This window comes from Numenius arquata, chromosome 15, assembly GCF_964106895.1.
Source record: "Numenius arquata chromosome 15, bNumArq3.hap1.1, whole genome shotgun sequence".
Lineage (NCBI taxonomy): Eukaryota > Metazoa > Chordata > Aves > Charadriiformes > Scolopacidae > Numenius > Numenius arquata.
This window is the reverse complement of record NC_133590.1, coordinates 3,645,071-3,707,120: the sequence shown is the minus strand read 5'-3', so window position 1 is coordinate 3,707,120 and position 62,050 is coordinate 3,645,071. Positions and strand designations below refer to the sequence as shown.

Sequence of the window (62,050 nt, the reverse complement as noted above, 5' to 3'; positions counted from 1 at the left end):
TGTTTAACCTTATTGCGCTTCAATCAGTAAACACCACCTTATTTGTTCAGTCATGATTCACGTTCTATTTATTACTTTGGCCCAGAAATTAACAGAAATTACAGAAATTAACGTTAGAACAACATTTTGTCAGATTTAAAATAGTCTGTTAGGCACATAAAACTACTTTAACCGTGAAAGCACATAATAAAAGTAAAGCTCGTCAAGGCACGCTCCACCAAAGAGCTGGCTAAGGCAAGAGACTCGTCTCACGGCCGGTAACGGAGCGCAGCTGGGCCAGGTGGGGCCGGAGCTCTGCCCGAAGGGGCCTTACCTTCCCGGCCGCCGCCGCTCGGGCTGCCGCGGGCCGTGCCGGGGGAGCCCGGGAAGGGGAAGAGGACCGGGCCCGGGAGCCACACGCGGGGAGCACGGCGAGGCCCCCGGAAGCAGTACGAGGGTCAAAGGGGAAAGGGCGAGCGGAAGCGGCCGGACCGCTCCTTAGCCAACCAGAAGGAAGGGGGCGGGGAGAACCCGCTCGCTGCGGGGGCTGCAGCCAATCCGCGCTGGCTGCGCGCGGCGCTCTCCGGCCGCCATTTTGTGGGAGGGCGCTGGCGAAGGGCAGAGCGCGGCGGTGGGACGGCAGCGGCTGAGGTACGCGGGGCGCCGCGGGGACGGGTGCTCGCCCCTGCCGCAGGACCCTGCCCGCGCTTTCTTCTGTGGGGCTGCGCCGCTGGGCGGGAGCGCGGCTCTCGGCGGTGGCGAGTTCGTGGCTGTCCCCCGGGGCGCCCGCGACCTTCAGCCGCGGCGTCGCTCCCCTCCGAGTACCGGGCGCCGCCGTGTTCCTTCCCCCGGCCCGACGTGAGCTGAGTCGAGGGAACACCAGGGTGGCGGCTCTCTGCGCCAGCGGGTTGGGCCCCGCGTCTGTGCGGGGCTGGGGCAGGTGCGGTGGCGCCCGGTGTCAGGGCAGGCGGCGGGACGGGCCTGGCAAGGGCACCGGGCTCTTCCGGAAAGAAAAAGCTGTGTTGGGATGTCTGGGCTCCGAGCCGTCCTCAGAAGGAGGCGGTGACTCTTCTCCAGGCTTTTGTATCGGTCAGGCATAAGAAAAGATGACCTTGGCTTTTTAGGTCATGTACAGCAGATGTTTAGGGAGTGATTTCGTTAAGATTTTTAACTGTTACATAGTGAGTCCAGTTACAGGCATGTTTACCTGATTATACATGAGGAATACGTTACTGGTTTGGGTTAGCATAAGAGCTGTGTTAATGAGCATAGCACTTATTGTACCGGTTCCTTGTATCTCCTCTGGGGTACTGGTGGCCACAGCATCTGCCTGGTTTGGTAGGTAACTGTATGGCATATGAGCTTCTTTTGAGGTGAGTTACAAGATAAACAACAAATGTTTGTCCTAAACATCACACCTTCTTCAAACATTAGAAAAATACATCTCTAAACATTACCAAGAAAACCCTTTTTATTGTAAGGGTGATCAAACACTGGAACAGGTTCCCCAGAGCATTATGGAGGACTCCACCACCTCTCTGGGCAGCCTCTTCCAGGGCTCTGCCACCCTTACAGGAAAGAAGTTCCTCCTCAGGTTTAGATGGAACTTCTCTTATGTTCAAGTTTGTGCCCGTTCCCTCTTGTCCTGTCCCTGGGCACCACTGAAAAAAGACTGGACCCATCCTCCTGACACCCACCCTTTAAATATTTATAGGCGTTGATCAGATCTCCCCTCAGTCTTCCCTTCTCCAGACTAAACAGACCCAAGTCCCTCAGCCTTTTCTCATCAGAGAGATGTTTCAGGCCCCTCATCATCTCTGTAGCCCTCTGCTGTACCCTCTCCAGCAGTTCCCTGTCCTTCTGGAACTGGGGAGCCCAGAACTGGACCCAGTGCTCCAGATGGGGCCTCCCCAGGGCAGAGCAGAGGGGGAGGATGACCTCTCCTGACCTGCTGATCATACTCTTCCTGATGCCCCCCAGGATGTCATTGGCCTTCTTGGCCACAAGGGCACATTGCTGGCCCTTCTGGGGCCAGCATACACATAATACGGTGTAAAAGTTGTAAAGCAGAATTTTCAGTCACAAAACTGTAGTAGTCTGTCTGAATAGTGATCTGTCTGAATCTTGTCACTGAGTTTTTGGGTACGTAATTGAAGCTGTTTCTTAGCTGAACTAGTGAAGATTTATCTTAATTAGGTATTGCAGATTTCTGAAAAATTGGTAGAAATTTGCGTGTGTTGAATGTTTGTGTAGGCAGGACTGGCAGGTCTCTTCTTCATCCATGCTTTGAGGAATTTTCCCTTTTATCGTCATCATCATGATTTAGGTTTTTTATGTTTAAACTTGGTTGAATGAACTCTGAAAATCATAAATCAGAATCCCTCATTTACTTACTTGATGTTGTTGTCACCTCTTTTGTACCTTAAGCAGGCTCTGAATGTGTCTGCTCCCATTGTGTATCCACTGTCTCTTGAATTCCTGACAATGGAAGTATCAAGTTTAGTTTGATTTTCCTATTGATCCCGTCCAATTGACTGTAAATTTGTTAACTGTCCTGTATTGTTTGTTAGGACAAGCAGCCATGGCTGGCCATGACTCGGGATCTCAACACCAGTTCACTGGATTTCAGAAGTACTTCAATTCCTATACCATCACAGGCAGGAGGAACGTATGTATTATGTGCTTTTAACTTTTGTAGTCTAGTATAATGGTATTTTCTGGGTTTTAAACTGAAACTAAACTTAACTTTTATGTTTTCCAGTATGTAATAGCAACATACACAGGTGTTGCAATGCTCATCTTGTATTTCAAGCTTAGGCCTAAAAAGAAAACTCCTGCTGTGACAGATAAGTAAATGGTAAGTGGCTGGTGTTCTTCCCAGACCAAAACGCTTCAATATCAGCCCAAGAAGAAAGAGTGACAAAGGACAAGTTGCTAATAATAGGATATAATTAGAGAGAGAGAGAAACACAGGCATGTGAACTTTGTATTTATAATTTTAAACCTGAACTAAACTATAGCATTAGCTTATTAGGGGGCATTCTGAGGGAAGTAGGTTGTTAAAGGGGGATGCAGAAGGTATGGGATACCAGTATTCTTTTTTCTGACATGGTAAATGGGAATTTAAAGTACTACTTGAGGACTTAGTTGTATTAGAGATAAACGCAGTCTGTTAATACCTTGCTTTGAACAGAACGAAGGAGCACTGTACAATGGAACCGTATACATTAGCACACCTGATTATGCAAGGCCCATATAGAAGTGATTTTTACTTGCTCTTGTACAGCAACAACCAAGCGTTAGAAAATTCTAGAGTCACTTCCAAATACAAAATTTCCACTGAAATGGCGTTTTGAAAAGAACTATGGGCTGTCCTCATAGTCTGCAAAAAGGGGTAGAAAACAACAAGTTTGAGTGGTGGTGTTGTATGTTTTAACACACCATCAGTCATTTCTTCCTAGGTGTGCTGAAATTGGCCTGCTTGTAACTAAAATCATTTGGAGTTGGGGAGGGGGGATGCTCAGTTACTAGCACCCCTGTGCAAGACTTGCTATGTCTGATCTCTCTTCTCTTGGCAGGTCGCTGGCATGTCTGAACCTCCAATCTGTGTCAATGTAATGGAAGCTAATGACCTGTTATGGCCAATAAAATAATTACTTGTTCTATTGGAAATATGAAGTGGTTGCAAAGAAGCATGTGTGGCACTTTTTTTTTTTCTCTGTCAAAACCAGTTACTTGTAGTGGAGATGGAGTAGCTGATTCCTGGCATTGCTATCTTAACTAAACTCTTTGCAGTTAAAACACATCCTAAAGCATTCTGAGCACCTGGGAAAGACCTAAACAGCATGACCATGACACCAGCACAGAGCTTACAAACCATCAAAGCACCTCCACATGTCCACATCCCAGTGGATAACAGTAAGCTTATGTGGTTTGCAGTTACCTGGTTGCTCCCATTTTTTGCATTCCAAGCTAGTAGCGTACGTGGAAGCCGTGACTTCTTTGCTGTTATTAAGACAATGCATAGTACAACTTCTGCCTCAGTTGTCTGTATTTTGCATAGAACCTGTTTGGTTTTCATGGAAAACCTCCCAGAACAGGCTGATCAAATTATGGTATTTGAGCTTTTACTGTTACTGGCCTCTCTTGCAGAGGTAACTGCCAGGAAGAAAATGGCTGATATTAAGCTCTCATAATTCTGCATGTTCATAAAACAGCGACTGAAGTACTCGGGCACTTATTCTTCCTGGATGTAGCCTCTTAATAAATGAGGTGTTCTACCACAATTAGATACATACATCCCCCTCCCTGCCCAACATTAACATTTTTCCATCGCGTTCTCCACAGCATCTTTCAATATTCTCAATTAAAACTCAGTACCTTCCTTAGATGTCCCATTGGTGCAGATGTGATTATATGGCACTGTGCTTTGTGGAAAGGTGCCAGCAGCAGGGGTTGAACCCAGGACTTCTGATGCTAAAGCATGCGAATACACTTCCCAAACTGAGGGCAGCAGGAGGTAGCCATGGTTACTGGAAAAAAAAAATAATAATAAATTAGTGTCTTTGTGCTCTCTCACTCTAGTTCATGTATTCTTAAAGCTATTTGTACACGCTGGGCCTTCTGAATAAATCTAGTCTTCTTCCTCCCCTATGAGCTTGTTTGCATAAGTGGCCTCTGCTGTATACAACTTGCCAGATGAATAATGGTTGTTGTAACAGTGTAATAGATATAATTAGCTAAAACCCATTGCCTGCAGTTAGGAAGAGATTTACATGAAATGGCTACTCATCAACTTAACCATTTCTGAATGACTTTGGTTCTCTTAGCAGAATGCTCTGTTACAAGCACTGCTCTTGCTTCCATTGCAGCCATCACAGGGAACAAAATACCTTCTTGTACTATAATATAGACACAAGCTATGTGGTTTTAGTATTTTATTATAATATCAAAAGTATAAAACTGTACAAAATACAAAGGCAGAATGTGGCAGTGTTTCTTTACGCTGTCAATACTGTACATGCTTTAAAGTAACTTGTTTGATTCACCAGAACTTGTACTTAAATCCAACTGAGATCCAATTGAGAGCAAACAAATTTTGTTGAGGTACCATTACACCAAAAAAAAAAAAAAAAGACCCAAAATAATTTAGTTTTAACCTTTTTTCTTTAAAGAAAAGTTCCAGGTGATCTCCCTAATGAATTTTCCATCCATTACTTTGATGTATAATGCCTGTAATATACCTTACTCTAAGAGTTGGAGAAGGGGTGAGAGGGGAGGTAGTTCTCCATTTACTTTACCTTAGAAATGTCAAGTCATGTTTTTATTTTCACTAAAGATGCAGCAGATTGTTGAAGTGTCAAAGCCCTTACTGGAAGTAATGAGGAATACTGGGTTCCCTGTATACAGCTTGTAAGAGAGTTAATAAAACCAACTAACAACCCACACCACACAAACCCGAAACCACACCAAAGTGATACTTCCCAGTGTTTTGCACGTTTTACACCTCATTAGAAATAAAGCACTGAGCTTTATTGCTTGCCCAGGAGGGCTTACTGGGGTGCAATGTTTTTGTGGGTGGAAATTGTCACTTCAGCAGACAAGCTTGGCCTTTCAAGAGAAAACTGGTGATACACAGGAGTCATTAATCCTTTTACTTTGGAATAATATTTCCATTTCTTGGCTAGTTTTACATTTTGATATATTAAACCTTATGCAGGTTTTGAAAGTTCTTTTAGATCTAATACAACGTAAAAGGGTTGAAGTCCACTTTTTTTTTTAATAACTGGTATTTCAGTTGTGCCTCAGTCCTGTCCCGTTCCCCCCCCCCCCTTTTTTTTTTTTTTTATCTTCTTCATACAATAAACCATGAAAGTAAATAAAGTTCACATTGCAGTTCTGGTTGCTTACCACACTTACAGCACTGGCTACCTGTGAAAACAGAATAACAAGATCTGTGTTTCTGACAGAAAAAGATCACTGGAGTTTGAAACTTTTTAGGACTTAGTACTTGGATGGATAAAGCCCCCCCTCCAGGGAACTTGTGGCAGGTCCCAACAAGCCCCTGGCTGTAGGACCCGCTCTTTTCAATGCCCCGTTTGTTGCTGCGATACTCTGGCCATACCTGTTGCCCAGCCCAGGATACAGTGAATTAAACTACATTCTTCTTTCCTGAAACTGAGGAGTTTTTGCTTGTGTCTGAGACTGATTAAACATTTGCTAACCATAAATTAAGTGCTTTAAAAAAAAAAAAAAAAAAAAAAATCATTTGAGAACACATACCAAGGCTATTAACTTTCCACAAGTTTCAGCAGAGCTCAATACCATCTCTGAGAGGAGACAGCCATTTACATATACACATACATATATATATTTTTTATCAAAAGCACCATGAGCAATTCCTTCTTTTACAGCCATGATGCCTTGTCAATCTCCAGCATTTTCAAACCGTGGATAAATATGAAATGTCAGAACTGAGAAGATGCTGCTCTGCATTAGTTTTACATAGTTTTGTTTGTCCTGCAACAGACCGGCGGAGTCCGCCTGTAGAAGACATTCCTCCTGGTCTCGCATCTGGAGGTCACTACTGCGGTGATTGGGCACAGCCCATGTCTCACAGCCTCCCAAGTCACTGCGAGCTGTAAGCTCCCGCAGCCAGCAACAGGTTCCTGCGTGTAAAGTGGAGGTGCACAACCGGGGTTGATTTGGTCATGTATGTACCCAGTAACAAATCCTGGGAGTTCTCGGGCAGGTTTATATGTCCAGTGGCTGTAGTGAAGTCATCGGTTTCTAAATCTTCAAACGCTTTCACGGCATCCCACAGGCGAACTGTGTTGTCCATTGAACCTAGAAAGAAAAAAGAACAACACTTTAAAATACTTTCTTTTATTAATAAAAAAAGGCGCATAAAAAAGAGTTACTGGGGAGCAAGTTAACAGATATTAAGCTCAAAAAGCAGGCTTGCTCATAATGGTGGACTCATGCCCTCATCCTGCAAGGAAGCAGACTTTGCAAGCCTCTAACATACTGAATGCACACACAAAAACTACCAGGATTTCAGCTTTCCTGGAATCTAACCCGAACGACCTGTGGATAAAGCACAAAGAACTACTCTCTCAAAACATTTGGGTTTGGATTATACCACCTAGCACTGTCTTTGTTGAACTGGGGAGCCCAGAACTGGACCCAGTGCTCCAGGTGGGGCCTCCCCAGGGCAGAGCAGAGGGGGAGGATGACCTCCCTCCACCTGCTGGTCACATTCTTCCTCATGCAACCCAGGATGCCACTGGCCTTCTTGGCCACAAGGGCACATTGCTGCCTCATGGTCATCCTGTTGTCCACCAGGACTCTCAGGTCTTTTTCCTCAGAGCTGCTCTCCAGCAGCTCCCAAGCTTCACTATCGCCTGACTGCACAAACACCTTTCCTTCAGTTCCTGGAGTAGCGAGAGGTCCTGCTTCACAGTCCAGTGAAGCACTCGCCTCATACCAGCAGTTTTACGTTGCTGCTTTTGCTAAGCAATTGATTCTACTTTGTCTTCCTCAATTTACAAAACCAGTTATGTCATTCCTCTTCAGATTTATGGAACACAACAGCAACTTCACTGTTTCCAGTGAATTTTACCTGATGCTAAGATCTCTCCATCTCTACTGAATCTGAGCGCGTAGATAGTGTCCGTGTGCCCTTTCAGTTCTCCAACCATCAAGCCATGTCCGATATCCCACAACAGAACTCTTCCATCTGTCGCTCCAGTAGCCAGGAATCGTCCATTGGGAGAAAATGCCAACGAATGAATTGGTCCCTAAAACAGACATTGAGGGGGTGGGACACACCAAACAAGTTAGTTAAGTTTACTCACATTCAGTAACTCAAGCTGTATTTGTTCTGAATCTCACTCTGCAGAATTTCATCACAGAAATCAAATTCTTTTCACACTCTGAGTGATGGGCCTTTACCTTATGTCCAGTGAATATTCTTACACAATTCCCATTCAAAACATCCCAGAGCCGTACAGTCCTGTCTGCCGAGCCCGTGGCAATATAGTTAGAGTTTGGATGAAACCGGGTACACGTCACATCAGCAAGATGGCCAGCAAATATCCGTAAAGGCTGGTAGTGATCCGTTGCCCACAGACTGAAAAGAAAAGTTTTATTAATGAAAAGAGCCCTAATGAAGTTCAGTTTCTGTTGTCCAATGAAGGATAAAAGGAAGTAATTACACAGTGGTTTCTGACTGGTCAGTTTATTGAATTGGCAGGATCTGCTTTGGAAAAGTATACCTTTCCAAAGAGAGCAATAAATGAATATTCTGTCAAGTTGTTGAACAGCTGGAAGAGAACACTTATAATCAGACAGTCATATGAGACGACACTATTTCTTCAGTCATCAGATAATCTGATGCATGTTGAAAAAAAAACAAAACAAAACAACAAAACCCTGACATTAGAACATTTTTTCATTTGTATTTTAATTGATATGAAATAAAATTTATTTCCAGTAATAGGTTAGGCTAAAGTATACCAGCTAATCACTTTCAGGGTTAATCCACCACAAACTGACCCAGACAAGTAAAAAAACCCATCCGGTTTCTTACCGAGCCACTCTGTCATGTCCCCCTGACACAAAATAATAACCATACGGAGAGAACTGCGTATCCCACACTGGGTAGTTGTGTCCTTTATATCCCACCAAACACGTGAATGTTTGGAGACTCCACAATCTGACAGTGCCATCCTCAGAACAGGATAACAGATAGTTCCTGTCAAAGGAGAGAGTATAGTGTATTACACACCAAACTTACACACAGACTGCACAACCATTGCATACACACTGTGAGGTGTCTACGATAAGACAAACTGTCCACTGAACGGCGTCTGTTCAGCATGTCACATATAAATCAGCATTTTGGTGGGGTAAGCAACAATAACCAAGTCAAGCAGAATCCAGTCCTAGCCCCTTATGCAAAAAAGAGACATTTGGATGTTGATAACTAATTCTGACAACACCACAGCAATACAGAGGCGAGAAAAAAGTTAAAATTAAAACAAAAACCACACCAACCCACAGAGCTGGTCTTCACTCAGGAATTCCAGTTATATGAAAAAATGACTAGTAAAGTGCTATACTATGTTACTTTAAAAAAAAATAATCCTTTAATACAACTCTAAACAAAATTCCAGGATTCCCTGAAGAGAATTCATATCATGTTCACATTCTCTATTCATAATTATAGGCTCTATATTCCACACAAAGTTTACTTCTCTCAGTTGCATTTCTGTGATGGCTGTTTCCTGATTAGACACATGCGAAAGCCAAACTTTACTCATTTAAACCTCCTTTCTATTATTCAGACTCTCATAATTACATAATAGTTTTAAATCTCTTATTTTAAGATACTATTCCATACGTTTTGAAAATAAAGTCTCAACAGAATAGGAGAAACACAATATGCTACTCGCTCTGGTTTTATGGTTTGAAATACTCAAAGTGCAATCAATGCTGCAATATTTTTCCCTCCCACAATTCAGTTAGTTAAAAGTCAACTTAAACTACAGTTTGCAAAACGATGGTCTATTTTTCCATCTAAGTCTTGAACCTTAAAAACGGTGCTGGCATCCTCAGCTCCAGTTGATTTCAGTAACAGCTGACAGTGCCCAACCCCCTGAGGACACTGAGCACTTACGCTCACACGCAGTTTCTGATAAGCTGCACCAAGAATTGCTTTAATCTTCTGGAAAAAGCTGCATTAAGAACATGACTGCGTTCAGTATTACACACTTAAAAGTCAAGACAAGCGAACTAGTTAGCTTGTAAACTTATTTTACCTATCGGGACTGAAGCTGGTGCCATAGACAGGTCCACTGTGACCATATAAAATCTTCAACTCACTTGCTGTTTTCTCATCCATGATCCTCTCCAAGACATCGTCTGATTCTTTGTCGATGAGACTGAGGTCTGCAATATTTCAGTCACGTATAACTGTCAGAACTTCAAAGATCAATGCCATGAACAGGAAAGCAAGTAACACTCTAAAAGAGGCTAGTATAATATGAACATGACAGAGTACCTGACAATTAGTAAGTCTGAAATATACAGTGGCATTTAAAATATTTTTTACCATTGTAAAAAGTGAAAGTAATGCTTTACATAAATAATCACTTTCTTAAGTCTTCCTTAAGAGCTAAAATAAATTAATCCTGATGTGTGTTATTTTTCATACTTACACTGTTCAGCCTCCAAACACAGTAACATCTTGATAGAAATGCCAAACATTCACACCTTTTCCCACAAAGTTAATATGCCACGAAGACGCTTTTCAAATGTGTTTTGGCAGTTGCACGCAACTTCAAATAACTTTTAGTCTGTAGGCTACTATTTGCTGAACATCATGACCACATTTCAGTTAAATATCCAGATTAAGAAAGGTTTGCGTGGTATCCAACTTCAACCACAACACACCGTTACGTAAACAGCAGAATTAAAGAAGCCTGATTTCCATGAATTTGTGTAGATGTTGAGCTACAGGATGTTTTCCTCCATCCTTCTCAGAGTTCCCTCCTATAATTTCCCCGAGGGTACCTCTATAGTCTCTCCCTAGATGATCTAAACCCAGCTACCTACTACACCCTATAGTTACCATCTGTGGGAAACTAACAGAAGATCAGTAAGGGGGACTGTCAACACGCTCAAGTGACTTGCACATGGGTGCTGGAAAACACATCTATCACACTAATTGTTGTTTAATTCTGTGTGCTCAACAAGTAGAACACCTGCACTTAGATAATGTAGGCCCGGGATAGACTCAGGGGCACCTTATCAAACGTGCCCGAGATTCCTGCCCTGCTGTTGAAGAAGATCAAAGCACAGCAGAAAACTCTACCTGCCAGAATCCTTGAAATACAGGCCCAAAGAGCAAGCGTGAGCTCTCGCTCTCTCACTCCCTTGCTAACAAGGGTTCTCTTGTTAATAAGGACTCTCTCTCGCTCCGTGGCGTCTGCGTCCCCTGCTTGCCTGCCTCTGCCCAGGTGCTGCTTCAGAGATTCCCCGATCCATGAGGTATCGAGGTTAAATTTGTTCTTTGCCTTTCAGCTGTGGTTTTGTGGTTGTTCCTGCGTCCTGCCTGCATCGGCTCACACACCATCCAGTTAAGAAACAAGATGACTAGTTCCAAGCTCCACGCACTGACCAGCCCTCAGGAGGTTACACAACCAGATTTCTTATTCCTTTAAAACTGTTTCTAATGGCAGTACTTGAGATGCGATCATACACACTGTACGTGCGCATCCTGTTTCTTCAAAATGAAAGCATTTAAAACTCTTCTGCCACAGACATCTTCCTCTATTCACGCAAAACACAGCTGTCACAAGTAGTGCATGCTCATATTAGGGATCATTGTCTTAATTACCTGCTGCTGTTTTCACACTACGTAGCTTTTTCGGAGTCACTGACCAGACTCTGACCGTAGAATCAGCAAAGCCTCCTACAATCATGCTAGAGTCATCTGTAATATCCACTGCAGTCAGACCCTATGCAGAAAGTATCCATTGACATTGTTTGTATCTTTCATGATGCATTTCAAACATTACGAATTCTTAATTACTAATACAAAAATTACTATTTACAAAAATAAGAGGGAATTATTCTAGGATAGACATAAACATATAAATTCTTGCACCATTAAAAATAAAGCTGTATGAATGAAGCACAAAGTCAATAGTGACAAAACAGTACTTTGTTTTCCAGTGCTTTGGTGCAAAACATCTACCGTATTCTGTAGAATATACTTATGGGCCCACAAGAAAAGCAAAAGAAGGAATTATGGCAAAATCAGAGCAAAACCCAAAGACCACAGAAACTCAATAGTTTAAGGAATCTTTAAAAAGAATTTTGAAGATTTGGAACATAAACTTTGCAACACAACTTTCAGATACTCCAAGAACCCTTGGTAACTCCGTTAAGTCCTCTTTCTCTATTAAGAGGGATGTTTATAATTTTGATTCTCTCTCCCACATTACCCAAACTCTTCTTTTACCAACCTGGTAAGCGTTAAGGAATGTGTAGAAACAGATGGAGGGCAGGCACTCTGGGCCAAGACGCACACGCCTCGCAGCTTCCTTCATGTTCATTACTTTATCCAGCTTGTCAGAGTCTTTCAGTTCAGGCAGAGGAATTCTACAAGAAGCACACATTTTTACAAACTAAAAGCACCTTTTGTATTGTTAATCTAAACAGAGAAAGCAAAGCCTTTGCTTGCAATCCTATACTGCAATATTCAAACAGGAAGCAAGAACTAGAAAAAAGAAAGACTATGTAGAAGATTAACTGATGAGAAAAAGAGCCGGTCGCTTTAAGTATTTCAGACAGACAATTGAATAAGATAAATAATTGAGTATGATCTGAAAAGATTAGTGGGTAACTGAATGAAATTTTACTGAGGGAGATCTAGACTGTCTTGAAGGGCAGAGGTAGAAGGTTATATGCTGAGCTTTCCATTACCTCCCTTAAAAGTCTTACGGCTAAAGCTGTGTACAGCTCAAACGGGCAAAGAGCTAAAAATGTCACGTGAACAGCGATGCACATTTGGCACGACAAGACTGGATTTAACAAGACTTCTCTACATGTTGTTCCCTTGGTACCTGTTTTGGGGAGGAGCATTAGGGTCTTGTTTTTTACTTTTCGATCCTACACTATCTTTTTTAGGTTTTTTCTTCTTTGGCTTTCCTTCCTCATTTTCTCCTTCTTCATCTTCATCATCCAAAGGCACATCAAATTCTGGTTCTTTCAATAAGCCAAAGAAAACCTGCAAAGCCAGTAAAATACACAAGACAAAACAGTAATTGCTGTTCTTACTGAAAAAAAAGTATCCATTAAAAAAAATTAGTTAAAGTAATAGTCAAGCAATAGAGCTGCCCCTTTAACACTGCTATGTTTTTATTACTGCATCCATTACTGGTGAGCCCACAAATGTAGTACATGTCCTGTTGTTTTAGTCAGCAACTGATCTGGACAACTGTAAGTTCTCCCACCGCTTCTTTGCGCTCCCTTAAAGAAGAATCCCTACAGCTGACATAGTTTATCTGCATAATAGTGTGGTCCTACACCGCCAAGATCTACACAAACAGCCCTTGCAGTACCAGCTGGCAGTAAGAAAGAATTACATCTGTTGTACAAGAGAGAAAGCCAAATAGTCAAGTGCCCATTTTAAAACCCCAGAGTCATTCAGGAGTTAGTTTACATTTAGTTCAGTGGGCTGAACACAAGGCGCTCTCAAAGGAGTTCAACAGTTTCTTCTACCAGATACAGGTTGATCTCTCTACTCCTGCCAACAACTACTTGTACAGTTCTCTTCCTTTGTTCTGTACACGCTGTCTTTTAATATCTCAACTGACATATCTCGGTCTATACTAAGATATCTCCCTGAAAAACTACAGAGAACGGTTCAATTATAAGAGTGCAACAATCCTTCCCTCCTACCTTTGCTTTATTAGCTTCTCGTTTTGCCTCCCCGGCCAAGCTTCCAACCATAGCATCTATCTGTTGTTTGCTGCGAGGCATTCCATCAAAGATATCAATGTAAAGATGTTCCTGAACAATGTTCCAGATCTGATTGTTCTGCTTTTCCTGAAGATGCCTCTTCAAGAGTTGGTAAGAGTCACGGGAAATACGCAGCACAAACTTGCTTGTTCGGAAATCCAGCATGGTCTCGTTACCTTTCATATGTTCTTTTTTGGTTAAGCTAGATAATACACGCAGGTCATCCTGGTAATAGCACTCTTGATCCCCATGGAATCTATTAAGACAATTTAAGACACAATAAAAGATTTATTATAAAAACATTATCTCCTAAGTGCACACTTATTTACATTATTTTATTATTTTATTTACTTTATTATTTATTTTATTATATTATTTACATTATTTAGCGTGAAACATATACGTAAGGACCTTTTGGAAGCTACTGACTACATATAGGATTCTTTTTTTTCTACTGAAATAAATCTTCCCCCGAGGAAGATACACCAGTGACTTCCTGTACACAGTCAGAGCATTCAACAATTAAAAACCAAGATGAAGAGAACATGCAAATGGAACCTCACAGAATTTCATACACCCAAAGGGTTCTCGCCTGAAGTAAATAGTTACACTACCATGTTTATTTACAGAAATGAAACTCTAATTTGTGGTATCATAAAGTACAGGACATTTTTTTTATTACTCAAGACTATTGGATGTATTTATATATGAGTCATTATATGAATATGCACATTTCACAGTGAATGTGTTTCTCACTCTCCACTTGCATTACAGAATAGCTAACGTATGTCTAGTGTTTGCCATTTTCTCTCAAACCACCTTATAAAATAGTTGTGGCAGGGAACGTTTTAACTATTTACAGAACCATTTTTGCCGACCATATTGGAGGGAGAAAAAGTTATCCTTTTGGACTGAAATATTCCATAATAGGTCTGAATGGAGAAACAAATGAAATTCAGATTTCTCAAGTGATAAAGAAGTGAAACATAGTAAGAGCACAGAAAATTGTAGATTAGCCATAAATTAATTCCTTTAATCTTACGTGAAGAATTTCAATATACATGCTATGACATTAGCAAATACTTAAAGCACACATTATTTGGCACCTCCCTGCAATTTTCCAGTGCTAAAAAATGACTCCAAATCTTTCTCCAAAGCAGCAGCATCTCTCCATTGATACTTCACAGCAAGGAGCCAACCAGCTCACCATAAAAACAGTTCAATATGTGCATGTGGACAGTACAAAAGCATATAGTTTGCACATCTCCCTAATATAGGAGACTGGAAAAGGATTTACGAACAGTTTCTGTAATCCATGGCACCATTACTTCAGATTCCAAATACCTTCAACGTTAGAGAAGACAAATAATACATGTGTGTATATATATATAAAGGCCTACGCTACTATAGCCTACAGATTTAATCAAAATAGCAAATACCAAATCACGCAAATGCACGAATGAAAATAAATTACCTTTCAAAAAAAGACTTTGCTTCACTCTCATGTTGATTGTAGACCAATTCCAAGTACATGTGCACAAAGAGAGGATAAAACAGCTGAGATAATTCTGCTCGATGACAGTCCAGGGAACACTCAATGAAGTGTTTCAAGCCACTGTAGTATTCCTCGTAGAGCGTTGGGTCCCCTTGCTGATTGTAAGCAGACAATACTGCACTCACATCTGGCTGATCTTCCACAACAACAGCTCCTCCAACTGCAAAAGCATAAAACTAGAGCTTATAAGACAGCCTGAAAGAGCTAGCAAACACCCAGTGGCTAACGGCTGCACTGGTAAGGTGAGGCACTCTGAGCAAAACAGGACACTAAGTCTTGTGCTTGTTCAGCACTAAGTTTAAGGGATAGAAGTGAGAGGACGGTATCACACTGTAGTCCAGAAGCCAATTTTCCTAGCACCTTCAGCCATTTTTTGTGCTTTTCCTGCCAACAGCTGCCTATAAGGTATTTAACATAGTGCCCAATTCAACTAGGATTTTAAGCATAAAGGAAGAAGCCACTAACATCACCAAAATAAATTATCTTTACTGCTAAAGCTAGAAATTGTCAAATTAGGAAGGGAATCTTTCAAAGCCTGTAAGATATACCCCCTATAATTATTTTGCTTCCAGTAAACAAGCAAATTAAGTTCATCAAGTGAAAAATTCACCAAGACCACTACACAACCATTACAGGACAGTGACTTTTTGTCACATGCTAACACTCTGAGAGCTCTGTTCTCCATAGCAGTCATTAAACGTATTCATTGTCTTGTCTTCTGTGGAAAAACAATGGTATCAGGTGATACCAGGAACAACCTGACTTTATACTACACGTTTACTGGAACTCACACGTATCAGTTCCTGAAACTTCATGATACTGTTCTGTAAAGCTGTCCCACAGAACACACTGATTAAAATTACTTAAGACTCCAATTATCCAAAGGACTTCTCAAGTACCCAGCAACTCGATCCAAAAATGTATAAAGCCTCCTCTACAAGTATCCTACGTCTCTTTCTTCAAAATGCAGCCTGTACATCAGGCCTCCCTTCTCACCCTTACAGCCACATCTTGGACCATCACCTCTAACTACAAAGGAAACCTCCAGCCTCCTGCTACGCTATTAGTCGAAATGGGACACAAAGACAAGGGGAAGCACTTCTCTCTTTGACAGCAGTCCCTGCAAATACCACAGATTTGGTCCTTTGCTCCAGGGAGGGCACCCCCAGGAGACCCCAATCTCTTCCAGAGTTGTATGGGGGAATGACACACTCAGCACCCCCCGCGCCCAGCGAGTGCCGCCCCGTGGGAGGCACGACCTGACACCAACCCTTGTGTCCCAGCATCACGGAGAGTCCCCGAGGCTGGGGGAGGCACAGGGCCCTTTCAGCCCCTAGAAAGCCCGCCAGAAGGGGGCGGCCTCCCTCCCCGGGCAGTGACCCCACAGCCCCCACCGGAGCCCACCTTTCCCCGGCGGCACGGCGGCGACCGCCGCCACCCCGGGGCTGGAAGAGGCGACAGCGGCAGCGCTGCCTCCTATCGCGATAGTGGCAGCGGCGGTGACCCGGTTGAGTAGCGCCTCGCCGCCGGCGTCCGCATCGCCGCCCGCCGTTCCCAGAAGCCCGGTGCCGGTGGGGCTGAGAGCAGCAGCGCCGAGGTCATCGCCGAGCAGGCGAGCTTCGCGCCGCAGGATCTCCTCGGACTCGCGGAGGTTGCTGCGCCGCAGGAACTGCAGCACGGCCACAAGCGTCTGCCGGTCCAGCGCCGATGGGGAGGCGGCCGGGCCCGGTGCCACAGCCTTAGAGGGGGCCGCCTCCACACCACTCCCCACCGCCTCCCCATCCGCCGCAGCCGGGGGAGCGGCAGGAGCGGCGGCAGCTGGAGGAGCAACAGGAGGCTGCTGCGGCGGCGTTCCCGCCTCAGGGTCCGGCTTCACCGTCACCACCTCCGCCGGCTCCTCAGGTAGTGCCGCCATCTTGCATCGCCCCCCATTCGCCGGCAGCTGCCGCCAAGCGCGGACGCTCTTACGACAGTCAGGGCAAAGGATGGGTAATGCCACCGCTGACTACCTAAGCTCTTATGGCTTCGTTTTGCGACTCTGGAAGGCGCGCTTTATGGTAGCGGGAGTGGCGGGAGTCGGGAGCGGCGGTTTGGAGGCGCCCGCTGCACCGCGGGGCTCCCAGCGCTAATTAACCCTAATTTTGGGTGGCGACTGCGCGAGTGTGACTCACGGAACTCAGTGGTGCCCACGGTGTGCGAGAAACCTCGGCCGGAAACGGGTTGATGTGTTTATAAGCCACTACCGGTGCCCTCGTGGAGCAGAGCAAGGATGGCCTTGGGACTGTGTGCCTTTGTCCCAATTAAATTAACTATGACTAGGTAATTTAATTTTCCAGGTGTTTCTAATATCGCTTCTTTTAGTCCTGTGGGGTAAATACAGGTTCGTTGATACTACAGAATTTATTTTTTTTATGAACGAACCCGGTTTCTTGTGATTGACGCACTTTTCGTGATAAATTAAACGTTTGCCAGCGCTTCGTTAGCGAGTAATTTAATTCTTAGCCAGAGGAAGGAGGAGTGTAAACAGACCGTGAGAAGAGAGACCTGCAGGCGATTAAAATTTCTGGCGGGTTGAGTCTAAGCGCATGCGCAATGGCGCCCACGGACAAAACTACGGTTCCCAGCATGCCCCGCGCAGGTCCCGCGCATGCGGTTTAGGGGGCGGTGCTGGCGCACTACCCTTCCCGCCGTCCCCTGCGGGCGGCCGACGGCCGGTCCCGCGTCTGCCCCGCTCCCCGCCCCGAGCCGCGGACATGGACGTGGACGTTGGCTCTGCTGTTTCGGGGCTGTCGGGCGGGGAGGGAGCAGGCGCGGGCCCGGCCCCGGCCGACGAGGACCAGGAGATGGAGGGGGCTCCCAGCTGTTCGGGGTCGCGCTCCCACCCCTTCGAGTTCGAGCGGAGCCGCTCAGAGTCCAGCGGCGACGAGGACGATGACGAAGACGACGAGGAAGAGGAGATGGAGGAAGAGGAGCTCGAGGGGGACCCCGGGGCTCGGTTCGGGACGGACGACGGGGAGCTTGACTCGGACGACGACCGGGAGGTATGGTGGGGGGACAGGGGGCGGCCCCTGAGGCGAGGGCGCCCAACGGCCCCCTCGCGCGCCAGGCCTCGCTCCCGGCGTGCCCCGCGCCGCCGCCATGGCTGGGCCGCTGGGGCCTGTGGAGAGGCTGGGGTGGTGGGGGCAGGCCCGACCGGAGCGGTCCGGCAGCTCCGGCGCGGAGCAGGGCGCCGCGGGGGTGTGAGCTAGAGGGGGGCAGGCCGGCCGCCCCGCTGCGGGAAGGCTACTGGGTGAGAAAGGCAATGTCTGCATGTGGGGCCTGGCGTTTGCAGAATATCGGCGGCTTTCAGGCAGGTCCTATAAGCAGCGGACTTCAATTTACGTGCTTTTGGGAACTTCTGAAAACTTCCAGGTGCAAATCTAGACCCCTGCTTAGGCAACGTAAGCTATATGATAATAGGCTTTTTATTATTACCCAAGTTCACTTCATCTGTCTTGTTTAATTGAAGCCCTTACAAACTCTTGGCATAGCTGAGAGGGTGGTAACCGGTGGTGTGTGGGTGAAATGAGTGGTGTCGTTGAGGGAAAGAAGGCCTCTTAGTCTGGCTTTGAGACGAGAGGAAACGGAACATAAAATCCTCATGTGTTACCTCTTTCAGACAGATCTTAGATCATTGCTATAGAAGAAATTTGTTCTTTTCTGAAATAGCAGACTTCTGACAGGAAAGTAGTTATGAAATTGCTTGTATGCGTTCCTGATAAAGGTATTTCATAAGCAAAATTCCGTGCAGTGGAATTTCAGTCTTTGCATCCATATGAATTTGTATAATCCCTAGCTGTGTGTAGAAACAAGAGACAGCACTAGTTATTAATCGAGCCCACTTGATTGGGGGCCCCAACATGCTTACTGAGTGTTTTTTAAATAATGAGATTATTTGCTACCAGTATCCGACTCAAGCTTGCAGATTGATACTCTGTTAAAGAGTTCATCCAAAAGAGCTTTTCCCAAAAGGATTGGTTTTAGTTTGCTTTTCAGATGTGAAATTCACGAAATGAATGCAAATCCAATTTACAAAAAGGTCAATTTAGAAGACTAGATGAAAGTATTTAGAAAAGAGCTGTACATGAGGAATGACTGACTTCTTTGGAAAACCCATTTCTGTTGCATCTGCTGATCCAGATTTTTTTTCTCAATTTAAGGTTGTGATAGTTTTGGAAGCTGCAATTGGGAAATTTTATGGCTTAGCCTGTGTATTCAAAGTCTTACAGACTGTCTTTGTTTGTAGCGTATGATAAACCTCGCGGAGTTGACCCCTTACATCCTGTGTTCCATCTGCAAAGGTTACTTTATTGATGCTACAACTATTACAGAATGCCTGCACACCTGTAAGTATCCCTACTGTCATTCTAAGAGTTTGGTTGCACATTCAAACAAAAATCAGCTGTTGAGATGTTCTGGCTTCACAAAGATAATTCTCTGTTAGACACAATAGTGTGTTGCATTTGTTCTGTTCCTTAAGGAAAATACATTTGTGGATGTTTTAAGCATCAGAAAATCATGAAATCAGTCAATCATGAAGTTAGCTTATTTTCCCAAGTTAAGAGGGAAAATGATGTAGGGAAAGATAAAGCCCGAGTAAAAAGCAGAGCTACTACATACTTTTTATTATTATTATTTTATTTTTTTATGTAGGCTCTATGAATTTGAGTATGTAACTGAGAAAAGAAAGTTGAGTGGCCCTGCTAATAATGGTGTTGAGAGTTTCCTAAACTGTTGCTGATATGAGCTTGTAAGTTCACAAAACTCAATAAGCAGCTGTGTGGAAATACCAGTTCAGAAAGAGAAACATTTATATGCACCCCTAGAACAGTCAGTCTAGAACCTGATGACTAGAAATGGATGGATAATAAAAAACTGTCTTGTCTTTTTATTTTTCTCTTCAATCCTTGTCTTGCACTAACGGTTTTTCCATTGCGAACAGAACTATTTTCTCTCAAAGCTAATAAAACCCTTTCTGTGAAGCTGACTTTAGGCCACACCCACATTCCCACCGGAATCCTGAATCTTCCAGCCACTAACACTACATAGAGGGAAAACTCATCTTTTTTTTTTTTTTTCTTCACTCTTTTCTTTTTTTCTTTTACGGGACATTGCTTACTAGCTTGATGCGTACCATGCATCATAATATTCCGTGCAATTTCTAATTTAGGAAAATGCACAACTGTTATTAAGGACAGCATAATGTTGCAAGTGCAACTGTGGTGATCTCTTGGAAGTTTCCTTGTAAATTTGGACGTTTGATGTGTTCAAGCTGATATGGAGCTGACCTGATATAAGTTAGTTATTCTAGGTATTTCCACTCATTAGCTTTGCTTCCAGATTTGTAAAGTACAATGAAAATGGCAGAATTATAACTTCTTACCTTGGTTTTTCTACTGAAACTTTTTGTAGGGTTCTGTCTTTCTGTCTGCAGCAGTCAGTATTTTATTGCCATAGCTCTACTCTGTTCTTGGTAACACAATTACAACAGTGAACACCTACCATCAGTTGGATCAGGATTACTCATAGGAATAATCCTGATTGAATGGTCAGGCGCGTTGTATCCTGTACAAGTAGAGGGCTGAAGTTCACTTGAGTTTGAAAGTTGAAAGACTCGCTTCGTTTCGTCTCTGACAAATTTTATTTGAGAAGTCTTGGTGTAATTGCTCCTCTTGCTTAACCAGGTGCTATTGTTTAATGGACATGTGACTTTTATGGGGTATCTTTTCTTTACAGTTTGTAAAAGCTGCATAGTGAGACACTTCTACTATAGCAACAGATGTCCAAAATGCAATATCGTTGTACATCAGACACAGCCCCTTTATAATATCAGGTAATAAGTTCATGCCGGTTTTATAGATACTTTTTTTTTTTCCAGGTTTTGCTGCTTGCTTTTAAATGTTCTGTTTTGCAGACTTGTAGTAGTGCTTTTTGCTTTCAAATGAAGGAACAGTTACAAGGAGTGTGTTGTGTTCTTTGTTTATATAAGTTTCATCACAATAGTGAAGACAAAAATACTTTTGTGTATACACTTTTGTATAATTTCCTGTTGTACCTTGTTCGTATCCCTTTCTAGGGTTTGTTACCCTCTGCCCTGGGTATTTTTATGCATTTGCTCAGTGTTACAGGTGATATGAGAGCTTAAATATTTGCTTTGATTTTCTTTTAGACAAAGCTTTGTTGGCATAGTATACTTACTAACTCCGAAAACTGAGTTTTAGCTCCTTGATCTGTTCATGAATTCTTGAAGGGCGGCACTTTTAACTTTCTGTGACTTCTGTTGGAGCTCTGCTGTCAGGACATGAATTTAGAAAGATCCAGAGCTGCTGCTCTGTCAGTATTTATGTATGTCATATTTTATAGAATCATGGAATTGTCTAGGTTGGAAGGGACCTTTAAGATCATCTAGTCCAACCATCAACCTAACTCTGATTAAAAAAAATAAATCACTAAACCATGTCTCTAAGCACCATGTCAACCCGTCTTTTCAATCCCTCCAGGGATGGTGCCTCAACCCCTTCCCTGGGCAGCCCATTCCAAGGCTTAAGAACCCTTTCTGTGTCAAAATTGTTCCTAATCTCCAATCTGAACCTCTCCTGGGGCAACTGGAGGCCATTTCCTCTTGTCCCATCACCTGTGACTTGGGAGCAGAGACCGACCCCCCCTGGCTACACCCTCCTTTCAGGGAGTTGTAGAGAGCGAGAAGGTCTCCCCTCAGCCTCCTTTTCTCCAGGCTGAACCCCCCCAGCTCCCTCAGCCTCTCCTCATGAGACTTACTCTCCAGAGCCCTCACCAGCTCCGTTGCCCTTCTCTGGACCCGCTCCAGCTCCTCAATGTCTTTTTTGTGGTGAGGGGCCCAAAACGACCCAGCCCTCGAGGTGGGGCCTCACCAGTGCCCAGTCCAGGGGGACCATCACCTCCCGAGTCCTACTCACCGTACATTTCAATGATGTATTTGGCATTTCTGTTACAGTTTAATGAAAACCATTCTGTCTTGCACCTAAGATGCTTTCATTTTATTTTTTTTTCTTTTTAATAGACTGGACCGGCAACTGCAAGATATAGTCTATAAATTAGTTGTAAATTTGGAAGAAAGTAAGTTCTTTATTTTATTACCATCTAGAGATTGAAAAGACTGAATGGAAAACAGTAATCCAAACCCCTATTTTTACCCGGACTCTTTAAAACAGATTTGTAACATTTGGTTGTAAATCTTAATGAATTAGCTGTGACAACTGGCTTTTGTTTTTGGCTGCTAAATGCTATTCTCAATAGCGGTATGTACCCTGTCTCATGAAACACAGGTATCGCTGTATCCAGATAATACTTCGTAGTCGTGCCTCATGAAGAAAATATCATTGCCTCTAATAAATTCACTTTGCGCAGTTGAAAAAAGGTTGTTAAGACTGATTCTCTCCAATGCTTTTATTTTTTTCCTAATTTTAGATGTGTTCATTGTGTCATTTCGTTTATGTTGAACTTTGGGAGCCAATGAATCTCAAAGTCCACCTGTGTAGACTGAGTGTAATATACACATCCAGTGGATATATACATGGATTACAGACGGTATAAAAATAGAGCCATGGCAGCCTATAGATTGTATAAAAATAGTCATGACAGCCAGAACGATACTAGTTCTTGCAGCTCTTTCAGTGTAATTTATGGCCAGTTTCTCTAATTTCTTTGCAGTTTTTACTAACAAACTCTTAATTTGGGTATTTTAAATGTCCCGGCCTCATGTGGAATACTATGAGGGGAAGGTCTAGATGGGGAAGGTCTGTAGGAGCTTGGAAAGTTTTTACTACTCTGACCAATAGAAATTATATGGATAGTTTCTCAGCATCTGAAATAATGTTCCAACCTGTATTGTGGGGTTTTTTTTCAGGAGAGAAAAAACAAATGCATGACTTCTATAAAGAAAGAGGATTAGAAGTGCCCAAACCAGGTGAGCTGTAATCACTTTAGAGGACACTGTTAAGGAAATATTTACTATACCATTTATTATTAAGGGCTTTCCTTGGAATATTAGCTCACAACTGAAGAAGATATGTAGTATTAGAAATGTGGGATTCTTAATTGCCTGATTACTGTAACTTGTTACAGTTCTCAGATTAGAAAAATAGGTGGAACTGGTACCACTTAAACCCAGATTGTGGTTGGATTTTTAAAACAAATTATATTTTGCCTACAACCAGAAAATATATTTGAAATGTGTTAATTTTATTTTATGGCCTTTAATAAATAATACGTTACAAAGTAGTAAAAATAAGATCAGAGTCTGTTGACAGATGAGGGATTATTCTAATTATTTTTTGTCTTACTATCAAATAAACAGCTCTTTGGAGAATCGCCATGCTGAAAGCTAATGCTGGTTCAGATGCACAGCATGATATGTATAAGGAGCTGATTTAGTCATAAAAATATAGGGTGAATTGCATGGGCTCTTTTTCTTTATGAGCCCATCTGTTTTTCTTGTTGCATGTTAGTGTCTTGGGCTGCTTTTATTTCAAGTTGTGTTTGCATTTTGGCTATTTGAATATTTCAGCTGTCCCACAGCCAGTTCCAGTGAGCAGAGGAAGACCTCGAAAAGTTCTGGGTTCTGTGTTCCGGATCCCACCAGAACTTGACATTTCCATACTTCTGGAGTTCATTGGGTGAGTTGTGGGCAAATGTAAGAGCAAGTGGCTGACGTGAGGGTGCTGTTTGTGTGTGTTGGACCATTACTGGCTTTTAGTTGTCATCGAATGTGCATTTCCTCATTTTAACTTACAGTGCAATAGTGACAGTCAACTGCACATAGCTAGGTGATGCAGATAATTAAATGTTTAAGGTATTTTCCTATGAAGACAGCTTCCTAAAAGTTGTTTTAAAACTCACTCGTTTTTATTTTCAACAAAGTAGTGTAGCCTCAGTGAACTGAGTGATGAAATACCTGTCTTACGCTTCCTAATCTCTGTAGGTGGCAGTACAATTAATGCTGACTATGTCAGGACTAGCTCATATGATTCGGGGACTGCAACCACAACCTGGGCAGCAAGAGCAGTGTTTCTGTAAATGTTATAGGTGGGGGTAATAATGTGGTCTACTTTTAAGTTTGCCCAACTGTTTCACAGACTTTAATGAATTACGTTGAAGCTTTTGTATCAGGAGTCGCCTTTTAGCCACAGACTGTGAGGGAGAAATCCAGCCCAAATGCTAGAGTTGTTTTCAGGAATGCAGGAAGGAGAAATTGCATTGCTTTGGCCATGTGCAGATTTATAGGTTAATGCTTGAGAGAAGGTAATTGGTAATTGAGAAGGGCTCGAAAGCTGTTACTGCTCTGATAGCAGCACACAGTGCAGAACCTCAGCTGGGGTGGGAGGCAGGCAGGCAGCTTGGCTTTTGCAACTCTTACCCCTCTACCCAGATTATGCCTGCTTTTGGCCTGGCTTTGCCTGAACACAGAGTTCAGAGGACTCCAATATGTAGTCACAGCAAACTGTTGCACAAATGATGTGAAGTCAAGCCATCAGAAATTGGGAAATTCTAGCAGCAAGGCATACCACCTTGATTCAGCCTCACTCTTTGTAGGCATCATGTCCTAATCTTTTCATATGTTATGTCCAGCGTTTCCACTGTGTTTTACTTTATTCAGAATACAGAACAAATTTCCTCCATGGGTAAATTTTGGCTGGGTAGGGGGTGCTGTGTGGGCTTTTGGTTTGTTGGCCTTTTTTTTAAAAAAAGTTTTGCCCATCACACTGCTACTTTATTTTTTTAAATGGATGAGAAGTGAGATTGCAGGAAGAAAAGAGAAGATCTTCGAGCTAAACCTCTAGGGAACAATCCCTGGCTGTTCTATAGAATGTCCTGGTGAATCCACATACCTGACAAGTGCGGTGTTTGTTTTCTGTATGCCTGACTTGCAGAAGTGCTGAATGCTCACAAGCACAGCTGAAAGCAGTGAGAGTCATGACTAAAACTGTGGTATGGAGTGTTCTGCAGACAAATCCAATCTTGGATGTCCCAAATTGGGCACTTGCAGTTCTTGGTTACCTTTCAACACAGTCTGTCTCGGGTTCCTCTTTTTAAAAAAAGTATTACGTTGCCGTTCTGCAGAGTAGGACGGTATGGAAATACATTGATGTGTTGAAGAAATGAGACCGAGGAAATGAATGCTTTGGCATTAAGAGCAGGTTTGCCATAAGTAAAGCCAAGAGCCACGTGTTGGACAGAAGGGGAAAGCAAAGACATTATACAGCTGCCCAGCCTGTGGCCATTGTGTATTGTACACTCAAAACTTAATTTAAATGTAGTTTTTAATTGTAGTTATAAAGGATTTTTTCCCTTTAATGAATGTGGTATAAAATACATGATGTAATTAGTACAGGGCCGCACTGATCTGATGCTCAGGCATGCTTTTTACCCCATTGAGTAAAATGTGATTAAATGGATAAATACAGACATAAGATAAAACACTTTGACTAAAAACTAGGTAGAAAAAGAGTAAATCTAATGCTATTCACCTTACATTTCTGTTGTGTTAGGGGTGTATATGCTGTTATTTTATTGCCTTGGCTGGACTATAGCTGTCACTGTAGTTAGCACTAGATGCGAGTTTAAGGGACCTGTGATGGGTAGTGGTACTGGCCACTGCTGTGCTGGCCCGGCAGGTGGCAGAGGGAGCATATGGAGTGAAAGGGCATAGGAACATGTTTTTATACCAACAGCCCCCCGTCTTCCCCCATGATAATTTCACTGTAAAATGACTTTTAAAACAGGAATTAGAGATTTTAGTTCAAAGGATATCCCTTTCAGATTGGAACACTTGGTGACTTTATAGGAAAGCTTCTTTAGATTTTCCTGGCTGCAGGATTAGATACGGTTTGAATTCATTGTAGTGAAGGTACTTTGTTTTAGATCTCCACTCTGAAAATCTCCTTCCACCCCCCTTCTGGTGATTCTCAGCAAGTACATTTTTCTTTTTTCAGAGCAAAAGGAAGTTGTTAGGCAACTTAGACCTCAAAACTAGTAAAAATGTATCTGGATGTCTGTGAAACAAGGTGACTTTTGAATCTATATTGTTGTATTTGTTTTTCTGGTACTTGTATTTCAAGCTTCCATTCCAGTGTTGGCAGCAAAACAGGTAATACTGTGCAAATACCATCTATACTATGTGAAACTGTCCACTGTGTTTTTGTTAACGTATATGGAGGGAAGCACAGAATGTTTCTAATTTAAAAAAAAAAAAAAAAGGGTAATGCTTTAACAGCATCTACTTTGCAATTTATTTTAGTGACTTTTTAATCTTTGGTGGTCTTTTATACTTTATGTGTTTTAGGGTTTTAATATATTTTCCTCTTCAAAAGTCAAAAATCAAAGAGCTTATCTTGGTGATGAGAGTTTAAGAAAGCTCTTTTAGATAAAGAAAATTTGGAATACCTTGGAGTAGCCAGCAGAAATTGCTACTTTGAAAGTTTGACTGTCTGTATTGTGGTGTTGGAGTTATTATCTAATTATCTAATTGGCTGTGGAACTGTATCAAAGAAGATGACAGCCGTAGTGGAAAAGCTTTTCTATGTTTGTTAGTAACTTTAAATATCACTTCAGTGGGAGAATTTGATGATAGTTTTACTTAAGTCTGATAGCTGGTACACAGAGGTGGAGCCACTTGGTGACAGTAACTTGGAGTGCTGTGCTAATGTGTGTTCTGCGGAACATTACAAATACGTTTGCTATATCAAATGGTCAGTAGAAGGATAGTCAATTCATAGGGATGTTTGATTTTTGTCCTCTCTAGTGCCATGAAATACTGCTTTTTTTTTTTTCCTTTCCTCTCGTGCATACATACCTTGCTAATGCAATGCAAGAGTAGTAAAATATCATTAATTGGGCTTACTTCATTGAGAAATTTATACATTGCACTACAAGATGGAGATGTAGAGTATAGATGATCAATAGTATACCATGTGCTCAGACATTAATGAAACTCTGTTGAAGCCAGCTGGGAAATTGGTCATTTGCCACCTTTGTGTGTATTTCACCTTCCAGTGAAACACCTGCCGCTTTCCTGAGTTCCTAGATAGCTTTAGCATTAATTCTGTGTTATAAATAGTGTGGAAGGCAAACAACTGGCCCAGAAACCCTCTTTGGTGTTTGGGCATGTTCTGTCAGCAACTTCTTAGGTACTGTCTGTTAAACTTCCAAATATCAAGGATGATGAAGTATGGATGTTTAAGCAGCATTTATGTTACAACCTACTCCTATGAAAATGAATGTTGTGTTATGTATAAAAATGGCTTTAGGTTGTGTTGGTTTTTTCTGTTTTGTGAGGACAAACCTTAAAGTCATAAATAACTGAATTCCCAAGAAAAATGGAGTACCAAATAAAGGGTAGGAGAGAAAGATATAAAACTTCAGTCTGATATTATTTCATGTATTAGATTTTATTGAAAGGAGGAGCCTGATTTGAAAAATAAGCTTGATATACCAGACCACTAAATCAATAAGTCACTATCATAATAAAGAGCTTTAGGGTGTTAATAACTGTTAACCTTAGCAATATTGACTGTGTTTACTCTTCTCTTGTTTTTCAGAGCTAACGAAGGCACAGGGAATTTTAAGGTGCAGATGTGATTTAAATTTTTCTCTTATGATTTACTTCAGAAATATGTATAACCTGATGTATTTCATTTAGTTTGTTTTTCTTACACTGGGCGCAGCCTGGACTTTCATCAGCCATAGTGATAACCAACCTTGAATTACAGTGTGCTTTCAAACCTACTATTGCATAGCATCACACAATAGTGAAAGAGTGCTTTTGAGGCTACATAATTAATTGTGTGGGAGAATGGGAATGATACTGATGAAATCTCATTTAGGTGATTCTAGCTTGTTATTCTTGCACCTCTCCAAAAGGTGCACTGCTATGGCTTTCACTGGAATTCTGAACAAAGGTGTAGACATTGTCTAAAATACTGGGGTTTGAATAAGATTATTTAATTGTAGTGGAAAGCTAGCATAGGTTACTCAGAGGAAACGCAGCCTGAGGTATAACAATAGTATAATAAATTACTATATGCTTAAGCGTAACCGAAAAAACCATACAAATTGTCTGGACAGCACAATACACTTCCTTAGCCAGCAGAGAGCTTTTTCTTTTTTCTATCCCTTCACTAACGACGTCTGCTGTCTGAGCAGTGGCTGTTCTGCTAAACAAGGAACAGCATTCCCCATCCTTGCTAAAGAACATGGTTCTTCTAATCCACATCATCTTACTGCTTCAGTACAAATTCATAGAGGAACTGCGCATTGTTTGCTTCCTTCGTGATTTCATATGCTGTAGTTAGAGATGCACAGAGCGTGTCATTCCACAATTTTGGCTAAATATTTAGAAAACAAGGCTCTTCAAGGGCAAGAAGGAGATATAATTTAAAATTACTCGGTATACATTGCATTTAATCTTTCACTGTATTGGCAATGTAGGACTCAAAAGATGGGATGTCACACAGAATGTGAAAGACAGTTCACATTAGCAGGATACAGTTAGCAGGAAAGTTTTGCTGTTGAAGAATTTGAGAAAAAAGCATGTTAGTAACTTAAATGTGAATTGTCCTGGTTGTGCCATTTTACTAATTTCCTTCATGTTTTTGGCTGAGTTGATTTCTAGTCAATATGTTTTTAGGCACAAATAGGAGCCTACAGGAGAGCCAGAGAGGGACACTTTGTCAGGAGATGTAGTGACAGGACAAGGGGTAATGGTTTTAAATTGAAAGACAGGAGATTTAGATTAGATACTAGAAAGAAATTCTTTGCTGTGAGGGTGGTGAGACACTGGAACAGGTTGCCCAGGGAAGTTGTGGATGCCCCATCCCTGGAAGTGTTCAAGGCCAGGCTGGATGGGGCTTTGAGCAACCTGGTCTGGTGGGAGGTGTCCCTGCCCAGGGCAGGGGGGTTGGAACTCGATCTTTAAGGTCCCTTCCAACTCTAACCATTCTATGATTCTATAAATCTAAACTGCTTGATTTGATTGCAGTTATTATTCATGCTGTTTTAAATAGTAATTATATTTGTTATGGCAGGACTTAAGAGGCAATTTGAAACCTTCCAATACAGAAATCAGAATTTTCACAAAGAGTTGAAATGTGAATATAGTTTCCTAAACCAAAATTAATGTGTAGAAGGGGAGCAGTGTCTGAAAATGTCGATTTTCTTAATCTATTACACCCCCACACCTACCCAGCATTTCAGGAAAGGGATTTTGTTTTTGTGTAAGTGGGGTTTTTGTTGGTGTTTTTTTTTCCCTTTAAGCCGTAAATATTCCTGCTCACTTTAACTGTAGCGTTTTGAGGATGTTGAAGGTGAAAGGCTGCCCACCAATACTCACAGTGAATAGTTCTGTGCTGCAAATAATCCTACTATCCATAGACTAAAGTGCCACTCAGCTTACGTGCATATTTAGACTTCTTTATCATCTATGTGAGTTTTAAAAAATACCGTATCTTTTAACTGGTATTTTTCTACAGCATTTTCAAAATCCTTGCTGTATGTTAACCCCCCCATTTCACTCTCTTCTTCCTTTCTATCCTTAGTTTCTTCACTACACTTTGTATCTTCACGCTTCTTTATTCTGTTTCATGACCAAGATGTTTACTCATCAACCTCCGAATCCTCTTTCATATCCACTTCTCACAAAAAATACCCTGATTCAATTTTGCCATTGCTCTGTGCTCAGTTATGTGTTTATCTGTCTTATTTTTTTCTTATTTTTCTAGATGTTGAACTTCATCTATAGAGGGTTTTTAACCTTTTTTTTTTTTTTTTCAAGTGGGGTTGGCAGGGAGAGAACAGCTTACAAGGTCTATGGCCATAAGCTGTGATTTACACATGCAGCAAGCATAAATTGAGCATCATCAAGCTTGTGGCAGCATGGTTCCTTAGATCAGGTCTGACTGGCATTTCTAGCTCTTGTACATGAATAAATCAAACTATTGTTACAAAACTACAGTTATCATGGATACATATTTAAATTCATGATTGAATTCAAGGGTAGTCCATGACCCTCTCACTCTTCTTTCAAATTAAAAGAATATGATGAATCTGCGTAGTAAATCACAGCTCAGAAGTCAACATAAAAATCCAATTAATTGACACAAAAGGTAATCCATTTATCACACTGAATGCAGTCATTTGCTCTGCCTTTGTGCCTCTTGGCTTAGCTGCCCCTATCACCAGTCAGCTGTTTCAAATTTTATCCACAGAAGAGAAACCCATTAAAGTTTTTGAAGCTGGCATAACAGATGTCTTGTCGCTGCAGTCCTTGCTGTGAAAGTATTTAGAAATGATATAAAAAAGCTTTCAGACCAGTCTTGCCCTTGTGTTCTACATAGTGGCATAATACAATTGTTTCTGGAATTTCATGAACTATTAAGTTGGTTCCAGCCTAAGCCATAATACAGAAATACTTCTAGAATGCTAAAGTACTTAAGCTCCTTGTCTTATAAAGTGCAGCATGGTTTAATTATCTGAATCATGTTTGGTACACAAGCCTGATTTGGGGAAAATGAGGAAACTGTAGGAAATAGTTCATGTGTTTCTGATGAGTAAATGCTTGTGAGGGGAGAAGTTCTTAAAATACTATGTGGTACTAATTTCTGTGCAAATTAATAGCAAATATCATTCTCCACTACATCAAAAGTGAAATAGGACTCAAGTCAGTAGTTATTTTTAAATGTTGTTTTAACCAGCAACAAGTTTGAACCTGGAGTCTTATACATATTTAGTCCTTTCCCTATGAGGTAATCTGGAAGTAGATTAGAAAAGGGTCCAAAGATTTAAGCTGTCTCCCTCTGTTACTGGGCTTCCACTTGGGTTTGGGGTTTATGAGGGATAATGGCTGGAAATGTACATTGTCTTAAAATCTCATATTTATTCTTTGCAGCCTTTGGAAAAGAAGTTTGTGCGTGTTTCAGGGGAGGCAACAATTGGACACGTGGAGAAATTCCTCAGAAGAAAAATGGATCTGGACCCTACCTGTCAGGTATTTCACTTGTAGCGGCACTTAAAAGTTCACTGTCATCAGTGTAATGCCTGTGCTTCAGACAGAACATTTCCATTGTTCATTAGAGTCTAGAAATAATACTAGGTTTTTTTAATGCAGTAAGGATTAAAAAATGAAACATTAGAAATAGTGTGATCTGCAAGGAACAACTCTCCCAACTAATTTGCAACATGTTTAAATTTTCACTGTAATACTTTATTATTTGTACAGAGTTTCTTAAGTTCCATGTAAGATCTCAGCAGATGGAATTCACTGCTGTTTCAGGGATAAAACTGAGTATATAGACAGGAAACTGTGTGAGTGTGGGAGGATGTGAAGGCAGAGACAGGTAGGAGTTGAGGAACAGTAAAACTGAATGTTGAAGAAGCAAACAAGGGCTAAGAAAGAATGATACTGTGGATGGATGTGTGGAAATGAAAGGTGTGAGTGCAAATGTAGGCATGTGCCTCCAAAGAAGAATTCAAAGGAGCAGAATACAGTGCAGAAGAACTTAACTTTGTATTTCTGAACCGTTTTGATAGGAATTACATGTCAAAACCAGTTCTCAGTTCTTCGATATATTTCAGCAGCCATTCAGTTGAGAAGGCGCAGGAGTTCTGTAATGTGTAAATGATTCTTAAAGCTGTCAATTATTGGTAAAACAAGCTGAAACTGATGCGAATAGGCAAATGGTGGAAGTTAAGTGCTGGCCCTGGATTTGTGTTTTCATACAGCAGTAACTGTCTGAGACAATACAGCATGACTGTGTGCCTCAGTAATGACTGCTTATTCACTCCTTACCTTTTCAGTGGTGGCAAAGCAAACCAGATATAAATTATTCATCATTCTGAGGAAGTAATGTATTTTCATTTGCTGGCTTCCTCTCGGTGAGAGTCTCTGTAGCTTTCAGGTGGTGGTGACTTGATATTCTAAACAAATACAAGTATCCTCAAAATGAGACTAGAGAAACTTCTTGCAATAATTGAGTTACTGTTTATTTGAGAGGAAGGAAATGTTTGTTTGGGTACTACATCAGAATCTCAATTTTCAGAAACACTGAGCATCTGTAATGGAAGTTGCAGCTGCTCATCTTTCAAAACCAAGCGAGGCCTGTGGCTTGGATGGCTTTCAGATTTTACAATCTTGTGATTGTCATAAGAGATAATATAATAATAGAGAGAACCTGAGAAGTTTTCCTGTGTTAGTTACTTTCCACTTGGAATTCCTAGGTGGAATATGATCCGCTGTTAATGGGTAAATGTTACTGTGTCTCAAAAGCTGATGATAATTTCATAGACTTCCTGTCTCAAGGTGTTTCTCAAGGCTGACCCGGGCACTTTTATCTACGCTAGTATCCAGTTTGCCATTCTGGAGTAAGGCACGATCATTGGCTAGTTCTGATCTCTTGGTCTCTTCTGTGCAAGCCCTGCCTGTCTGGAGGAAATGTTAAATCTGCTTTCCTCTACAGTCAGATACTTTGGCTGTTTTTTTTCCCCACTCTTAACTGATCTGCTTCCCCCTTTTTTTTCCTTCAGTGAATATTCTTTTGGTCTCTGGAAACCTGTAGTCAATTTTCATGCCACGAATCATGACTGATTTCTTGAAAATATTCAGACTTATTTTTAAAAGATTAGAGAATTGGGGAAATGAAGCAGGAATTATTTTCCCTGTCCTGGTTGATAATGTCTTTGTCATATGGGGACTTAAGATTAAAGGAATGTGTGTACTGAGCTGTCACCTTCTCATTGTAGGTGCAGAACTGAAGCTGATGGTTAGTTGGTAAACATGCAGAAAGTGAAATAGGTGTCAGATATGTCGTTGAAGAATAATAAGCCTAATGAATCATGTCTTACTCCAGCTTCCCAGGATGGCTAATAAAACAGAAATTGTAAAACAAAATTAGGGACAATCTGAATATAAATTAGCACAGGCAGAGGAATTTAGGGAAATAGACTGTAAACCATACGTGCAAATAATATAAATCTAGAGGGTGCTTGGCTGCTTTTTTAGTTTGCTGTGGAAATTTGGAAGAGAGTTGAGGACTTCAGCGGTTCATCATTTCCTGCAGGCTTCCCCAAAGTATGTTAAAGAAGAAATAGATATTAACTTAGGACAACAATCTTTTCTTTTAAATATTACTTCTTCAGTCTTCATTTCTAACTATCTCCAGTTCTTCGTTATCTAAAATAATCCATTTTTGTATAAAATGTCATGAGTTTGGTGCACTCAACTTGGGACTAGAGTCCAAGAACTAGATTTCCTTGGGAAGCTAGGAAATTTCTTTCAGAAATGAACATTTCAGGCACTATTGAGCTAAAATGCACTGCATTTGCAGTATTTTTTTCCACATTTATCTACAGAAACCTCACTGCCACACTGTTTAATTGTGCCTTACCTGGGTCTTGAAAAGATTTGCTTCTAAGGAGGGCACAGTCTCTTTAGTCTATTGATTGCATTGTTGGTTTCATTGTTGAAACTTCTAGTAAGGACAGTAGGTAATTTTGTGACTGCAGTGAGTTCCTACTGAATATCAGCTTACTTTGATGGTCTGCAAAAGTATTTGAGAATGTTTTATTTGTTCCCTGTAACAACTGATTTAGTGGCCAAGCGATAGAAAGTGTGTTACCCGTTCTCCTGAACTACTGCCTGTTCATGTACAATAGTAGCTAATGTTTGCCCTTCTTCATTAACCTGCACAAGTGGGTTGGATTGAGGTTAATGAAAATGTGAAATAAGCCATCTGACTCATGTGACAGTATATACAAAAGTCTAAAAAGCAATTTTGAAGCTGCTGCCTTTTTTCTTTTTTCCTAATCTCAGGCTTCAACTTATTTTGAGACTACTGTATTTGAGTTTGCAAATTGATTTTGAATCAAATTTCATAGTTTATCTAAAAGGTTAAAGCTTCATTTATTTTTATCTACCACTTCAGCTGACAAGCTGTAGTTTACTCTTTCTGGTGCTTTGTTTTGATCTCTATGCTTTGGACAATGATTAATTTTCTGTATGTGCTTATATATATATTTCTAATTACAAGGTCTCTTCTGACTATTCTTGCTGGAATTTGTTGGGGGGGGTGTGAAAATACATTTTGAGCAACTGGAAATGCTAATAATAGATAAGTAGTTAATGTTTAATTTGAGCTAAACACAGGCAATGGTGTTTGGAATCCATTAGGTATTTGGCTTTGATATATGATGGACATCTGTATAATTTCTGTTGTACTGAAGGGTGAGGAGAGAATGGGTTTTCTTTGAGGTGTTATTTCCTTTCAAGTCATCCTGTGGCATCGTTATCTGTTCTTGCCATTCATTCTGTAAGGACAGGAGAGAGACTGCTGAACAACTTGCGACTGGGCTGGTCTGAGTGCATTAATGTAGCTTATGGAATAGAAGTGTTCCATAATTAGATGTACATTCCTGAAAGCGTGTGTGTAAACTGCAGCCTGGGGAAAGATTGGAAGACAGTCTGCGCTCAGTGTAGTGCGTCAAGAAGAGTGTGACCAGCAGGTCGAGGGAGGTCATCCTCCCCCTCTGCTCTGCCCTGGTGAGGCCCCATCTGGAGCACTGTGTTCAGTTCTGAACCCCCCCAGTTCCAGAAGGACAGGGAACTGCTGGAGAGGGTACCGCAGAGGGCCACAAAGATGATGAGGGGCCTGGAGCATCTCTCTGATGAGGAAAGGCTGAGGGACTTGGGTCTTTTTAGTCTGGAGAAGAGAAGGCTGAGGGGGGATCTGATCAATGCCTATAAATACTGAAAGGGTGGGTGTCAGGAGGATGGGGCCAGTCTTTTTTCAGTGGTGCCCAGGGACAGGACAAGAGGGAACGGGCACAAACTTGAACATGAGAAGTTCCACCTAAACATGAGGAGGAACTTCTTTCCTTTGAAGGTGGCAGAGCCCTGGAAGAGGCTGCCCAGAGAGGTGGTGGAGTCTCCTTCTCTGGAGACATTCAAACCCCACCTGGACATGTTCCTGTGCGACCTGCTCTGGGTGGCCCTGCTTTGGCAGGGGGTTGGACTAGATGATCTCCAGAGGTCCCTTCCAACCCCATATCATTCTGTGATTCTGTTTCTTTGTGCCAGTCTTAGACCCTGGAATTAGGTGTATCTGGTACCTTTGAAAAGTAAATAGCAACTAGAGGAAATGGAAAGCTTTGCCTGCTTTTTGAATAACTACCCTGAATACTCATACCCTGAATATTCATGTCAACTTTTGTGTTTTCCTGGTCCTTCCCTGGATAATATGGGTTGGCATAGAAACTATTGTTTGAGTTCTACTGCTTTCTGGGCCAAATTCCCCCTTGGGATGAATCTTTCGTGGGATGACCCTTACATGAAAGCTTTCCATTTTTATGACTCTCTTATTTGGTGAGTATCAATTTATAATTTTCTGTTATTGTGGCTTTTAGAGAAATAGCTCTAACAGGAAACATGCCACCTAAAGAAAATAAATGTCATAATGGAAAGGCTACTTTAATAAGAATTTTAACAGAATTGACTGAGTATTCAGCAGCTGCACCTTCGAGTTTCCTTTCAAGGTCAAACTATATTTACTGCTGTCTCCCTCGCTATCAGTACTAGTTGGCTTCAATTTTACCAGTCAGTTGAAATTGTAGTAAATTCATAGGACTTGTGTGCCTCTTTTGTAATGGAATATTTAAATTCCTGTATGGCGCAAGTATTCCTCTGAGACACATTTCACAACTGATTTTTCATACTAAACTGGGATTGTTTTTCATTGTGCCCTTATTCTCTTGTCCTTATGGAATGAATCCTGGCATAGTAATTAGCAGGCAGAAATTCAGGCTTTGGTGCTGGCACGAGGAGATTAGGTATTTGGTATTCAGAGCACTCTGAAATGGTGAATGTGAAAAACTCTTCTCAGTTTATTAGAAGAGACTGCATCTTTAATGACTATATATGACTATATGATTATAATGACTTTAATGACTATTTGAAACTGGAGCAGCAAGGTCACTAGTGGGATATTTTCAAACAAGCATTCTGATTTTCTTTTGAAAGGTTGTCAGTAGTTGTCGCTGTGTCTGCATCCTGTATTGGGCAAATAGATTTTCTATTTCTGTAGAATATATAAAATGTGTGTATATATGTTTCAGTGGAAGCAGGATTGTTTTCAGTGCATTAGGGTATAAAAATTATAACAGTAAGCTTATAAAGCAAAAGTAATTAAACTCGTATATCACTGGAAAGCAAAGCAGACATCTGTCTTTCTGCAGTAATAATTGTAGAGGTTATAATGCATGGGAAACAGCAGAAATAACTGTAACCAGCTTTCAAAAAGAAAAAGAAATGTATTTCTTTCAAGTTCTGTGTTAAATACTTCAAATGTTGATGTTAAATATATATACATGTGTGTATCTATGGATCAATATCTAATCAACATTTAATGTTATGTCCAGATTAGGTTTTACTTGCTGGTTTCCTCCTAGAAGCTAAAACCAGAAGTAATACTAAGCAGTTTATATTTTCTGCACATTAAGATTCAAATTCATGTGAATGGAGTATTCTACATCGTTCTCATACTGTGCAGATGGTGAAGTAAATTAGCCCGTTTTGAGCTTCTAAGGAGTAGAAGAATTCCCATGTTCCTGATTCCTAGAACAATGTGATTTGCCAGCACAAGGCATAAATCTTCCTAAATCTTTTCATGAAGAAGGAGAGAGCTAGTGGGTCAGCACGCAGAAGAGCCTAAATCCAGGGGGATTGAACAGCAGAAGCACAGAGTGCATCCTAGTGTGGAAAGCGGCTGTGTAAGAGAATACATAATGATATTGCAGTAAGTTCCCCGACTACTGCAGTAGCAGAAATTAGACGCTTTCCTCGCAGAAAGCTGTGGGACAGCTCATTGCCAATGCTCTTAACTTTAATTTTGAGGTTTTGTCATTGTAATTCACAGACGAGAGCCTCTCATTTCCATATCTGGAATTTGCTTCTAAGGAAACTGTAACCAGGCTGCAGTTGAGAGAGACACAGGGCTGTGTCGACTGCTCTGATTGGGAATGTTAGAGACTGGATTTACGCTATGCACATTAAATTCATTGTAACTTTATAAAGAAGCTTATTTTTCATAATAGTCGGGGCAGGGAATTCAGAATACCTCATTGTGATTTCTTTTTTTCCCCAAAATTACTGTTTTCATCAGCAGTTACTTAACAAAGCCTCCCCCGGAATTGCAGACATCAGTGACATAGTTTAGCTGCAGTAGAGGACATTGCTTGTCGTTGCTGAGTACACCCTTCACTTGCCATCACAGAAATATTGATTGCATTTTGAAAGAGGACTGTGTGAAGTAATTGCTGACAGGGGCATACAGTGAGCCGTTCTTTTCTGTTAGAACGCTTCTTGCAAACAGTCGTATTAAGCAGACTCATTCATGTGTTTTCTTACTCCAGGTAAGAATGAGAGTAGCAATGGTTCATTTTCTGTCAGTGGTACAAACAACTTGCTCTCTTTTGCAGCTGATGAATGAATCATAGGATTGTCTGGGTTGGAAGGGACCTTTAAGATCATCTAGTCCAACCATCAACCTACCTCTGATAAAAACCATCACTAAACCATGTCTCTAAGCACTATGGCAACCCGTCTTTTCAATCCCTCCAGGGATGGTGCCTCAACCCCTTCCCTGGGCAGCCCATTCCAAGGCTTAAGAACCCTTTCTGTGTCAAAATTGTTCCTAATCTCCAATCTGAACCTCCCCTGGTGCAACTTGAGGCCATTTCCTCTTGTCCCATCGCCTGTGACTTGGGAGCAGAGACCGACCCCCCCCTGGCTACACCCTCCTTTCAGGGAGTTGTAGAGAGCGAGAAGGTCTCCCCTCAGCCTCCTTTTCTCCAGGCTGAACCCCCCCAGCTCCCTCAGCCTCTCCTCATCAGACTTATTCTCCAGAGCCCTCACCAGCTCCGTTGCCCTTCTCTGGACCCGCTCCAGCCCCTCAATGTCTTTTTTGTGGTGAGGGGCCCAAAACTGGACCCAGCCCTCGAGGTGGGGTCTCACCAGTGCCCAGTACAGGGGGACCATCACCTCCCGAGTCCTACTCACCACGCTGTTCCTGACACAGGCCAGGATGCTGGTGGCCTTCTTGGCCACCTGGGCACACTGCTGGCTTGTGTTCAGCCAACAGTCGACCAACACCCCCAGGTCCTTTTCTGCCAGGCAGCTCCAGCCACTCTTCCAATGACTCTAGATGTTTGTGGGATCGGTTTAATACATCATTTAAATTCCCATTAAATGCGTCACAGCTACTACTAAACAGCTTTTTTTCAGTGGACACACCAAACTGGGAGTGAAACAATAAACTGCCCTCTCTGTTCTTGAAGTGAGCCTCAGGTCAGGGGCATGGGGTGGGAGGCATTAAAGCAGTACAGTAGGGCTATACATCCTAAATACATTTGGACAACAAAGGTAGAGATGTCTTTAGTGTCCAACATACTAGAATTGAACTCTTCTAATGAAACTTAAAGAGCGTAGGTACCATTTTGCTAGTCCAAAGGTAGGTTGACCTTGACCAGGTTTGTGTTCTTTCCCAGGTGGACATAATATGTGGTGATCACCTGCTTGAACACTACCAGACACTGAGGGAAATTCGTCAAGCCATAGGAGAGAGTGCAGTACAGGTACGTGTGGCAGCTGTGGTTTTGTTCCAGGTTTTCTGTTTTAAAATAGAAGATTTCTTTCTTAAGCTATCAGGTAACACCAACTTGTCTGAAGAAGTCACTTTGAAAATCTCTCCAGCTTATGCAAAATGGTTTTTTATATTGTACTATTTACAGTTGAAAATCAGACCGTGTGCTGAGAGTGTTCTTGATGGTTTAATGATGTTCTGGATATGAAGTTTTTCTTGTTTGTGGTTTTTTTTTTTTTCCTACTCCAAAACAAGTTGCTATCTTATCAGTGATAAATTCTACTAGCCTTTCTTTCAGTTAACATTCCTTGTTTTCCTCCCTGGTGATTGCATCTCTGCAAGAAACCAAAGGACTAAAGCATCCCAAATAAGGCCAGCCTTTTGATTGGGTCAGGAGAATAAACTTGCTCATAAAAGCACAAACCAAAGAGAGAGAGTAATGAATGCTATTAATATGCTTGATGCCTGTTATACCGGTCCTGGTCACAGTATGAGTGTATACCCAACTATTTCATGTTGATAACTTACTGTATTAAGTGCTGCTGGCTCTGCAAATAAGAAAGCTTTGCTTTTTTTTTTTATTTCCCTGGGAATGTTTTCAGGCATCTTTGTAATGGGAGGGGTGATCACACCGTTTTCGAAGTGCAGCAAAACCAATGAAAAAGAGTCTGCCCAGTGCATAGTAAGATATAGATGTAAAATCGTGATGAATGGTAAACTGTATATTAATCTAAACCTGGAAGTCTGAAAAGTTAATGTTTAATCTAATACAATGGGAAAATTCAGGATTTGGATTTTATTTGGAAAGCAATCTAAGCGGATGGCAGAAGGGCTAAAATAGTAGCAAATTCAGTTCTCTTGACTTGTCTGTTGACACGCATGCACAATCTTTCACATTTAAATTTCCTCTGAGCCCTTTCATGCTACAAGAGGTTTTCTGTGTCAGGGGTGAGAAGTGGAAAGCTGATTTCGAGGTATCTTGGACATTTTGTCAGCTGTAACCGATTTGAGTAACGAGGAGGGATCCTACAGTCAGGGCAGATGTAGGTGGCTCATGCTAGTGTTGGCAGACATTAAAAAATCTTTGAGGCTTGTGGTGTGTACCTCAGTTTCTGCAATCAAAAGGAATAAATGCCATACTTGATGTCTTAGCTGTTTATATAATAATATGAAGAATAAAAGAAAATGTAACCTAGCCCGCTTTGAGAAGCAGGTGATAGAAACCGAGAGGAAGCTGGCGCTGGTAACAAACTTGAACTCATTACATTAGAAGCATTGTAAGTAAATACAGCAATCAACACATAGTGATGGAAGTGCCCTCTACTAAAAGCTTCAGGAAATAGCAGGGGGATGATTTATTTCTTAGTCCAGGGTTATAGTCAGATGTACATGCTTTTAGACTTCATCTCGGCACAAAAGCTTTTCATCTATGAAAAACGCTCTTGGAGAAGCACTTCAAGGAAAAGTGCGTTGGTTTCATTTCTTGTCAGAAATGGATCTGCCTAGTTGAAGTTTAGTGTCTTTCATTTCTTGTCAGAATTGGGTCTGCCTGATTGATGTTTAGTGGCGAAGTACCAGTCAGCAGCTCCACAAAGAGAACAATTGTCTCAGGATACGTTCTCCAGTGATGTGTCAAGTCTCATTATTACAAAATCAGTATGCTAGTGATGAATTCTAGCAAGCCTGCTCTCTTGGGCAAACAAATAGAAAAAGGTCTTTGCTTTTGTGAAGTCTTGTGCTTTCATAGTCATTTTTCCAGGAAATTTGAAAGATCATGTTCATCCTTAATTTTTCTTCATTTTGTTATGAAACCTTTTAGGATGCTAAATAGTTACAAGTAGGAACACTGCAATTCCACAGTTGCTTCTTTTTTGATTTTGAAGTAATTGTGACATATTTTCATGTTTTATAGTCTTACATTATATTATTTTGCAGAAATCAAGAGTATGCATTTCTAGGATTAAAATACCTTGGAAAATGTTTTTTAGATAATTATCCAGGAAAAAAAAATTAATAATGGATAGGTCATGTCAAAAAATAGTAAGGGTGTTTCTTTCTCACCGAAACCTGAAACTCAATGAGGGACATGATTGTCCTGACCAGTGACACTACAGCTATGCAAGAACATTTGATGGATTTTACATTAAGCTCCAAGGGCATCTTGTGCCATCAAAACCTTCCAGCCTTTCCAAACCAGTGTTGGAGCTTGGAATACCCCTTACAGCTCCCACTAGGATGCTGCAACACCTTCCACACAGCCGTTGTCATCTGCCAGTTTCTGAGGTTCATTGTAGATGCTTTGTGCTAAGAAAATAGCTTCAGTAACTACTCACGCAATACAAAGTCATTTAAAGGAATAAACATTGGGATTTTTTTATTTGGATGAGTACAGTCACTGTTAAAGGAGAAGAATAACTTTCTTCTGAATCATGTTTTTCATTTGCAAGTTCATTCATGTCAGCAGCTATTCTTTTTGCTGAGAAAGAAGAATAATCCCCTCCCCCTCTGCTCTGCCCTGGTGAGACCCCATCTGGGACCAGTTCTGGGCTCCCCAGTTCAAGAAGGAGAGGGAACTGCTGGAGAGGGTATAGCAGAGGGCTACAAAGATGATGAGGGGCCTGGAGCATCTCTCTGATGAGGAAAGGCTGAGGGACTTGGGTCTTTTTAGTCTGGAGAAGGGGGGGATCTGATCAACACCTGTAAATACTGAAAGGGTGGGTGTCAGGAGGATGGGGCCAGTCTTTTTTCAGTGGTGCCCAGGGACAGGACAAGAGGGAACGGGCACAAACTTGAACATAAGAAGTTCCATCTAAACATGAGGAGGAACTTCTTTCCTGTGAGGGTGGCAGAGCCCTGGAAGAGGCTGCCCAGAGAGGTGATGGAGTCTTCTTCTCTGGAGACTTTCAAACCCAACCTGGACATGTTCCTGTGCAACCTGCTCTGGGTAGACCTACATTGGCAGGCGGTTGGACTGGATGATCTCCAGAGGTCCCTTCCAACTCCATATCATTTGGTGATCCTGTGGTTTAAAAAATGAAGGTAAGTTTCTCCTTGTTGAAGACGTTAATTTTAACATGCATTCTTTGGCAGCACTTAACACTGGAAGAGTTTCTTCCACTGCGATGCAGCATGACATATGTTGTGTGGGATTTATTTTTCTGCGACATAATCACTGTAATTTTTTTTGGAGCTTTTACTTCTCCTTGTTGATTTTTAAATGCTCAAGGTTGTTTTGTGAAGGTTTTGGGTGTTGGAGGGTGTTTTTTTTTCCTGCCAAATAAAAATGTGTAGTGATGCCTTAGAGCCTCAGTAAGTGAAAGGCTCCTATAGGTGCAAGGTACCAGGGTTTTAGCTGTTCTGAATAACTATGGGCCTTTCCAGCCAGTGTGGGAAGATCGGTTCCTGATACTGGCCTCATAGTAGCCTGCTTGGGTTGTTTTAATTGGAGTAAACAGGCAACTTATTTTAGCACTTGAATGTAAACAATTAACATGTTGGTTTCTGAGTAGTTGATAGAAGGCTAAAAAAAATTCAGGAATAAATCTTGTAGATCTCAGGATATTTTAACATTTCTGAAATTAGGTCGTTGGTTGAATCTTTCTAATTAGCCGGAAATAGGATTTCTAGCTCTGTTTAGGGCAAACACATTAAAAATTTGCTGTACGAAATTTATATAAGAAGGAGCAACTTGGCTTAATTTTTAAAAGTGTAGAACTGGTGGAATTTACTGGAAGGAGAGATCGAAGATGCTGATCGAAATTTTAAAAGACTCAGTTTTGTTACCAAGCATTGAGATTGCCTGTAATTAAGAGTTTGATCAAGTAGATGAGGAAGGAAAGCTGTTGTTAACTATATGGAAATATAATTTCTTTGCTGTATTGCCTTCCTCCCCTCCGCTGCGCAAATGCAACGTGATCCAAGCTGTGAGTTATTTTCGCTTGAAACTGGCCTTCTCCGAGCTCTGCATCGCTGATGGTTATAATAAGCTCACACATGGGAAAAGCTAAAAAGAGTAGCTTCCTTTATGTCCCTGGCACAGAGGTCTTGCAGATTATAACGCTCTCTTTGTAACCCTCACCTTGTAACCCAATGCCGTTGTACTTTTTTAGTCTTTCTTTTTCCTTTGAAAATCCCTTGAAAATAACATACTGCACTTCCCCCCCCGAACAGTAGCTTTGTTTCCAGTAGCACCATTTAGATGCCAGAGAGAGAAAGAAATTAATGGTAGAAGAGAGAGTAAAATAATTATGCACAGGAGCAATTAGGGTGGTTTTCTGCTGAAAGAGCTTTGTGGCACAAGAGGCAAAACAAGGCTATTTTTCTAGTAAGAGGTCATCTTCCAGACAGAACGTAGAGGTGTTGATAGGCACTGTCTGAAAAGAATTAAGGGAAGGAAAAGCATGTCATGGAGCTGCACGTGGAAAAATGCATTCTGTCCTCTTGAGTCTTTTTGAGATCAATTTTTTAATCTTAAATTTCTCCCAATGCAAAATGGCTCAGAGATATGAGCAGTTGAGGCTACACCAATGAGTCAAAAGCGTTTTTACATAGATAACAAGTTATTATTTAAAAAAATATTCTTCCAAAACACTGTGTTTAGACTAACATAGTGCTTTCAACTGTTACTGTATTATAGTACAGAACCTGTAAAGTGATGACAATCTTAATACTATATATTTTTTTATTTTTAATTAACATTTTAATTAAAGCTGTGTTTTTTCTTTTTTTTGATGTGCTACTATACCCCCTCACACAGAACGGTGTAACTTCTCTGGAACATCTGTTGTCTTAGGGTCCTGTATGTTACTAGACAAAAACATCAGAAGTGAAATATGGTTGAAGTCACCGTACCACCGTCACACGTCAGTTGTGATGAATGCACTTCTCTCTTCAAAAGAAAACTTTGATTAAGGCCTGTCTATATAAATACCTCTAGATTCCCAGTGGATCAATGGGAATAGAGTTAAGTGCTAGACCTTTCAGCAGCTGTGTGTCAAGTGACATACATAAGACTAATGAGTCAGGAAGTGTCCTGTTTCACAGGTGAAAGGTTTTTTTATTGTGTGGAGCAGTCTTGGAAGAGAAGAAACATGACTTAATAAACTAATAGATTTTGATTTTTTTTCTTTATCCCTTGTATTCATTACTTAATAAATGTGTAGTAGTAGTCTGGTCTCTTCCAGTACAGCTTTTTGCAGCCCCTTCTAGAACTACTTACAGAATCGTAGAATTGTCTAGGTTGGAAGAGACCTTTAAGATCATCTAGTCCAACCATCAACCTAACTGATTAAAAAAAAAAAAAATAATCACTGAACCATGTCTCTAAGCACTATGGCAACCCGTCTTTTAAATCCATCCAGGGATGGTGCCTCAACCACTTCCCTGGGCAGCCCATTCCAAGGCTTAAGAACCCTTTCCATGGAAAAATTGTTCCTAATCTCCAATCTGAACCTCCCCTGGGGCAACTGGAGGCCATTTCCTCTTGTCCCATCGCCTGTGAGTTGGGAGCAGAGACCGACCCCCCCTGGCTACAGCCTCCTTTCAGGGAGTTGTAGAGAGCGAGAAGGTCTCCCCTCAGCCTCCTTTTCTCCAGGCTGAACCCCCCCAGCTCCCTCAGCCTCTCCTCATCAGACTTATTCTCCAGACCCCTCACCAGCTCCGTTGCCCTTCTCTGGACCTGCTCCAGCCCCTCAATGTCTTTTTTTTTCCTGCCCCACAGTATCATGTGGAAAGCAGCATGAGTTGTAAATGAGAGCCAATGGTATGAAGATAATTCCATTATAATTTTAAAATAAAAGCAAAGTACCAGACCGGATTTTACTTACTGTTTTTTCCCTCCACACCCTTCTCCATCTCGACGAGGGGAGGGGAATATAGTTATTTGCTTTGATACTTCAAAACTTGCATTCGCCATATGGAAGGGACATGGTTTAAAATGGGGAATGAGATTGAAGCTGAGGTTCTGCCATGCTGTGACGGTCATACCAGGAGATGCCTCATGTAGAAGGTGAAGTGGTGTGATGATCCGGTTTCTTTCTCTTCTCTCTAGGATGGTTTACTTGTACTGCACTACGGCCTGGTAGTGTCTCCACTGACTGTAACTTAAAGATTGCTAGAATATCAGAAGGCAAAAGAATCCCAAATCATCAAGCTTCTTCACTGCTGTGTTTCACCAAAGAAGGCCCATCGTATTTCCTGTGACAGGAAGGAAGTAAAAGGAACCACCACCAACTGCTGTATGCTTGTGATTTAATTTAATGTCTGACTTTACCACTGCAAAAAATTACAGCATCTGTAAGTTCAGCTGTAGATGTTGCTATGCGTTTTGTTACAAATTACTGTCTTCAAATTTCACTCAGCTCAGGGAATTTAAATGCTCAGAGTAGCTGCATTTTTTTACTTTCTAAAACCACAAGTTCTCACGGGGTGAGCAGCCTTTTTTTCCTCTAAGATATGAGATATTGCTTACTTTCTAAGTGTCTAGCTAGAACAGTGCTCTCAGGGATGATCTTCAGTGGGCGGTATAATTTACTCTGGGGAGGAGACCGTCATTTGCCTAAAAAAAATAAAGTGTACTGTGATCATCTGTCTTCGGATGCGATTTGGGGAGAGGAGGGGAACTTTAGAAATTCAGACCAAAATAGGTAGAAAATGACGCATCGTAAGCATTGTTGTTTGAGAAGTAGCATTAAATGTAGTTGTTTTTCTTGAAGAAAAACAATTTTGTTTGCACTGGAAATATTTTTGCTGGTAGTTTGGCTTAAACCAAATGGTGGATCATGCATCTCTAATCTTAACGGAGATGAGCTGGCTGTAAGCTGGTTAAACTATGCATGAAAAGAAAATAAGTAGCACCTCTTTCTACCTGCTTGCTGTATGTAAAATAATCACTGTCAGCCTGATTCTGCTGTCGTGTAAAATCTGCCAAGTGACTTGACTGGCAGGAGCGTAAGTCCTTTCACTTTAGCACATACCTTTCTAGCAGCAGTGAAAATGGTAGCTTTTTCCACTCTCCTAATGTGTATTAGTGTGTTGTAGTGGAGAGCAGGGTTGAGTAATGTAATACTTGCCTCTTACTGCCAGATTCACAGAGGACATTAGGTAACTTTAATTTTAACATATTAAAATACTAGGGCTTGTGACAACTCTAATACTTCAAATTTATTCTTTTTTAAGACTTCCGTGGTCTCTTGCACAGCGTTAAGGACCAGAGCTCTGTATGTTATGTTATACTACGTACTGGGTCATCGGCGTGGGGATTCATGAAAGCTACTGTTTGCTCCCTCCCTTCCCTATAGTCAGCGTAAGGAAAGGGAGGAGATTCCTTTGTGAGGCGTTTCAGAGCACCTCAGTCAGCTCAAATGCACTTGCTCACTGGCATCCTTTGTCTAAAGAAAGCTTTCATGAATCCTTCCTCGGGTCTTTACAGTAAACATTCAGTTTTGTCTGTGAAGATCACACCACAAGAAAACAAAAGTTTTGTTTGAAGTAATTCTTGTGATGCTTCTAAAAAATGTAACAAAAACATTTCTAGCTACAAATTCCTATTTTACCTTTAAAGTTTGTATAAAAGTAGTGTTTAAAATGCAGCAGAAAATGATATTATTTTGTAAACACTTTGTGAGTTGTGTTGATAAGAGATTATATATTGTAACAGTAAAATAAATTTTATTTTAGCCAATTTAAAATTGAGCTCTCATATTTCCATGCCGCGCTCCCTACGTCGGCCTCAATTATAGCGGTTGATATTGAAACTGCTGGATGTGCTGAGGGGTAATTAGAATGACAAATTTCAATTAGGATGTTGAATGGTGAAGGGTAATTTAATACCAGAATCTCCACTGGAGCCAACTGCGGTATCGTGAGCTGGAGTAAGATGGAAATTCTGGGACTCTCATTTTAATGAGGATTTCAGTGAGCAGTAGCTCAGTAAAGATGTCAAGATGATTTTTCAACATAGACACGGGAGAAATAACCCAATGTAGATACAGGATCCCTTTTTGACTCAATATGTACATCTTTGCCAAAGCCACCTCTGGATTGTTTTCATTCATTGTTTATGGCCGTTGTTACCAAGTCCCCTGTGAACCAGACCTTTCTCTGCTGCTCTGATCGTCCTGGCTTTACATGAGGCATCTGGCTCGTTTACTTCCTACTGACGCTTCCTGTTTCATTATCACTCATGGGTTTGTTTCATATGTATAGCTCTATGCTTAAAAAAAAAAAAAAAAAAGCAGTATAGACACGTTGCAAATTCCCCCCTAATCCAGGCTTGAATTTCATGTCTACAGAGGGGTTATTTGCAGAGTTTAACAGCCGTAGAGAAGCTGATGGTCAATTCAAATTAATGTCATTATAGGATAGCGCTGACTCGCGTTAGCCTCAAGATGACTGTGCTGCCACTGGCTCTGATGTTGGTGTCGGTGTCAGTCTGGGTGGGTTTGCTTTGTTTTGTGTTTTTGTTTGTGTGTGGTTTGTGGGTTTTTGTTTTGGTTTTTTTTTAAAAAGGGCTTCTGGATATCATTAAAGAGAGATTTTCTGTAGGGTAGATCACATGCCAGCTAAAATGCAGAAGGCTAAGACTTCCTAATTCATTCTTTCAGTGGTTTAATGAGGAGTATTGAAGAGCTGTTTCCTGTGATGTTTTGGTATGAATGCTTAGTGACCTCTTATTTCCCATTTGTCCTTTTCTCTCTTTATTTCTTCCTCACCTGCCTTCAGAAAGCATATTCTTAGCTTCATTTTCCTAGCTGAACATCCTGCTTTCTTTCACCTTAAAGCGTACCCTGCAGGCACTGACGTTTTACCTGCTCTCCAGCGCCTGCGGTCCACCCCCCCGGGGCTCTGCCTTGCACGTCACCGTGCAGCGGGGGGGGGTGACCTTTGGCTACTGCCAAGGCTCATCTGTGGGCTCTGCAGTTCCCTGCACAAAGATAATCAGTCTGCTGCCTTTAAAATGTGCCAATCTGCTTTCGGCTCTTCTGCTGCTGTTTTATTTCTTTTGGTCTCCTTTTAACCTTGGCTTTTCTCCAGTCGCTTTTGGTGCTGATGATGGAAGAGCTTTAACAACAGGCGGTCTACGGGCTGGCATCTCTGCCCTCGTGGGAGACGAGCCAGCTCCGTGCTCTGGAAGTGAGGGAAGGTGCGCTTGGACCCGTTTGTTATTTTGCAAACGCTATTGTTTCTTCACTTGATGAAATAATTCTGGTTTTATTTTCTGCTTACCTGCTTAGCAATGCCATGGACAACACAGATCCCGATTAAATGCTGTTTGTACTGCAGCATGATTCTGAGTTGCTTTACAGATCTGCTAATTCCCAGCAGGAAGAGACGGTGAGCCCTAGCATCAGGAGATCTTATAAACGCAGAATCAAGCTACAATCGAGTCATGGTCATTGGTTGATCGTGTTGGTTACGTTCTGTCTGTTTTCTTTGTGTTTAATGCAGATTTGGTGTAATAAGCAGATACGGTTCAAGAGAATGGCAAAATGAGCAGCTGAGCCCTGTAAATGGAGGGGCACTGCGGTGGCAGTGTATAACTATCACTTCTGTTCTGAACGCTGGTATCGCACCAGACTGTGGCACACACGACTCAGGAGAGCCCTTGACACTTATTTCCATAGATGAGAAACAACCAATGAGTTTTACTGAAAAAAAATCTTTCAAGGTTGTTCTAATACTAGTCTGTGTTGAATTTCTTTTCAGGGAATCATCAGGGATTTACGTGCAATGATTTATGTTAATTCATCTTAACAGTCACTAACAAAATTACACCCCTGGCATTTCTGTTTTCACTTTTCTTCAGGGTTGAGTATCGTCATTATGAAATTTGCGCTCCGTACGTGGGGCGGGGTGGGGGGGGGAGCTCACTCTGGCAGTTGAGGTCGAGCCTATTAACAGAGACATAGGAATTTTTATGTATTACATCCCTTTCTTTTAAAGGGAGATGGTCAGGTTGCCCACGTGAATCTTCTAATGTGCTGCATGCTCAATAGAGTGCACCAGCCTGAATGTTTAGGTACTTCAAAATATACTTGTTCTGCTCTGATGGATACTTGCTGATAGATGGAGTGTTGAAAATGGCACATTCTCATCACTTTTGCTTTTTATTTGTTTCTTCTACCTCTTTTTTTTTTCTGTAACCCTAACTAGTTCAGCACAAAGAGAAGCAGCAAGGTTGACCATAAGTTGAACTTTCAGCCATGTCATCTCTAAGACAGCCTTCCTGAATGAGCCAAGGGATATTTACATTTGCTGAGATTTCAGAAACTTGCCATAGATACAGGTTTTATCACTGAACAGTTCAAATTTTATTGGTTTTGAGAGATAAATGGTAATCCCATCTGAGGTGAAATGCAATATTGATTGGCTGCCCTGCAGCTGCAAAACTCTTGCTGGAGCTGTATCACCATCTTTTGTGTGGTTTGATTTAGTATAAAAATATATTTGTGTCAAAGCAGCAGTCTGCGAAGACTTGCATGAATGAGTTTGCGTTGCTCGTGCTGTTTTGATATAAGCTTTGCTTTAAAGTGTCAGACCCCACCGATGTTTGATCATTCAGATGCATCTGTTCAGCTGCTGGCGTTAGGGCTCTGCGTGCGTCATTCCCTGGGGAAGAAGCTCTTCTCCTCCAGGAGGTCTCTGTGCTAAGAGCTGGCAAGGAGAGAGCTGGATGGATCCAGCCAAAGGTACTGGGAGAGACTTTGTTCTGAATTGCCTGCTGATTCCTTCTTGCTGAATGACAGGGCTCTTCCCCAGCCTGGAAAAGGAGATGTTTGTGTTCCTGCCAAAGGAAGATGTTGGGGTTGGTTTTTTTTTTCCTTTGGCTGCTTTTTCTTTGGCTTACTCTTTAATGAATTCCAGCATCTGGACGAGCATCATCAGCAAAACTTCTCTGCGTGCAGCGTCTCTCTCTGTTTAAGGAGCTGTGCATCTCAACATAGGCAGTTGTTGCGGGACCCTTGGTTCCAAGATCGTGACAGGAACAAGGTTTTTCCTACGTGGCAACAGAACGAGCAGAGCCGGGTAGCCCCAAAGCCCAGGTACATGGGCCAGCATCTCCATCCAGGGAAAAAAAAACCCAACCATCCAGCCCTGTGATGGGAGTTTGCACCCTTCCGTGGAGGCTGGAGTTCTCCCCAGCGTAAAGATGAAGGCAACAGAGCATCATGGAGAAATGGCCACGCTCTGCTTCTTCCCGAGCTGATGGCTCAGTCTCTGTCCGCGGCTGCCTTTTATCGGAGAGGCCGAGGCTCTGCAGAGGTATAAATCTTTAAGCATCTGCAGCGTGACACTCCTTTCTCCCGGCAGCCTCGGTGTTTAACCCAGTAAGAAAGATGGGACCGCAAAGGAGGATTTATTGCCCTGTTCCAGCTTATTGCTCCACTGTAGAAGCCTTTTGGTGTGTGTAAGCAGGTGGGTGAAAGGAGTCACCCTGAAGAAGACAGAGATAGAAAAGGATGCCTGCATGGAGATACAGCCGGAGGTCAGTGTTGGTAACATGCTGAGCCGGGCCTGTCCCTCTCTGCTGTCATTGTTCTTACTGTGTCCATTTCTGGGCTCCCCAATTCAAGAAGGACAGGGAACTGCTGGAGAGGGTACAGCAGAGGGCTACAGAGATGATGAGGGGCCTTGGAGCATCTCTCTTATGAGGAAAGGCTGAGGGACTTGGGGCTTTTTAGTCTGGAGAAGAGAAGGCTGAGGGGGGATCTGATCAACGCCTATAAATACTTCAAGGGTGGGTGTCAGGAGGATGGGGCCAGTCTTTTTTCAGTGGTGCCCAGGGACAGGACAAGAGGGAACGGGCACAAACTTGAACATGAGAAGTTCCATCTAAACCTGAGGAGGAACTTCTTTCCTGTGAGGGTGGCCCTGGAAGAGGCTGCCCAGAGAGGTGGTGGAGTCTCCTTCTCTGGAGACCCCACCTGGACATGTTCCTGTGCAACCTGCTCTGGGTGGCCCTGCCTTGGCAGGGGGTTGGACTAGATGATCTCTTCCAACCCCGTATCATTCTGTGATTCTTGTCCTAAAGAGGAGGAGAGTGTGGGTATGGGCCTCCCTAGGGTAAGAAGGGGCCACATGTCACCAGGTGTTCAATGTGGAGCTCAGGCTTTGCACCCAGTAGTGGCAGCCGCCTGGGGCCTGCAGGAGTTGGGCAGATGGGGCTCAGCGTGCCTCAGTTAGTCCTTAAGCAGTCCCTTCTCCAATCCTGCAGCCAAAATGAGCTAAGCCCCAGGAAGTACCTGGAGCAAGCTGTCCCCAGGGGCTGCATCTGCACTGGGGTCCCATGGCTGGACACAGGCAGATGGGAGGCTGTGCAGAGTTGGGGACAGCCCTGGCCCCGCCTTGGGAGCTCTTCCCTTGCTGCACAGCAGCTGTGGTTGGGCTCTGTCCTTCAGGAGAGCCGTGTGTCCCCCTCCTGAAAGGGCTCTTGCTCACCCTCAGTCCTGGGTTGGTTCATTTTTGGGGTCGGTCAATCGCTTGCTGCTGTCAGGGTAATTAAAGCTTGACACCTCAGACCCTGCAAGGTCACAGGGACAGAGCCCAGCAGAGGGGCTGTCAAAACCGTAAGGTAATCTAAAATCCAGCCTGGTCCTTTCTGATGCATCCTAAACACCCAGGTCCTTTCCCTTCCTGCCACCCCTCTGGAGCTTAACACCATGAGACACCACCAAAAATGCTGCAGAGCTCCAGAAACACAGCAAATATCTGGAGCTGGCCTTTGGAAAGCAGCAAAATTTCCCAAAACAGCACCTCGTCCTCCCCCCAGCCCCTGTACCCTCCGCCTCCACTGCAGCCCCTCCGCACGGGAATCGCCAGAGTAAAATTCCCAGCTTTGTTGCGGGCATCCAGCCGGCTGAGCACGCAGGGATCCCCAGAGAGGCTTGTGCTGGGAAATAAAGGACAGGTCAGGCTGCTTGTACTCAAGGGGACAGAAACAAAGCGGCGCTGGAGGGTGTTTGAGGTTCAGAAGATACTACATCTGCTGCGCGGTCACGTCTGCCTCCTATTCCCCCTGTGGTTTGGGAGAAATGCTGTGTGTCTGCGTTTCCTGACTGACAGCTGAGCCGGAGGATATTTGGAGGTTGGATGGTCCTTGCTCTATGTGCCAGAGCCCTGCACTTGAAGCTGGAGGTGCTCCCCCCCTCCCCTACCTCCCCAAACTCTGCCTGGGCTCCCCGAGTCGCTCTGTGCTGTTTCGCTGGGGGCTGCTGGTGGGATGCGCTTCCCCAGGCCGTGCCCTGAGCCCCCTCCCCTGCCTCCGAAAGGTGCCCCTTGCTTCGCCCGCCCCGGCCCTGTGTCACCCCAGGGTGAGCAGCCTCGCCAGGGCATCGTCCCCGAGGCTGTTGGTGCGGCAGGGTCGAGGGAGGTGGCCACCCTGCTCCTGGCCTGCAGCACGAGCAGAGAAGCCTGTGACTGTCACACACCGTGTCCCTGGGGCAGCCGGGAGGAGGCAGGCACAGGAAGGCAATAGGACAAGGTGGAAGCCTGCCCGTGCTCATTCTGTGTCCTCCTGGGGTCCCGTGTGCCCCTCTACAGGCACGTCTCGGGCAGAGCGTGGGCATCTTCTGACTAGAAGCCAGTGCTGGTCACGCCAGCTCCACGGGCACCTTTGCTGGCTTTACTTGGGAGGTGAGCACACCCTCGCTTCTTCATCTGTGACGGTCTAAATGGCTTCATCTTCACCTGCGGAGGGAAACCAAGAGGCTGGCTTTGCCCCCTGAGCACGCAGGCAGGGCTGAGGAGAAATGGCAGGTATCTCGGGACCAATATCAAAGCCTCGGAGTCCATTTTCTGGGCAAATGAGGGTGCTCTCTGCCACGGGAGACATTCCCTCGGCCGGCCAGCCGTGAGCTCTTCTACAAAACCGGGCCACACCGCGACAGGCAGCTGGGGACGAGACCCCGAACGTGCCCCAGTGCCATCAGTGGGACCAGCAGCCCCAGTGGCAGAGCCCAACGCCAAGCTCTTTGCAGGCGACCGGAGGGGGCTGCCGGGAACCGAACCGACCGTGGGGCAGGCACCGAGGCGCGTTCCCAGGGCGAAGCAGCAGCAAAGACGACAGAACAGCCTGGTTTGATCCACATAACTATTTCTTTCTTTTTTTTTTTTTTTTTTTTTTTTTTTTTTAATTATTAACTTGTGCCTTACAATAAGAAGAGGAAAGGGTGCGAGCGAAGGGTTTGCTGGTTCCGGGAACTACTCTGGCACCACCGCGAGGGCAGTAAGGTCCCGAGATGACAACCTTGCCAGGGCACTGATACACAACACACACACACACACACACGCGGTCTCCAGCTCTTGCGGAAGCGATCGCTGGCAATTTTAAGGCATTGAAGGAAACCTATGGTTGTAAATCCTACACCAAGTTTGGCACGTGTTGGAACAGTTAAGAGCGGAGACGAGGGTGCTTTGGGGGCTGGTGTTTGGGAGTCCTGCAGCCTCCCAGCGCTGGCTGGGGCAGGATGCTGACGGGAGCACGGGGCTTTCGTGTGAGGACTCTGCAGCCGAACGAGGGGCCCTGCAGACCTCGACGTTTGGGAGCTGGTGACACCAGATGAGGTCCTGCGCCCCACAACGTGGTGGTGGTGCCTTCGGCTCCCAAGCCCCCGTTCCCTGCCCTACGCCTTCTGCCAGCAAACCCCGCGTGCCTGGACTAACGCTGCTGAAAACCAGAGTTGAAAGGACAAAACCAACCAAAAAAAAAAAAAAAAAAAAAGAAGAACATTCCTTGTAATTTAAAACATACGTGGCTCATAGGCGAGATGTCAGGTGCGGTTCCAGTCCAGCATGGCTATTTTTCTGTGCTTCTGGATTAAAAGTGGACAGCTACGGCTTGAGAAGTGGGCGAGAGTTTAGCTATTTGTGGATGAAAGTCTGTATCTTTGAAACTAGTTATAGTTGAATTGTTTCCCTCCTCTCCCCCCCCGCCCCCCCCCCAACCCCGTCCCCCTCCCCGGTGAGCAGCAGTCCCAGCCAGCTCCCTCTCGCCCGTCGAGGGAGGGATGGTGGGTGCTAGGAGTCCACCGTGCCACCACCACAACCACCAACATGCACCTATCTACTGCCCGTGTGTCCCCCCTCCCCCCCCCCCAGCATTTAAAAGGGAGCAATGTGCCAAGCTCGGCCTCTGCGTGGCCGGACCCACGAGGAAGCCATCCCTGGGTCAGGGTCCCCAGGGGGGCTTACATTTTCCTAAGGGGGGCTTCCTGCGAGCCCAGCACAGCTTCATGCCCAGAGGGGCAATTTAAAGGCCGAGTGGAGACTGTTCCCCCCCAAATGCAAAACGGACAGGGTCCTCACCGTTACATTTTTGCATTCCCAAAGATTCCTTCCCGCAGGTTTAATCTCCCCCTTTTCTTGGCAGAGGTTATGGTGCCCTCAATCACCTCAGCCCGTCTGGATGATATTTTAGAGGTCACTGTAATAACCTCTCCTTGCTCCTCCTCCTTGAAGGACAGAGTAGAGGAACTAAAGCCTCTTGGCTGGAAGGAGTAAGTGGGGTTGGGGAGAGGATTGAGAGCTGAAAGGCCGACGCTTCCTGTGCTGAAGAGGTTCTCCTCTCCCTCCAGCAGCTTCCTGCAAGCACATCATGAGGCAAGAGGTTAGTCTGGGGACATCTCCCATAAAACATCTGCAAAGCCTGAGGACGTGCTGTGACCTGCCAGCAAGTCCGAGTGCTCCAGGCCATCCCCCCAGCCTGCAGTGGCCACAGGCTCAGGTCACGCTGCACCACGAAACTGGTTCAAAAATCATTATGCTTTGGTCAATCATTTTTGGAGCACTTGCAATGTGGGATAGGTGACAGCACCTCCCTCCCCTCCCTCAGAAATCCCAGGAAAATAAAACCCCCAACCAGAGGGACTTTGCCTTTTGCATCCACCTTGACTTTGCAAGAGAGAAGTTTCCAACCCCAACTGTCCCCCATTAAAAACCACTGCTGCTGGGATGGCTGGGGGACACAGATCATGGCTGCTAGATCAAGGCATGACATGGAGCCATGGCTGCTCCCCGGGCAGGAGCATGGCCGGCACAGGCAGGGGAGAAGAGCAACACCATCATGTGTACCCAGATATTTTCCAGGCCCTTGAAAATCTCCCAGTCTGGTGGGGTCTGGGGATTGGGTTTAGAATCATAGAATCATAGACTGGTCAGAGTTGGAAGGGACCTTAAAGATCAAGTTCCAACCCCCCTGCCCTGGGCAGGGACACCTCCCACCAAACCAGGTTGCTCAAAGCCCCATCCAGCCTGGCCTTGAACCCCTCCAGGGATGGGGCATCCACAGCTTCTCTGGGCGACCTGTTCCAGGGTCTCACCACCCTCACAGGAAAGAATTCCTTTCTAGTATCTAATCTAAATCTCCTCTCTTTAAATTTAAAACCATTACCCCTCGTCCTATCACTGCACTCCCTGATAAGGAGTCCCTCCCCATCTCTCCTGTAGCCCCTTCAGGTACTGGAAGGCCATTATAAGGTCTCCCTGGAGCCTTCTCTTCTCCAGGCTGAACAACCCCAACTCCTGTCCTCACAGGAGAGGTGCTCCAGCCCTCTGATCATTTTAGTGGCCCTCCGCTGGACCCGTTCCAAGAGGTCCATGTCCTTCCTGTGTTGAGGACTCCAAAGCTGGACACAGTGCTCCAGGTGGGGTCTCATGAGAGCAGAGGAGAGGGGTAGAATCACCTCCCGCGACCTGCTGGCCATGTTTCTGGCCTGGGAGGTGGCCAGGCAGAGCAGGGTCAGAGCAGCCTTACCTGTAGGCAGCTATCTCAATATCAAGTGCCATCTTGACATTAAGCAGGTCTTGGTACTCCCTCAAGTGCCGAGCCATCTCATTTTTGGTGTTTCGCAGGTCGTCCTCCAGCTGCCCGATGGTGTCCTGCAAAGGCAAGGCTGCTCAGTGCCACGTTTTGGAGCAGGAACCTCTCCCATGGGTCTTCTGCTCTGCCCGTTGCAGAGCCAGGGAAGCTGCAATGGGCAGTTGGTCCATGATGGCACATCCCACCAGGAGCTTGGGATCGTGAAACCTCATGCTAAGAGGGATGGAGAAGCTGGCAGAGCACTGGGCATGGATTGTAAGTGTGTGTGGAGGAGGGATTGATCAGGGTTCAATCAACCCATTGAACACTGATGGGTTTATACAGTCTCCCATCTGCAGCAGGGTCTGAGAGGGGGGTGGGGAGAATGGCCTGGAGTCCTGCGGGGGACGAGGCAGGCTGCTGCAGAGGGAAGGGAAGTTTTGGGTTTAAACATTGTCAAAGCAGGGGCGGTGGCTCAGCGGGACAAGCGAGAGCACCCAGCACTGCAGCAGCGCAGGGCAGGAGTTGGTGCCTGGGGAAGGGCTGCAGTCTGCGTTTGGGGGTGGGGGGCTCAGAAGGGTTGGGATGAGCATCTGGGGTGGTGGAAAGAGAGTTGGAGCTGCCAGGGTGGGAGGGAGGAGCTGGCTCCAGGAGGGGGAAGGCTGACACCTTCCCAGAATCCAGGCGGGGGGGCTCTGAACGCAGGGATTTGGGGGGTTTACAGAGTCAGGGCCCTGTGCTGTGACAGCCAGGGTGCTCAGCCAGGTGATGACATCCTTCTAGCATCCTTCCCATCGGCTTCACCCTCCCATGGCTGCTACATCCAGTTCTGGCAGTGATGTGGAAGAGTCTGAGGCCAGATTGCCTTAATAACAAAGATCTTTTTGTTGGAAAACAAAGCAGCCCCCGTTTTCTCCCACATGCATCCAGGTATCTAAGCAGCTGTCTGAAAGCAGTGAAACCCATTCCTATAGGGATCTTCCCAATCAGATGGCTTCCCGCTGCCAGCCCACCTCGCAGTGCCACCGGAGGAGGGTGATTTGGAGCAGGGATGAGTAAGCAGTTTGCATTGAAGTCACAGTGCAGCCCTGCCTGCAGAGCCCTGCAATGGCCACTGTCACCGCCTGCTCTCCCGCACCCCCTCCTGCAGCCAGCCCTTTGTAAGTGCTTCCAGCTCCTCCGTTCCAGCCGACGAGCTTTATCCTGCCACACCATCCCCGTCCTGTCCCTGGCCTCATCTCCATCTTGTCCCTGTCCTCATTCCCATCCCGTCTCCTCCTTTGTGTCCCGGCAGAGACGGCCACGGGACGTGGAGCTGCCCAAGGAGCAGGGAGCTGCGGTGAGGAGCCTGACACAATGAGCCCAGTCTGAGCAGAGACCCTCGGAGAAGCAGTACCAGCTCATCCTGGGCACGGGGCACCTCCTAGTCAAGTTAGCTGGACACATCCCACCTCGTGGGACATTTACAGGCCGTCCTTGGGGGCTCTGCATTGACCTGTGCTGCCCTGACTGTTTCCCACAGCAAAACATGGAGCTGTGCCTCTGAGGTGGGACTGGGCAATGGGAAAGGGTTCGAGGAGACCATTGGGGCACCAACGGAAAAGCCCCAGGACACGCATAGATGCCGCCACAGTACAGATTAAAATCCCTGCTCCGATGCAGCCATGCTGCTGCTGCACCAAGCAGTGACAGGAGGGAGGGACTTGGGGTGACCTAACTGTGGGACAGCCCCACTCTTGCTGCTTGGACCCTCCCTGACTCCAGTCCCCTTCCCTCTGCCTGCAGCCTGCATGGAAAAAAACGCTCTTTAAACACGGGATATCCTTGTTACCTTGTCCATACCTCTCTTCTCTACCCCAGCTCTACCAGCTGGTTGATATATAACCCCCTCCCCACGCCACTGCAAACCTGTCCCCTGATGGAAAGCTCTCACATACTGGTTCAGATTTGACTGGAGAGCCTATATAAAGACATGTCTCTGCTTTAGCAATCTACAGGAACATTTTAAAAGCTCAAACAATAGGAATATTCTCTTCTAAGACAGACTTCCATCCTTTCCCACTGGTTGCAGCCAGGGAAATGATTTAGCTGCTACACATGCACGTTGTTCAAAAGACACCTAAGTATTGCCACACTTAAAGCAGATCCTGAGGGTCACGCAGTAAAAAGCTGCTGTGCTGTAGCTAAAGCAATTTCAATTATGGTGCTGTTTAATCCAGTTGCATTATTACTTTTTTTCCCCCAATTGATAGATTGTTCCCAGAATCCCTCTTTTCACATGGCATCACGACTATTTAAGAAGATTACTGCGTGTAATCCTTTCACCCGCTACAGAAAATATCGTATATTGCCTATTTCCACAATATTTGTTGAAGAAGACCTCAACTGTTCAGGAAGATGGCAAGCAGCTCAGAGCTACAGTCACGAATTCTAGACAGCCTGGCGAGTTGGCCTTGGAAATGACTAGGCATTTCTTGCGTGGGAAATAACGATGTCCTTCAGGTACAACATAAGGCAGTTGTTTCAGTATTTAGAAGGAAACTGCTTGATTTAGAAACCATGGATCATTTAATAGCCACGTAACAGAACAAGCCCAGGTTTTATTTTATTATAAATCATTAATGTTTCCCTGTAGCAAGAAAACGTGGTAATACTGCAGTAGCGGAATAAGAGCGAGGGAGTGCTCAGTGTCTGCCCCAGGTGAATCTTTCCACAGACACAGGAGATGCTGGGATCTCGCTGCACATTCAGCCTTAATGTTTGCAGAGCTCCAGTTTCTGCAGTGGAGGTGCCAAGAGCCAGGCCACGAGGCAAGGGGCCAAGCCTGGGCAGACGGCTTCGAGGAATTACCCACAACCATAGGGAACGTGTGGGCAATTTTGGAGCTGACTCTTAAGGGACCTGGGCAGGAATGGAGCGATGACCCAAACAGCTCTGCCATGTGCAGGGATGTCCCCTGTGGGAAAGGAGGGTTGGAGGGAGCGTCCTGGCCCTGCCTGTCCCCCCAAAACCTGTCCTCTGGGGTTCTGCCCGTGGATAGAGGATGAAGGCAGCAGGCAATGCCCTGGTGAGGCAGAGAGGCCAGATGCCAGGGTGGGAGGAAGGCTGCAGGGATGCCCGGTGCTGCGGGGGCACTGGCCCTGCATGGGTGGGCACTGGTCGAGGCAGAGGGGCTGGTGCTGTGGCTGGAGGAGGAGTGGGTGGGTGGGGGTGTCTGTTGCATGCAGTGCAGCACATCACGAGATGCGGGTGCTGCACGGTGCGGGGGGGGGGGGCAGGGGAGGGACGGGAGGGGGGCGCACCGCATTGGGCCGGGGCGTCCAGGGCTGCACGGTACTGCGGGGGAGGGAGAAGGGGGGCTGCTGCAGAGGACGGATCTGGGATTTTACATGCAGTGGAGATGCCCAGCGCTGCACGGGACGGGGGGAAGGGGGGGCAGTGCCGCGTTGCAGGTGCCGGGGGTCTGCGTGAGGTGAAGAAGACGCCTCGGGGCTACACAACGAAGGGGGGAGGCTGCTGGGACGGAGGTGCCGAGCGCCGGGGCAGATCGCACGGGAGGAGGATGCTCGGTGCCGGGGACCCTGGGCGGGGGAGGGACAGTGGCTGCTCCCGGCGCCGCCCCGCTCACCTGCAGCCCGGCGGCCTCGGCGCTGTGCCGCTCCTCCAGCTCCTGCAGCTGCCTCTCCAGGGACTGGTGGGCGCCCCGCAGGCTCTCCATCTCCGCCAGGCGGGCCTGCAGCTGCCGGCGGCACTCGCCGGCCTCCCGGCGGCTTGCGCGGACGGCCTCCTGGCTGCGGGCCGCCCGTTCGTGGAGGCGGGCGCAGCGGGCGCGGTACCAATCCTCGGCCGCCTGCAGGTTGCGGGCCGCCAGCGCCTCGTACTGGGCGCGGAGCTCCCGCAACGCCGCCGCCAGGTCGGGCCGCCCCGACGGAGCCGGGGCCGGGGGCGCGGCGGCGCGGAGGGTGGCCCCCAGCTGTGCCAGCTGTTCGGCGTGGGCGCTGCGCAGAGCCGCCAGCTCCTCCCGCAGCGCCGCCGCCCGCCGCTCCAGGTCTGCCCGGGCGCGGGCGGCTCCTTCGGCCGCTTGCTGCCGGGACCGCAGCGCCTGCTCCGCCTCCACCCGGCCCCGCGCCTCCTCCTCGCAGCGCGCCCGCAGCCGCTGCGTCTCCTCGGCCAGGCGGGCCCGCTCCAGCTCCGCCTGCGCCCGTTCTCCGTGCGCCTCTTCCAGGCGGGCGCGCAGGGCCCGCAGCTCCCCGCCCAGCAGCTGGCCCAGCCGGCGGGGCTCGGACGACCGCTGCCGCAGCGTCGCCAGCTCCGCCGCCAGCCCCCGGTTCCGCTCCTCCAGCGCCCGCACCCGCTCGATGTAACCGGCGAAGCGCTCGTTGAGGCCCTGCAGCTGCTCCTTCTCGCTGCTCCGCCCCGGCTCCGCGCCCGGGCGCGCCCACCGGCCCGCCGACCCTTCGGGGCGCCGCGGGGTCTCGGCGAAGAGGTGGCGGTAGGAGGCGGCCAGCGCCGCCGACTCCGCGCCGTAGCTCATAGCGGCGGAACGGGAGCGGGAGCGGCGGCGGCGGCGCTTATGTAGGGCAGGGCGCGGGGCGGGGTGCTGCGGCGGGGAGGGGGCGCGGTGCGGCGCGGTGCGGTACGCGGAAGGATACGCGGAGCCCTACGCGATGCGAAGGGCGCGGAGCGTCCCCGGGGCCGCCGCGGTAGGAGGCGGAGGGAGCTGTCCGTGCGCCGCGGTGCTGAACGGGCTGCGCCCGCGGGCGGGCCAGCCGGGTGTAGGTGTGTAAGGATGGACGGACACACGGACACAGCCCACAAACATACACGGGCAGGTGGGCAAGGTCACACGCACACACACACGCACACAACGAGACAGACGGAGGCACAGGCACACCCAAAAGGGGACAGGCACATTCACAGTAAGGTGCACGCGCAGGTGCCGAGAGCCAGAGAGACAAAGGGACAAGCAGACAGCCAGAGAGACAAACAGATGCACACACAGATGCGCAGGCAAGGAGAGGCAGAAGCACAGAAGGGAGCAGGCAGAAATGGGCAGGTGGAGAGACAGAGAGAGGCAGACAGACACACAGACAGAAAGGCAGGCAAACACACAGACACAGACATGCACCCCCAAGTCACTCCTGCTAGGGTATCCCCGCCTGCCCCCACCGATGCTGGAAGGAACCTTGTGCTGTGTGTACCTGTGCCTGGGGTGAAGGTGTCCCAGGGGGTTGGTCCCAGCCCCTCCCCTCCACTGGGGCCCGGGGTGCCTATGGCAGCGTGGTGTCTCTGCCGGATGGGGCTGTGGGCAGTTGGGGTTCAGGCGGCTGCAGGGATGGGGACGTGCCCAAGGCCAGGCTGGATGGGGCTTTGAGCAACCTGGTCTGGTGGGTGGGAGGTGTCCCTGCCCATGGCAGGGGGTTAGGAACTCAATGATCTTTAAGGTCCCTTCCAACCCTAACCATTCTATGATTCTATGCCTGGAGGAGGGGGTGCCCAGGACAGAGACTCACCACTGGTCCAGCCGTGCTACAGGGGACAGATGGGGGAGGATTTTGCCTCCAGGTTGTTTGCCAGGAACAGAAAGAACTGCTTCAGCTTCTGTCCTGTCCATGCAAGTGGGCTGGGCCTTCCCACCGGCAGGGGTTTGCTGGGAGTACCCAGGGCTGCAGAGCTGACTGGAAGGGACACACACTCCCCACCTCCAGGCCAAGCACTCTACCCAGGAATACGGCACCCCAGGGCAGAACCTGCCAAGACACCAGTGGGAAGTGTCTGTTGTGTGAGAGCAGCAGCACAAAATGTAGCCGGGAGATGGAAAAACAGCTTAAAATAACTGTGATCCAGGTGTGAGGAACGTGATAAAATGTGTAACCAGATCCTGTCTCCTGCTGTACATCCCTGTGCCACTGAGCTCTACACTGATGCCCAGTCCCTCTATTTTGCTTGCCCCTTTTCTCCTCACAGGTGACCGGGGCAGAGCATAAGGAAGGTCCAGCAGATGAGTGTGGAGGACAAGCAAGCCAGACCTGGCACTAGAGAGACCCATGACTTCCAAAAGAGCTGTCGCTGTTTCAAAGGGTCCAGCCAAATAGGGAGAGATGGTGCTGGGATTCACATCTCCTTGGGGATCAGAAGTTAATCATAACAACGGCTATGCAGGAGGCCTTGCTAGCACGGAAGCAACCCTGGCTGGAGTGCACAGGTGCCCATGTCCCTGCAGCCGTGGTTAGAAGGGCATTGCCTGGGGCAGAAACCCCATGGGGAAAACATCCCTTTCACTTAGGAGTGAGGTGAGCGGAGCACAGCCCCACTGCGGGAGCAGGCTCGTCCTAGGCGTGCAGTCAGGGATTGGCGATAGGATCGACACACACATGTATATACACCACCTTGGTTGTAGAATCATAGAATTGTAGAATCATAGAATTATAGAATCATAGAATTATAGAATCATAGAATACCAGGTTGGAAGGGGCCTCAAGGATCATCTGG

General features: G+C 44.9%; 4 protein-coding genes across 6 annotated transcripts; 2 read left to right on the top strand and 2 right to left on the bottom strand.

Moving 5' to 3' along the window:
• Positions 1–2,555: 2,555 nt before the first annotated feature.
• ATP5MK (ATP synthase membrane subunit k) lies at positions 2,556–5,098 on the top strand. Its single transcript, XM_074158896.1, has 3 exons — positions 2,556–2,647; positions 2,741–2,836; positions 3,558–5,098. The coding sequence occupies exons 1-2, from the start codon at positions 2,561–2,563 to the stop codon at positions 2,831–2,833; spliced, it is 180 nt and encodes a 59-aa protein (XP_074014997.1). The 5' UTR covers positions 2,556–2,560; the 3' UTR covers positions 2,834–2,836; positions 3,558–5,098.
• A 728-nt stretch (positions 5,099–5,826) lies between these two features.
• Positions 5,827–16,981, bottom strand: TAF5 (TATA-box binding protein associated factor 5). Its single transcript, XM_074158895.1, has 11 exons — positions 16,469–16,981; positions 14,984–15,224; positions 13,450–13,765; positions 12,612–12,775; positions 12,012–12,147; positions 11,381–11,501; positions 9,801–9,930; positions 8,570–8,734; positions 7,933–8,110; positions 7,601–7,778; positions 5,827–6,825 (listed from the first exon to the last, which is right to left on the bottom strand). The coding sequence occupies exons 1-11, from the start codon at positions 16,977–16,979 to the stop codon at positions 6,608–6,610; spliced, it is 2,358 nt and encodes a 785-aa protein (XP_074014996.1). The 5' UTR covers positions 16,980–16,981; the 3' UTR covers positions 5,827–6,607.
• Positions 16,982–17,768: 787 nt separating this feature from the next.
• PCGF6 (polycomb group ring finger 6) lies at positions 17,769–46,447 on the top strand. 3 transcript variants are annotated; one of them, XM_074158950.1, is made up of 10 exons: positions 17,769–18,105; positions 19,350–19,449; positions 20,840–20,936; positions 22,143–22,198; positions 22,989–23,048; positions 23,649–23,757; positions 27,679–27,706; positions 31,023–31,121; positions 38,669–38,755; positions 44,813–46,447. In XM_074158950.1, the coding sequence occupies exons 1-10, from the start codon at positions 17,818–17,820 to the stop codon at positions 44,867–44,869; spliced, it is 981 nt and encodes a 326-aa protein (XP_074015051.1). In that variant the 5' UTR covers positions 17,769–17,817; the 3' UTR covers positions 44,870–46,447. The 3 variants fall into 3 exon arrangements, 2 of the variants coding, with proteins under 2 accessions (XP_074015051.1, XP_074015052.1); XR_012463531.1 differs by lacking the exon at positions 27,679–27,706 and having other exon boundaries at positions 17,801–18,105; XM_074158951.1 differs by lacking the exon at positions 38,669–38,755 and having other exon boundaries at positions 17,808–18,105.
• Positions 46,448–54,068: 7,621 nt separating this feature from the next.
• On the bottom strand, positions 54,069–60,092 carry INA (internexin neuronal intermediate filament protein alpha). The gene is made up of 3 exons (XM_074159202.1): positions 59,187–60,092; positions 55,514–55,638; positions 54,069–54,342 (listed from the first exon to the last, which is right to left on the bottom strand). The coding sequence occupies exons 1-3, from the start codon at positions 60,090–60,092 to the stop codon at positions 54,069–54,071; spliced, it is 1,305 nt and encodes a 434-aa protein (XP_074015303.1).
• Between the last annotated feature and the right edge of the window lie 1,958 nt (positions 60,093–62,050).

Excerpts from the sequence above, each read along its gene's own strand:
- INA (XM_074159202.1), bottom strand. The coding sequence starts at position 60,092 with ATGAGCTACGGCGCGGAGTCGGCGGCGCTGGCCGCCTCCTACCGCCAC. Across the intron at positions 55,639-59,186 it reads CCGAGGCCGCCGGGCTGCAG|GACACCATCGGGCAGCTGGA; the intron begins GTGAGCGGGGCG and ends TTGCCTTTGCAG. Across the intron at positions 54,343-55,513 it reads ATTGAGATAGCTGCCTACAG|GAAGCTGCTGGAGGGAGAGG; the intron begins GTAAGGCTGCTC and ends ATGTGCTTGCAG.
- ATP5MK (XM_074158896.1), top strand. The coding sequence starts at position 2,561 with ATGGCTGGCCATGACTCGGGATCTCAACACCAGTTCACTGGATTTCAG. Across the intron at positions 2,648-2,740 it reads CCATCACAGGCAGGAGGAAC|TATGTAATAGCAACATACAC; the intron begins GTATGTATTATG and ends TATGTTTTCCAG.
- TAF5 (XM_074158895.1), bottom strand. The coding sequence starts at position 16,979 with ATGGCGGCACTACCTGAGGAGCCGGCGGAGGTGGTGACGGTGAAGCCG. Across the intron at positions 8,735-9,800 it reads ACCAGCTTCAGTCCCGATAG|GAACTATCTGTTATCCTGTT; the intron begins GTAAAATAAGTT and ends CTCCTTTGACAG. Across the intron at positions 7,779-7,932 it reads GAATATTCACTGGACATAAG|GGACCAATTCATTCGTTGGC; the intron begins GTAAAGGCCCAT and ends TGTCTGTTTTAG.
- PCGF6 (XM_074158950.1), top strand. The coding sequence starts at position 17,818 with ATGGACGTGGACGTTGGCTCTGCTGTTTCGGGGCTGTCGGGCGGGGAG. Across the intron at positions 18,106-19,349 it reads ACTCGGACGACGACCGGGAG|CGTATGATAAACCTCGCGGA; the intron begins GTATGGTGGGGG and ends CTTTGTTTGTAG. Across the intron at positions 23,758-27,678 it reads ATACTTCTGGAGTTCATTGG|AGCTAACGAAGGCACAGGGA; the intron begins GTGAGTTGTGGG and ends CTTGTTTTTCAG.